Source organism: Dipodomys spectabilis, unplaced genomic scaffold, assembly GCF_019054845.1.
Source record: "Dipodomys spectabilis isolate Male_0828 unplaced genomic scaffold, ASM1905484v1 ptg000054l, whole genome shotgun sequence".
NCBI classification, from domain to species: Eukaryota; Metazoa; Chordata; class Mammalia; order Rodentia; family Heteromyidae; genus Dipodomys; species Dipodomys spectabilis.
In genome coordinates, this window is record NW_024870731.1 from 43,190,001 (window position 1) to 43,243,579 (window position 53,579).

The 53,579-nt window shown below is 52.8% G+C and overlaps 1 protein-coding gene across 1 annotated transcript; it reads right to left on the minus strand.

Moving 5' to 3' along the window:
• Positions 1-19,135: 19,135 nt before the first annotated feature.
• Positions 19,136-51,445, minus strand: CUNH3orf20 (chromosome unknown C3orf20 homolog). Its single transcript, XM_042680165.1, has 15 exons — positions 50,992-51,445; positions 50,030-50,176; positions 45,744-45,863; positions 44,626-44,758; positions 43,271-43,546; positions 37,965-38,114; positions 36,669-36,789; positions 32,944-33,075; positions 28,649-28,772; positions 27,011-27,266; positions 24,457-24,760; positions 23,143-23,250; positions 22,248-22,390; positions 19,926-20,048; positions 19,136-19,232 (listed from the first exon to the last, which is right to left on the minus strand). Exons 1-15 carry the CDS (start codon positions 51,443-51,445, stop codon positions 19,136-19,138), a joined length of 2,688 nt encoding a protein of 895 aa, XP_042536099.1.
• Positions 51,446-53,579: the final 2,134 nt, after the last annotated feature.

The window sequence follows — 53,579 nt, forward strand, 5'->3', positions numbered from 1 at the left end:
CCACCCCGCTCCTCACCCCTCCCGCTGTCCCTGGTCCCTGCCCTGACTGCGGCTGGAGCACAGGACCTCTGACAGAGCCACCCTTTCCTGGATCCCTCCAGTTTCCAAGGAGCACACAGCCCTGGGGTTGACTATCTTTGCAGGATCTGAGGCTAATGACACCCCCAAACCTAGCACCCTATTCCTGCCTGTCTAAAGCCCCCTGAAAAGTGTTCAGCTAGCTCCAAAGCTCCAGCCTGCAGAAGCGAACTGGCACCCAAACTCTGAGCTTAAGCAAGAGTGCCCTGTGCCAGACGCGCAGCTGGGCACTGTGCCGGGGTAGCCAGGAGCAGGTGACCCTGGGGATGACCTGGGGGGGCCTGGCCCACTCAAGGCTCCTGTGTCCCCACTTGCAAGTCATGGTACCTCGCATTTGTATTTGCTGGGTGCTTGTTTTGTTCACTTGTTCTGTATGACTTAGTCCTTTCAACAAACCCATGGGGCAGGCATTGTTTATCACCCATGTTCCCCCGGCTCCACCAGGCTTTGCAGGCTGGTTCTGGAGCTGGCTTCCTCTCCCAGCAAGTGCTCGATACGTGATGCTTACCATTTAAATGATTAGTACATCATTGGTGCTTCATAAATAGTTACACACTGCTCTCTCCAAGAGCTGGGACACGGCAACCTCACCATCGAAACAGGAAAGGGCCAGAGCAGAGCACTTCTTGAGTACCATCTGCATACTGGGTGGCAGAGTCGGGGGGCAGAGGTGAAGGACAATGCGGGAGTCCCCCGGGAGCCATGGGGACCAGGCTGGGGCTGTGCTTCCTGCCCCAGCTCACAAGGAGGTGACAGCAGCTTTGTTTCCTGCCAAGACAGAGCCCTTCCTTCCGGCCTGCACTGCCGCCACCTCTACATCCCAGCCTCCTGCGGCCCCAGTGCGGACCCGGAGGTCTGCTTCACCACCAGACAACTGCGCCTCTGAAAGGGGCTGCGGCCTGGGGGGCTGGGCCTCACCCGCCTGGGGCTCAAGTGCCCAGAAACTATTAAGTAGCCTCCTGGACAGGGTTTGGCCAGGCTGCACTTCCTCTCCCTGGTGGGAGATCAGGTAGCCATCCTGCCCTGGGGTCCCCAGGCCCTGGCGCTGGGGAAGCCACAGTTTTCTCCGCAGTACACTGAGGATAACCAGACCCTGGCCAGCACAGTGCGGCTGCGGCGGTCAGCTGGCGTGATCCAGTGGTGCTGGGCTGAAGCAGGAGCTCCATGGGCAGGAGGGGCAGAGGTGACTTTGGAGCTTTAAGGTCCAGTGGCACAGGCCAGGAGGAGACGTGGGCATGAGGGTGTCCCCCTCAGGCCGGGGGAAGCCCCCAGCAGCCACCCCAGGCAGGGAAGCGGACCTAGCATGCCAGGACCTCCAAGCGTGGAGGTGAGATCGCCCCACGGGGGAGCCACAGACCTGCCCCAGCCAGTTACGCCTGCACTCCCCCGTGCCCCACCAGCCCGAGCATGCTGGGAAGGCTTCCGGGAGGGGGTGGGCTTCATCTCCTGAGAGGCAAGGAGGGGATAGGAAATGAGGGCTGAGCCTACTGAGCGCAAGCACCCCGTGTCCAGGGCGGGGTACGCTCAGGCAGGGGAGTGGGCAGGAACCCTCATGGCCTTTGCCCAGCTGCCTGAACTCTCCAAGGAGGGCGCCAGGCTGGGCAGGGCCAGCGTGGAGCTTTATCACTAGGTGGGATTCGAGGTCTGCGGAGGAAGCACACCCCCTTCCGGCCAGGCAATCCCCCCCTCTTTGGCTGGCTTGGCCTTTTCCAGAGGCTCCGTTTCCACCCGGACCCCTCCTGGCCCTCTGGGCGTGGGCACGGCTTCGCCGCACACCGGCAGCAGGCGGCCAGGCCCCGGCTTCCTGCCCTTCTCTGGGCAGGCGGATTGAGGAAAACAGCCCTGGGCTTTCTTCAAAACAGGAAACTGCTCTCCCTGCTTCCTGAAGGGCAGGAACTGTCCCCAAGGCAACCATGCTACAAAGAGGCCCCATTAACCCTTCCTGGGCAGGCCAGGCTCGGGGCTGCTGCCCACCAGCCTCCTGGGTATGACACTGGATGGGGGGGGTGTCGGCCATCCATGGCCACAGTCCCCAAGTGTCCCCCCATTCCAAGGAGGGGCAAGGCGAGGCATTGCTACCACACGGAGGTCAACCTGGGGGACACAGGCCTGGCCTGGGGGAGCCGAGGCCCGCGGGAGGTGAGCGTGGGCTTGAAATGCCCGCCCTTGCTTGCTGTGTGCGAGCGTATGGCTGAGCCTTCCCAGAGCTCAGTGTGTCTGCGGGTGAGGAAAGCCTGTCCTGCGGACGATGGATTCTAACTTGCATTTTTAGGGCTCCATCCCAACACCCCATGAAAGGTTTCTCTGTGCCTGGGATTTTCAGGGCCTGGGACTTGGAGCGTGGGCTTTGCTGAGGACCCACGCCCAGCAGCCTCCAAATCCTGGAGAGGCGGCCGGGCTGTGCGGGGGGGACAGAGGCGAGACTCGGGGGCCTGGGCCCTGGTATTGCCCCCACTCAGGCCCGGCCTTCACGCTGCCCAGCCCCCCAAGTCCAGGGCCGCCGTGAGGAAGCCATGGGCCCTGTGTCTGGCGCTGAAGCCACACGCGTGGCCGCTCAGCCATCACTGCGGAGTCACAGCTGCTGGCCTTACCGAGAACCCGAGCCGGGCTGTGACCCCCTTCCCCTCCACTCCCCACCCCACCCCCACCTTCTTTACTGGCCACACAGACCCTCCCTTCCATCCCCAGTCTGCCTGGCTCCTCCAGGCTCTGGGCCTTTGCACCCACTGTTGCCACTCCCTAGAAAACGCCTTTCCAGACGTTCACACAACGGGGCTGGCTCCACACACATCAGGTCTAATGTCAGAGCCTTCCCCAGGCCCCCCCTGGTCCCCCACCCTCCTGCACCCTGCTTTCATGCAAACCCAACACCCTCCCGTCCACCTTGCTGCGACCTGCAAGCCCCTCATCCACATGCTCTGCAGCACATGCCTGAAACCATGCCTGCAACTGGACCTCTAGTACTGTCCGTCTTCCCTGATCTGTGAGGCCCAGTTAAGAGAATCGCGACAATAACTAATCATAAAATAGAACAATTACAATGGGCAGTAATAAAAGTTATTTAAAACTTGGGAATTGTTTTTATCTGGAATTTTCCATTTCATGCTTTTGCACTGTGGTGGAGCGAGGCTGTGGAGGAGAGCTCTGCCAGGCGGACGGCAGGGCCGGTGCTGGGAGCGGCCGCGCACCCTCCCCCCAGCGCTGCCCCTTTTCTGCCACTGAAACAAACACCTGAGGAAAACAGCAGCCTTCCATTTTGGCTCCCAGTTTGGCCTGTAGGTTTGAGCCGGTGACGGATCATCACGGTAGGTGTGTGGCAAAGCAAATCGTCTCCCCTCACGACAGGGGCTGACCCTGCGGTCCCTGCCAGGACACTGCCCAATGACCTGGATACCTCCCATTAGGCCTCGCCCCCTGGCCCGGTCCACCAGCTTCTAACAGCCCTGGGCTGGAGGCCAAGCCTTCCACTTGTGCCTCTGGGGGACATTCTAGGCCCACACCCCGTAGAGCCCCCGCTGTCCCCAGAACAGTGCTGGGGGCTGAGTACACTGGAGTGTGTGTGTGGGTGGGTAGGGGGTGACACACGGTCCCATAAAACCAGAGGCAGAGGAGGTGAACGCTGTGTCCGTGCTGGCAAGGCCTGGCGTACAGCCGTGACTAGGAAAAGGTGTCCTGAGCCGTGAGGGCCCGCAAGCCCACTGCCACCATGGGACCCCAGTTGGAGGAGACTTTGGGGCTGGCTAAGCATGAACTCCAAGGCCTCCCCCCACACCCTGGGGAGGTTCTGGGGCTCTCTCTCCTGGGAAGCCTTGGGCTCAGGTTATCTGAGGGGCCTCGCAGGCAGCGGGCCATGGGAGGGGCTCCTGGGCACGCGCTATCCACACCCTGCCATGCCCAGAGTGGGAGCCGGGGCAGCCTGGACTCCTGACCACCCACAGGCCCTCTGGACTTGAATTCCCCCTGCAGGCTGCTCCGACGCGGGAAGGTGGTGGTTTAGAAGAGGCACTCCCATGAGCCACTGGGCCCTGATTTATCTCCCTGCCGGGACTGCAGCTCCCTGCGGCCTGGGCTGTGGGGGAGACCTTCTTAATTAGTTTAATGCTGCTGTGGGCAGCCATGCATTTGCGTTTACGCAGACAGGGACGGCGGAGGTGACTGTGACCCCATCTGCTGATGGGGATCTCCTCCGCCTGGTGCCTAGACACTTAATGAAGCAGGCCCTGAGCTGCGTGCGTTACAGTGCTTGCCTGTTCCCTCTGCCCCGCGTACAGAGGCCTCTGCTCGCTCGAGTCCCCGCTGAGGGCAGGACCGCGCAGCAAGAGCCGTGTGCAAATCACGCTGGTGACTGTGTCCCCCCGTGATTGGGGACACAGCTGAGCACCGGGCTCTGAGCCCCAGTCCCACCACTGGCTGACCAGCCAGAGCCCCAGGCCAACCATTCCCTTCCTAGGTTCCTGACTCGTCTGCCTACCACAGCATTTCCACAGCGTATGTACAGGGGAAAGGAGGAGAAAGACCAGACAGCCCGGAGCTCTGCGCCCGCGCACAGCAATGTTCGTGACTGCTTCCCTGGGACACACAGGCCCCGCGTTCACAGCTGCCGGTCAGGATGGGACTCTTCCTGCCGGGGACATTTTCTTGGGCCACTCACTGACTGAAGAGCTTGGTTCACTGTCGGCCCCCGACCCAGTTCCTCGGTTCTGGAGTCGGAACTCAGGACCTTGAATAGGGAAGGCCGGCGCTCTACCACTTGAGTCACACTCCCAGCCCTGTTTTTAGCCTCACTTTTTGTCAGGGCTGAGGCTTTTCCTGCCTCCGTCTTCCCAAGTAGCTGGGATTATAGGGCTTATAGGTGTACACAACCACACTGAGAGTGTCCACGCATTCTTAACTATTTAGTCACGTTTCACGAGGGGTCAGGTGGCAGCATGAAGCCTTTGCTGTCCAGGTCAGCGTCCCAGGGTCAAGTCACACTCAGTGTTCACACTCAAGCCCCTCCCCCAGGAGCCTCACACTCCCAGCCTGGGTGGCAGCCAGGCTGGCAGGGCGGAAGGCCTCCTGAGCCTCCGTGCGCGTTGGGCGTGTCCTGCGTAATTACCCCCCGTGTGCCGACGAGGGGACCGGGCAGGCCGCAGCCTGGCCTGACACGGGACGTCCCTCCCGAGCGGGGGTACTGCTCTTGGACACGGCGGCAGCCGTGCCCTCAGGGGTGAAAGGCTCTCTGTGGCCAGGAGCGGCTGGGCAGGCCTGGCCAGCCATGTCCGTGCCCCGCGGCTCCCTCCTCCCACGCTCAGTGTAAGCCTCACTTGTCAGTGCCTTCTCTGACCCAGGGCCTGGGAGCGTCTACGGGGTCAGCACTAGAAGGGAGAGGTGTGGGGCCGACTGCAAAATGACAACACAAGGCCTCTTTTCACAAGTTTAGCATTCCTATAGCCGGTCACCCCAGCTGCTCAGCAAGTGGAGCTCAGAGTGGTTGCAGTTCAAAGCCAGCCCAGGCAGTAAACGCCATGAGGCTTTGTTCTCCAACTGGCCAGCAAAAAGCTACAAGTGGAGCTAGAGCTTAAGTGGTAGAGTGCCAGCTTTGAGCAAAAAAATGCTCAGGGACAGCGCTGAGGCCCTGAGTTCAGGCCCCAACGCCAGTGTGCGTGCGCACACGCACACTCGCGTGCACGCGCACACACACAATCAATTTCCAAACATTGTGAGAAGATGGGGATAAACCACCACAGATCCTCCCAGACTTGGAACCAACACTGGCCGCTTCCACACAGAGCTCGTCCCGCACATCCACGTGCCCGGAAGGCAAACCCCGCCCGCCTGCCCAGCCCAGCCCAGCCCCAGCCCAGCCCCAGCCCAGCCCCAGCCCAGCCCAGCCCAGCCCCAGCCCAGCCCCAGCCCCAGCCCCAGCCCCAGCCCAGCCCCAGCCCAGCCCAGCCCCAGCCCAGCCCCAGCCCAGCCCAGCCCCAGCCCCAGCCCCAGCCCCAGCCCCAGCCCCAGCCCAGCCCCAGCCCAGCCCAGCCCCAGCCCAGCCCAGCCCCAGCCCAGCCCCAGCCCAGCCCAGCCCAGCCCAGCCCAGCCCAGCCCAGCCCCAACCCCAGCCCCAGCCCAGCCCCAGCCCAGCCCCAGCCCAGCCCAGCTCAGCCCAGCCCAGCCCCAGCCCAGCCCCAGCCCAGCCCAGCCCAGCCCAGCCCCAGCCCCAGCCCAGCCCAGCCCAGCCCAGCCCAGCCCAGCCCCAGCCCAGCCCGCCCCAGCCCCAGCCCAGCCCAGCCCAGCCCCAGCCCCAGCCCAGCCCAGCCCAGCCCCAGCCCCAGCCCCAGCCCAGCCCAGCCCAGCCCCAGCCCAGCCCCAGCCCTGCAACGTGGACACAGGTAAGCAAGGCTCTGAAAGGTGCCCACCACACCCAGAATCACCCCAACCCTGGTTGGCCTCCCGTCTCCCACGCTGCCCCATCCTCAGCCTTCGTTTTCCTGACCCAGAGAGGAGGCTGTGTGTGCCGACGCTAACGTTTATTTGTGTGTATTTCCAATCATGGCTCCCAGCGGCTCCCACAGACGTCCTGCCTGAGGAAAACACGGTTTTCTCACTCAGCCTCCGATTTCCTTAGGGCGCCACAGCGTGCAGGCCCTGGGCGGCAAGGACAGTGGGGTGACTTCTCCCGTTTTATTTTTCCCACCGCGTCGTGGGGAACCACCAGCCGCGCTTTGCTTTTCATCTGAGCGGAGCCGGGACTCCGGATGGCCTCATCTGTGCCTGTGCATCCCATTCTAACAGCTACCTGAGCGGGGCTGCGAGCGGCGTCAACACGGGGAAGCAGCCTTCATCTTCCAACTGGACGGTGACTCGCCCGCGGCCCGCGGCCCACTCCGCTCTGTCCATCCTGCGTTTGTCTGCGGCAGCCCTGACGTTGCTGTCCCAGCTTCTCGTGCATGGAGTGACACTCTGGTGCGGATGGCGGCTGCCTGGGGTTCACGGAGGCGGAAGCGGGGTGCGGTGTGAGGTTGGGATGGAGGAGTTTTTGCTTCACATCACGTCCAGCTGGCCCAGCGCCATCCTTCCCCGGCGCACCGCCCGTCTCTGCCGCCACAAACCAGGCGGCTCTGTACCTCTACGCGCTCTCTTCTTGCTCTGCTTGCTCATCTTTGCACCAGTGCCGCTGTCTCCATCCCCAGTACATCCGCTGAAATCGACAAATCATGACTGGCTAAGCAGCTCCTCTGCTGTTGCACACTTAGGCTGTTTCCAGTGTTTTATTGTTACGACTTGCGTCATACTAAGTCGTGGTCGTAAAGAAGCAATCTTAGTTGAGACTTATGACGTGACAGGCTCTAAGTGCTTCGCTTATTAATTCATTTAAGCTGTGCAGCAGCCCTGTGGGAGAGGAGCTCCTCTGAAATGTGAGGAACTCCAGGCACAGAGAGGCTAAGGTCTTTGCCTTGGGTCACACAGCGACTACAGGGTGAAGCTGGGCCTTGAACCGAGGCAGGCTGTGGAAGCTGCACTTCTATCCCCACCCCTTCAGTAGGTGAGTAGATAAAGGGAGCACCCTGGAGGTAATGAGCCCCACCTTGAATTAATGAAGTGGCTTGATGGACCTGAAGCCCAGGGACTGAAGCCCGCTCCACCCCACTCAGCGTGGGACCTTGGGAAAGTCAGCAGTGTCCTCATCCGCAGGTCGCACGGCACGCGGGGACCAGCACGGTGCCCGCTGGCTCCAGGGGTGTTCCCTGACACCCCCGCCCTCCCGAGAGCAAGGCTGGAGCTGAAGAGGCCTTCCCAAATGGGGAAACTGAGGCCTGAGGCTCAGAGACCCCCAGAACTTGCTTCCCACAGCCACTCTGTCCTCGTGGATCCAAAGCTGAGAGCTCTGTGATCAGCTCGCAGGGTGGGGACTCAGCCAGAACCCCAACCCAGGCGTGGGCAGCGCCCCCTCCCCCCGTGGGCGTGCCCACGCTGCCCACATCACCCCAGTGCCCTGGCTCCCTCTCCTCACCCTCCACCACCCCAAGGTCCTCCAGGACTGCTCCCCAGCTCCCGGCCCACAGCCTCCGACACGGGGAGGAGCCACCTCAAGGCCACAGGTCAGAAACATTTCCTGGTTCCCTAGAGCCTGTCTGTCCCCTGCTGGCCTTTTCTGCGAACTCTGGGGCAGTGAACCCCTTCTCCCGAACCTCTGTCCTCCATCTAAATGTGCTGGCAGCTCTGGGGGTGGCGGGTGCTGTCCGCTGGGTGATCAATGTGAATAATAAACGCTTAGAGTTAATAAGCTCCAGTTAACTTCTGGGCTGTGGTGACTAATGGGCTTCCTCCAGTCCATAACTCAGGCTGTCTGTCGGCAGCGCCTGCTGTGAGCGAGCTGGCTGGGCCGCCGCCTTATTTATGTCTAGGCACCCAGCCCTGCGGGGGACCAGCCGTGTGGCCTCTGGCTAGTGTGGCCTCTGGAAGACAAGGGCTGGGGAGGTTTCTGCCGCCTCAACTTGCTTGTCCATCAGTGACGTTTACAACCAGCACCGCTGCCAGCCTGGGACGGAGTGATGGATTTAAAAGGAGGGACGGCTGGGGAGGGCCGGCCACTTCTGTTCACAAACGTGTGGGAAGCTGAGTGGGAGGAGCAGCAGCTGTCCAGGGGCCTCCCAGAACCTCACCCCTCCAAGGCTGACCCTGGGGCCCGCAGCGCTGCCTCCCTGTGGGGGAGTCCGGAATTGCAGCGGCTCAGGCTGCCCACGCCCCTCTGGACCAGAACCTGGTCCAGACCTTCCAAGCCACTTGGGCACGCCCACCTCCCAGCCCCTGGCCCGGAGGAGACCTCACTAATCAATCACAGCACTCTTAGCTGTGGTGCCCAGAAATGAACTCAGAATCCATGTCTGCAAAACACCCCTGTGACAGTCTACAACTGCTCAGAGTTGGTATGGGGGGGGAAACCCTGGGTACTGCACCCCAGACCCTTGACCAGGACTGGGAAACCCTGGAGAGACAGACACTTCTGGAACTGTCATTCACTGGACAGGTAGAATGCAGCGTGGAAAGGGAGTCAAAGCTCAGCGGGGAGCGGATTCCCGCTAGTGGGAGGGTGAGAAGGGGCGTGAGCACCCTGGTGTCCCCCGAGAGGCCCAGACAGGGTGGGTCTGGAGAAAGCTGCTCCCCAGCCGCTGGGAGAGGAAAACCTCCCATCCCCGTCCTTGGGCTGATTCCTGCCTTTGTGTCTAATGATTCATGACGGGCAGATCGCCACAGGAACTGCTTAAAAACGACTTTTAAGAAAAAGCACTTACAGGCAGGCATGGTGGCTCATACTTACCGTCCCGGCTAACTTGGAGGCAGCAGTGAAGAGGACTGTGGTTCAAGGTCAGCCTAGGTGAAAGTTAGGGAGACTCCAAGCTAGCAAGCCAGGTAGGGTGGTGTGAAGCTGTAATCTCAGCTACCAGCTACTAGAGATAAAGGTATGAGGTCCTGGTCTGAGGCTGGGCCCCACACAAAAAGCCATGGGGTCCAATGAGAGGGGGACTAAAGGCAAAAAGAGGCGCAGGGAGTGTGGAGGAAGACTTTAGAGCCTGACTCCCGTGGTAAAGAGCCCGCATAACAAATGTACTGTTCAAATACTAGTGCTGCCAGGGACAAGCACTTACTACTGGACATATAAAAGTCCGTGCAGAGATGACCTAGACTAAATGGCCCACAATTCACTGGCCTGCTGCCTTAAGGATCCACATTTTGTGCATTCTTGTCTTTTCAACACGCATCACGTGCATACCACTTTTGGTGTCTACAGATAGTGTTCCAGGGTTACTTACCCAAAGTGGAATTTCAGGATCAAAGGCTGTGCGCCTTTTCAACTTCCAGATTTCCTTCCCAGCGGATGACAGCACTCCCTGCCCACCCCCACTACCGTGGTGTCTAACCTGCCACTGGATGTCATCAATATTTAATATTTTCTCCAATCTGATGGGAGAGAAATGGCATTTCATTGTTCTTTTGATTTGCATTTCCACAGCTGCCGACGGAGAGGCTGGGCACCTTTTCATTTGTTTATTGGCTATCTGCATCTCTCTGTGTCTGTGGAGATGCCTAATTGTATTCATTACCCATGTCTCTTTCTTTATCTTCATTCTGCATTTCTTATCAACTTTCAGGCGCTCTTGGTGGGTTGAGAATATGGGGTGTACCTGTGTGCGAGGCCAGCTTTGTGGACAGAATGCCACAGGAGGAAATGTCCCTTCTAGCTCTGGGGTCTGGCGGCTGCAGAATCTTGGAGCCGTGGGGTTAGGCAGACCATTCAGAGGCTGGAGCGGTCAGGAGCAGGTGACAGCGGCAGATGGGCCTTGAAACAGCTAAAAGGGCCTTGGGGCATTGAGAGAGAGAGAGAGAGAGAGAGAGAGAGAGAGAGAGAGAGAGAGAGAGAGAGAGAGGGCTTAAACACTGGGTTTCTGGGCAAGGCAGGCAGTTCCAGACTCCTGAGGCACATCAAGGGGACCAGGAAGGAGGGTCCCAGCTGAGAGTGTGGAGACATTTCTCAACCATTTTTTTCTAGGATTGTACCCCCTCCCCCTGACACACACACACACACACACACACACACACACACACACACTCCCATCCTCTTCCCTGCTCAAAAGTGCTTGTGTAATTCCAACGCTGGGTCTTCTCCCTAGGTTAGCTCTGCCAGGCAGGAGTTTGGGTGTTTGGCTCACTCTGTATTTCCTCCACACGCATTTGCTGTTTTCTCTCCCAGTCAGCTGTAGAGACACGGGCTGAGCTATCCAGGGCAGTGAGCGCCCTGTCAGCAGAGGTGAGCAAGCAGATCCGCTTGACTACTCTGCGGGCTCTCTGGGTGGAGGAGCCCAGTATTTGGCTGCAGTTTGACCACTGGAGTGAAGTCTGGAAGGGCCTTTGAATCCACCAGAGACCCCAGGCCTCCCAGAGCTTCGAGGGGCCGTGGGCCCGCATTCTGGAGCACTGAGCTCTCCAACTGGGTCAGCTTCTGTGTCTGCCGGGCCCCACCCCTGGGCAGCCCTCCCCCGCCAGCAGAAGGTTGTTTTGTTTTGGAAAATCAACCAGTATCACTCCAGACTGAAAATATCTCAAAATATCGTTGAGACTTCCTCCTGCTCCTGGAGGTCCCCACCCCGCCAGCCCGCCAGGCCAGGCAGGCAGAGACCCGACCTCTCCCCTGCTGTTGATTTTCAACAACAGGCCCGTCCACGCTTCCATCCATTGCTGTGGCTGGGACACAGGGAATTTCCAGTATTTTTCTTCCTGGCACACGGCCCTCAGACACCCACATTGTGTTGTCCTGACGTAGCTGCAGGCTCAGCGGGCCGCAGCCCCTGCTCCTCGGGCAGGAACAATGCCTGCAGGAGCACTGCCCTCCGATGGCTTTTTCCTGTTGCTGATTGTGTCCACGTCCCAGGCCTACACAAACTGCTTTTTCCTGCGGCTAAATTTACAAGGGCCAGGCTCACCCCACCGACGGCAGAGGTGGGGAGCTGCGGCTCTGCAGCCAGAGGTCAGAGAGCTGCCAAGAAGCTGCCAGGGACCACGCGTGACCCAGTCAGCACAGACGCTGACCAGGACCACCGGCAAGGGCTGAGGATGCCCAGTGATCGGCGGGTGCCACCAAGGCGCTATGTGTGCAGCCGTGAGCCAGGCTGGTGGGGAGGAGCTGGTCTCAGGTACCGCAGCCTTGGCCCCTCGGTCCACGTGGGCCTGCTCTGTGGCTCTGGACACAGTAGGGCTAAGTTCTCTGGGCTTAACTTCCAGCCCTACGGTGTGACCTTACAAGTCTTCTGGGCTCTCTGTGCTTAAGAGGAATGAGGAAGCACTCCACCTCTGGGCCGCTAGGAGTAAGTGTAACATGCTTAGAACGCGCCTGGTACAGCGCACACAGGGTCGAGATGATTACTGTTGATGTTATTTTGTGCCGGCACTGGGACTTGAACTCGGGCCTCACACTCTGGCTTAGCAGCTTTTGCTGCTCCAGGCTGTCCCTGGAGCCTCACCTCCACATCTCCTGGTTAAGGCGAGAGAGTTGCACAGACGTTTCTGCCCCAGGTGGCCTTGAGTTGGGATCCTCAGAACTCAGCCTCCTGAGTGGCTAGGATGACAGGCGTGAGCCACCGGGCTGCTTTATTATGATGGAGAAACTCCCACCCCCACAGAAGAGCCTTCTCCTCCCTGTCAGGAACAGCAGCTTTTGTGCTGTCACCCTCCGCCCACAGTCAGGCTCCTGGTATGTGCATGAAGCAGGAAGGAAAGTCGCCAGTGTTCGGGAACTTGACTTCTGCTTGGAACGGGCTGGGCTGCAGCAGGGCTGGCCTGGCCTCGTGGCTCAGCTCCCCCACCCCACGGTCCGGAAGAAGCATATGCTGTGTGTCCCCACTCACCCCGCTCCTTGTGCCCCCGGGGGGCTTTCACTGTCTGTGTCCCGCATCAGCTGCTTGCTCCCCGGGCACTTGGGCTGGCCTCTCCGCTCTCCTCATCTGTAAACCCGAGATGGTTCTGATCTCCATGACACAGAAGGGCTAAGAGGGGAGGAGGGCGGTGTATGGGGGACCAGCCAAGCCCTGGAAGGCAGACCAGCTGCTCTGTGGGAGGGAAAGAGCATGTGCAGATGCTGGCGTGGGCACAGCGCCCCCCAGTGGACTGGGATGGGGAGGGTCCGGTGGGGCAGGAAGGGGGTGCGGCTGAGTATCAGCCGGGTAAACGCACCAGTCTAGAGGTGAACAGGATGAGGGGGAAAGCTGGAGGAAGACAGGGAGCATGGGGGTCCCTGGGCCTCCTGCTTGACTTTGCAGTGGCCCCAGAGCCGCTTGGACTGTAACATCAATCAAGAAAGCAAAGTGGAGAGGAGGAGGGCCTCTGCTGGGAGGGACGCTCAGCTGAGTGAAGGCAGGCCTGTGGGACCAGCTCTTAGTGCAATCTGAAAACAAGAATCTACTGCAATCCCTTTGGGGTTGTAGGTAGGCGTGGCTCGGGGGTAGAATGCCAGCCAGCAAGCAAAAGTGTCAGATACTGAGTTTGAGTCCTGATCTTGGACCCCCCCCCCCAAAAAAAAGTCCGTTAGTCTGGAGACCAAGGGAGTCACAGGTGGTTCTTCTGACTGGGTGAGGCCATCCTCAGACCATCTCTGCAGACTTGGGAGGATGATGGAGGACTTCAGGACTCCTCCACTTCCTTGGCCCCTAATCTCATGTCTACAGATGAGGAAACTGAGGCTGGAAAGAGAGATGATGCCGAGGGATAGGCAGCTGATGCTCCTGCTCCTCCCCTTCCCTCCACGTGGCAGTCACTTGTCCCTGCCTGGCCCAAGTTCTAGTTTCCCTGGCAACGGCGACTGACTGACCTGGGGAGCAGCCAATCCGAGTCCTTCCCAGAGACTGATGCACAGTTGCTGGGAGGCGGGGCCTCAGAGGCCCCCTGAGCATCCACGCAGACCTATGGAGATGCAAGTTAGGAAAGAGGGAAGACAGGTAAGTGGCACTCACTTCCGTGGCGTCTCTCCCCCGCCTCCTCACCCCACCCCAAGAAGCCCTGCAGATCCCAGACCAGCAAATACCCAGTCCTCACCGACATGGCCACCTGTCTCTGCCTTTGCTTCCCTGGCCCTGTCTCCCCATCCTTAAGAATTTTGGAGTTCCTGACTATAGCAGTACCTGCTCCCGTCAAGGTGACCTTTTAGCTCCTTTTCAGTTATTCTCATTTCCTTGAGGGGAGGGGGATTTAAACCACAGCCTCAAGCCCACCACGTAACGAACATCCATCTTAGAAGGGGAGGGAGGAACTAGGGATGTGCTCCCGCCAACGTCTGGCTGGGGGGGGGGGGGCGCCGAGGCAAGGGGCTGCCCGGCCTGGCCAGGTGCTCTGTTCTGCGCCTCCATTTCTCCATCTGTAAAGGAAGCTGCCCGGGGGACTCCATGCCCCACAGTGGGTGTTCCAGGAGACAGCTGGGAGGAGAGAAGGCCAAGGTGTGGTGGAGAGAGAGGAATGCACAGCCAGGCTTAGCTTCTGACTAACGGGGGTGTCTATCAAGTGGCTGGCTCCCTCAGCCAATGTCCTCCTCTGAAATCCTAAGGGAAAGACCCGGCCAGGGCCTGGTGAGGATGGTGTCTGCCCCACAAATGTTCCTGGGTTGTTAGGGATTACGAGAGCATCCATCCTAGGGCCTCTGATAACTCATCCCTAATGCAACAATCTAATTGTCTGGTAACATGAGCTTTACCTCTCTCAGGAAGAGAAGAGCTGTGCAAAGGCCCTGGGGTTGATAGAGCCAAGCATGCTTGGAAGAACAGAGAGGAGGCGGGAGAGGATGATGGAGGTGGGGGGAAGGAGGGGCGTGGTAGGCAGAGAACAGCTAGCTGGCTTCCAGCTCCGGGCAGGGTCCTGTGGCAGTGGGGTTGTCCCCGGAGCGTGGATACCTGGGTTCCATCCTGTCCACTGCAGGAAGGCTGTGGGGTCATGGGCAGACTCCTCTCACTCCTGGATTTGCTTTACCATTGAAAACGAGGTGGCGAATGCTTGAGGCAGAGGTAGACATTGGACCCGTTTCTGCAGATCAGTTCCACTCCTGCCATACACGGTAGAACGAACGATTTCTGGAGGTTCTCAACATCCTCAGCTCTTCAGGCCCCTCCCTCCTGAGATGCTAAAAGGAATCTCCCTGACCGCGGCTTTGCCCCAAACTCTTGTCTGTAACAGCCCCTGAGTCCACTGGCATTCAGGCTTTTACAGTTCTCCCAGGAAGGCAGAAATCCCTCCACATAAAGCTTGCTGTGGCCCAGTGTCTCCCCAGCCGCATGCCCTGCTCCCGTACCTCAGTGCAGCCATGGGGGTGCTCTTCTCCCTGTGGCAGGCAGGGAAACTGAGGCTTGGGTGGGTGTACCCCAGGACCTGCGTTCTCAAGCTCCTGGAGCATGGGTGACTGAAGTCAGGCATGTCATCCTAAGACGTGCAATGTACCTTATTGTCTATCCCAATTCAACTCTCTCGGGAGGGGGACCACACCCACCAAATGGATTTCACCGTGCATTAGGGGTACAAGCCCGCAGATCCACGGCAGGAGGTACTAAGAGTCTGGGGTGCACAGGCCGAGCATCCCTACCTGCTGCTGCTAACCCCATCCTCCCTCAGGACCCGCCCAAACCCCAGCTTCCAACCCCAGTCCCTCCAAACTCACAGGACCAGCAGCCGAAGGACCCAATCTCTCTCCCACATGCCAGTTGACAGCTGGGTGACAGCTCAGGGGTCCCCAGACCTGGAAAAGTGAGTGAGCCCAGAGAAGAGGGAGGTGGGAGGGGAAGCTCACCCCCACCTCCCTGGCAGAGAAGTCATTAGGATGCAGCCGGCGATTGCCTGGGCTGGCTGGGGTGGGCTTTCATTTCCTAAGGCGAGGCTCCCCGCCCCCCCAGGAGATGGCTCACAGATAGGCAGGGATGCTGTGCTCCAGCCGAACTCCTTAACCCTTGCTGGACCTGGAGCCTGGAGGCCGCTGGCTGGCGGGTGAGCCCTGCTGGCGGGCAGGTTGGCAGCATGGGGGGGTCTGTAATCATTGAGTACTTCCTCCCAGGGCATGAGCTGAGTCCTTTCTCAATGTATTTAATGTGTGGAACACCCCAGGAGGCTACTCCTGTGAACATCCCATTTATCCCATTGCGTGCCGAGTCTCAGGGCGTGGCTGGGAGGGGGAGCACCCGGACTTGAACTCAGAGCTCTGAGCTCTCATGGACTTTCTTGCTCACATCTGGCACTCTACCGCTTGAACCACACCTCCAGTCTGGCTTGGCTTGCTAATTAGAAGCTCACAGAGTTTTCCGCCTGGGGCTGGGCTTCGAACCTCGGTCCTTCAGGTCTCAGCCTCCTGAGCTGCAGGGCTGCAGGTGTGAGCACCAGCCAGGGCTGCAGGTGTGAGCACCAGCCAGGGCTGCAGGTGTGAGCGAGCACCACCCCGGGTTTATAGGCTTTCATCGCTGCTGGCACGACCCGCCTGTGGCACCGCCTCAGCCCCGCTGGAGATGGAGCTGCGTGGACTTTCCTGCCCAGGCTGGCCAGGACGGCAGTCCCCCTCATTTCAGTCTTCCATGGAACCGGGAATGACAGGCACATGCCTCTGTGCCCTGCTATGGGTTGAAAAGGAATCTGAAGAACTTTTGTCTGGGCTGGCCCCAAACCAGGATCCTTGCAGTCTCAGCCTCCCACGTAGCTAGGATCATAGGCCTGAGCCAAGTACCGGGCTCCTTTTCTCTCATCTTTCAGGGAATGCATCTGAAGTATCTCTATTGACAATAGTATTTGCTATAGGCTTCTGTTACATAAAATTTGCTAAGAAAGGATATTTCTATTTTTGGTTTGCCGAGGTTTTATCTGATGAATTTTTTTTCACCAATAAGGTATTGGACTTTCCTTCTTTAGTCCGTTAACATAAAAAAAAATAACATTGTTTTTCTGATGTTGAACCAACTTGCATTGCTAGGATAAACCTTACCTGATATATTATTTTAAGAAATACACCATTAGACTCGGCTTATAATTTTCTCCAGTCTTTTATCTGACTTTGAAATCTGCTAGGTTCAGAAAAACACATGTTCATCTACAGTTGGACGGATACATACATTGAGTTACATCTGTACAGCAAAATTCTGTAAACAAGTAAGACCAGATGAGCTGCACCCACACACAAGAATGAGCACAGTGAACATAAAAGGAGCCACACAGAGGGGACGGCTCAGGAATACAGCAGTTGACTGGCACCAGCAAGGCCTGAGCTTTGAGCAGCACTATCATGAGCAACAAGTACAGGGTTGCACTTAAATAAAGCTCAAGACAGACCCAGCTACCTATGGGGAGAGTCAGGTGTGTGCGTGTGCGTGTGTGTGTGTGTGTGTGCATGTGTGTGTGTGTGCGTGTGTGTGCATGTGTGCGTGTGTGTGCGTGTGTGTGTGCATGTGTGTGTGTGCGTGTGTGTGTGTGTGTGACATAATCTTGTAAACATTCATTGACATGCATCTTGCACAGTTTACCTCTCTGTCTTTATGCTACACTTTGACATAGCTTACCCTAAAAAGAACACAGGGCTGAATGCAGCTTGGTGCAAATCCTTGTCTAGTAAACTGGGAAGTATTTGCTATTTTTAGAAGCAACTGGGTTTTGGAGGGCATTGGGGGCCCGTGAATACTATCATTTCTATTTGTTAAAATTTGTAGATTTTTTTCACAGCTCTTTACTTCTTTTTGCATCACTGTTGGCTTTTTTTAAACCTAGGAATGTATCCATTTTAAGTCAGAGAGGAAATTGATATGCAACAGTTCAATACAAAGCGGTGGTTTTAGGGCTGGGATTGCTCGGTAGTAGAATACCTGCTTAGCATATGAGGGGCCTGGGTTCAATCCTCAGAGGGGAAAGTTACACACTGGTTGTGTGCAAGTGCTGGGGACAGAGTCTGGGCCTCTTGCAGCCCAGGCAGACGCTGCTGCACCTGCCAGCACTTCCTCCCCAAGCTGCCGGGTGTGGAGCGGACAGGCGGCTTCTGGGGCCCAGACTCTCCAGTCCCCAGGAGCTCAGGGGCTGCTGCCTCTGTGGTCCAGTGAGAGGGAGGAGCTTCGGGTGGTTAGCTGTCATGGGCTAGGCCTGGAGGTGGCTGGCCTGATTGTCACCCGTGTGCCATCAGCCTGACGAGCTGGACACACAGTTGCAGCTGAAGGTATGGAGAGGATCTCCTGCTTCTCATCAGTGCCTGGCTTGTGGGAGACACTGTTGAGGAGTGACACCTCATGTCCACCTCCTAGGCTTCCATAGAGAAGAGGGCCCCTCTCCTCCCCAGGGAGCAGTGAGGCAGTGCCAGCAGCGGCCATCCCTGGTCTGTGAGCTCAGGGGAGGCGTCCCTGCTTACACGCAGAGCATCTGTGCACCTCTTCCGCATGGTTAGCAGTGTCCGCTTTCCCTTTGCACACCTCTCCCTTCTCCATCCCCCTTCCCAGGAGGCCTGTGTCCCCAGTGCACATGTCTGAAGTCACAGACACTCTTAGCACACACATACACGGAGCACAGCCAGGCACGCAGGCCTGGAGCTAAGCAGCCTCACTCAGACCCGGGCCTGCTCCGCTCTGATCCCCTGTGCCAGGCGCTGCCAGGGCCTGCGGCTTGTCTTGCAGTGTCCCCTTCCTGTGCTCAGAGGTCCCAGTGTGGAGGAGGAGGGGGGAGAGCGGTCAGAGCCCCGAAGTCCCCGAACATCAAGGCCCTGACTGTCAACGCGTGCGTCTTGGAGAACACAGCAGGCTATTTCCTATCCATTTCTAGCACAATTATCTAATTTAAGCAAATCTCTCTGATTGATACAAAGGAAAAAACTAAATCTCAAAAAGAAAAAGTCAGTAGTAAAAGCGCGTGTGACAGAGTGCGCACAACCGTGACAGGTAAAATGCTCCCCAGAGGCTGCCCGGCGGTCAGGGCCTCAACTCTCTTCTGGGACTCTGGAGCCCTCACTCCTAGAAAACATGTCTCAGGAGCCCAGAGGCTCAAGCGTGAGCCGCCGGCTGAGGGCTGGTGTGAGGCTCAGCCCTCTGAGGCTGGACAAGAAGATAGACTGTCCCAGATGGCCTGGCTGTCCCAGGTCCTGGTGCTGCAGGGAGCCTGCCGAGGGGGCGGGCTGGACTGGGGTGCCCAGAGGACCCTGCTGCCGCTTCCCGTGGCTACGCACTCTAGTCCCGTCCGTGCTCCTCTTCTCCAGTTCTGCCTCGTCTTTGCCACCCCCCCCCAGCCTTCTCTCTCCATCCCTCACCTTGACTCTGCTACTAATGTGTCTCCACCTCTCCTCTCCGTCTCCCTCATCCTCCCTCCCACCTAGGCCAGAACACAGTGGGTCTGGGCCTCTTTCCATGGCACCTTTGCTTCTTGGGCATGAGAGTCTCAGGCTCTCTACCTACCTAACGGGAGAACACCACGTCCTCCAGGACTCAGCTGGGAACTAGGCCCTTGGGGCCTCTGTTCTTCTAAGAGTCTACCCACCCGGGCCTCACCCAGACCTGGAGGTACGAGAGTTTATTAGAGGAGGTGGGGCTGGGCCAGGCCGTCACTTCTTCGAGCCCTGCTTCTTGAAGGTGCTAGTCTTCTTACTGCCCCTCCGCTGCTTGCTGGCAGGTTGCACCTCTATTTCAGGGGGTTTCAACCTACACAGGAAAATGGGAAGGGGCTGTGGTGGAGAGGGGCTGGGAGCCCTGGCCTGGCTGTGTGTGGGGGTGGGGGTGGCCTTCCCTGGCACTGGTGAGGCTGGGCCTTGGGCTGCTCCAAACTGGAAGGCACCGTTTGTGCATCCATGACTTTTTTATTTCTCTTGGTCGTGGGGCTTGAACTCGGCCTGGGCGCTGTCCCTCAGCTCTTCAGCTCAAAGCTAGCGCTCTACCACTTGGGCCACAGCGCCACTTCCCATTTTTAGAGTGATTCATTGGAGATAAGAGTCTCACGGCCTCTCCTGCCCAGGCTGGCTTTGAACTGCGATCCTCAGATCTCAGCCTCCTGAGTAGCTAGGATGACAGGCGCGAGCCACTGACACCCGACTGGTGTCCGTGCCGTTCTACCTGCCTCTCTATCTTCCCGGCAACGCGATTCTGCAGAACCTGATTCTGTCCTCCCCCTCTCCCACATCCTGGTATGACTCCTGCAGGAGACAGGGCTTATGCTAGGAGGGCGCTCGGGTCTCCACCGTTCCCAACGGCTGTGTCCTTCCACCCGGAACTGCCGGCAGCTCTAGGTGCAGTCCTGACGTCCAAGGACGCAAGCTGATAAAGCAGGCCCCTGTCAGAGGCTGAGCTGCACTGGGTGACAGACGTGGCCTATACGAGGTGGTCAGGGTGGATGCTTACTTGTCAGCCGGGGTTTCCTCCACCTTCTCGCCCAGGGCTGAGGAGAAGCTTCCTTCCAGGTCTTCGGACATGGCTCTCTTGGCTAAGTCAGAGCTCTCCAGAATGGAGAGGGAGGTGGTGACGCTGAGGAGGGGGCGGGATGGGAGGGCAGCGCTTAGAGGGTCCGAGGCCGCGCAGCCTGGGCTCCTCGCTGCCCCTTTCAGGATCCAGCTCTTCCAGTGACCGGTACCAGTGCTTCTCCTCCTGAGGCTTGTGCGGGAGAAGCTGACCGCCCTGGGGACCCCAGGGAGGGGGAATGCAGACATCACTTCCCCAGCTTCTGTGAAGGTGGGGGTACACCACACAGTTGGCACTGGGCACAGGCAACGCCCACAGGGGCAGGGTCCCATAATGAGCCAGAAAGCAGACAAGGTGGAAGAATGGCATCATGCAAAGTGGGCCAGAGTTCCTAGCCCCAAGACCCTAAAATGTGACCGTATTGCAAAGGCACTGCAGGCCCAGTTAGCTGAGACAGGCTGGAACAGGGCGGGCCCCCACTCACTGGTGTCAGCCTCTCAATCAGCCTCTCAAGCACCCAGGGAACCACCATCAGCGGAGGTGGCCTCAGTGTGACCGCAGGGGGAGGGGCCCAGCCTGCACCTGGGCCTCAGATCTCCAGCCTCCACAACCCACAGATAGGAGGAGACCTTGTTCTCCAACTCCCTGTACGAGCTGCCCAGTTCCAGGAGGTTTTGAGCAGCACAGCAGCTGCAGGGACAGGCCACTCGGGGACAAAGGCGCCGGCAGCCCAGTGCAGTGCAGCAGGGAGGGCCTTGCTCAACAGAGACAGGGCTGGCATTTCACTTGCCGCCCGGCTGCGTGGCCATGCCCACGAAACACCTACAGCACCTGGCCTGATGAAGCTCAGCCTATTGGGAGGCGTGTGCCGACCGCCGGGGAGATGGGCACAACACAGGGTCGGGGGCTTGCGTCTACGTCAAAGATGGGATGGCTGGGCACAGTGGACCGGGGCAGGTAGGGCTCACTCTTCACTCTCCTATTTCTAAAAAGGAACCATGGGCCAGCGTGGGGCGTCACACCTGTACCGGCTGGGAAAGCAGAGATGACCAAGCCTAAGACTCCAGCACAGCCTGGAGAGGGGGAGGGGCCCTCGAGACCTCATCTCAACAGAAAGCTGGATGTGATGGCTCTCACGCTATGCTAGAGGCTATATAGAGGATAGTGGTCCGAAGTTTTCATGCAGGAGACCCTGCCTGAAAAATAACGAGAGCAAAAGCAACAGAGATGTACTCAAGTGGTAGAGTGCCTGCCTGGCAAGTGTGAGGCCCGAGCGCTGCAGAGAGGTGCGTGTGGGGAAACAAATGAGATTAAGAAGTGACTGGTCAAGTCCGGGCCGCTGCGCGCATCTTAGGAATCTGAGGAAAGGGAGGGATACCAAATGGCTTCCATTTGCCCTGCTTGCGCCCCACAAATCAGTGCCACCCACAGACAGGGCCCCGCGGAGGCCCTGTGAGGAGGGAGGCCCTGTGAGGAGGCGAGGCCCGGGAAGGCTGCTGTCCAGCCCTGGAGGACAGCCAGAGGGCGGGTGCGGTGAGGGGAGCAGGCTAGGCGGGGCTCTGGGCAGGGAAGCCGGCATCAGGTGGCGCACAGTGGCGTGTGCAATCCTGACGTGTGTGTGTGCGCGCGCGCGCACACACGCCATCCCTGCCGCCCTTTCACAGAGCTCTCGAGCACACACCCTGGGGACCCTGGCAGCCCTGTCTAGGGTTAATGAGGCCCTGAGGGTCGGGAGGCTGGCCAAAGGAGTCCGATGCCATCTAGCAGAAACAGAGCGGAGCAGGGTCTCCGACCCTCCTCTTGGGACCCCTGACCCATCAAGTTCTCCAAGGCACCACACTGCTGAGCCTTCTGGAACCTACTACTCCCCCTCTAAGGCAGCCTTGGGGAATGTATGAGGACTGGGCTCCTCCTGGGCTCTAGGCTGCCTGGGATTTGGGGGCAAGAGACTTCCCCAGTCCTTTCTCTTACCCTGGAGCTGAGCCGGGTAAGGGGCCAGGCAGGTGATGTTGCCTGGCTGAAGGGGTACAGCGAGGCCTGCCCACCAAACCTGTCTTCGTGATTTCCTGACGTCACTCTTTTCTCTAAGACAGGCCTTTTCCCAAACTTGTGTCCTCAGCTACCTTGGGCACGTGGGCCCAAGGTAGAGGCTGCGCGTCCCTTCTCTGCTCACCCCCATCTGTTCCGCACCCCAGTTCCCCCCACAGCCACCGGCCTCCGTTCCTTCTCCTCCCTTCCCACTCATCCTCCACACCTCCCAGGTACCTGAACTTGTAGTCGTCTGGCAGGAAGTAGCCCATCTTGCAGTCCTGTTGAGCCCGCAGGATCTGTTTCAGCAGATTCTGCTTGCTGAAGCCGTATCCATTCAGAACACAGCCCCCGAACAGGAGCTTCCCCGTGGCGAACATCTGCGGCCAGACAGGAAGGAAGGGTAAGAGCCGTGCAGGGCTCGGCAGAGCAGCAGGGCTGACGAGAGGATCGGGTTCAGGCTTCGCGCCTTGCAGGGCTGGGCTGGGCTGTGGGCCTTTGGTGACGGGCCTCCTCCAGCTTCTCAGACCCCTGCTCAGGTGTCGCTGCACACATACGCCCCCTCCCCAGGCCCCTCCTCCCCCCAGACCTGGGGCTGACAGAAGTGTCCTCCCTAATCTCAGGATACCCCCTGCCCCCAACCCCTGCCCCGGGCTGTCTGCAGCCTGCCTCTCCGGATGGTAGATAACCCTGAGGCAGGGCTCTCTTTCTACCAGTCTGTGCCACTCAGACATCAAGAGGGGCTGGGATGGCCAGACACCAATGCTAGATGATCGCGGCCCTAGCAGGTGCCCACAACAGCAAAACTCACTGGTGAACAGTGAGACACTCTGGTGGTGAGAGGGGGCCGTTATTTTCTAATTCATGCGTCTCCAATAGTCAGTAAGTTCCGTGTAAGTGGGGAACAGTGGTTATGTGTCAAGTAACTTAAAGACGACAGACAAAGGCAATTTAATTCCCTGGACTCAGTACCAGCAGATCCCTCCATCTCTCAGGACCTTGCCATGCCGGGTCCCGGGTCCCCTGTTGTGTTGCTCCCAGAGCCGCAGGCTGAGTGGGGAGAATCTGCGCCCCCCCCCCCCAGGATTCCTGGGGGCCTCCCGCAGCTCCGCCCTCTCCGGACCCAGCTCACCAGAACCATCCCCTGCACCACGGCATACTTCTTCACCAGCAGGGACTGCTCCTTGTGCAGGGGGTTGTCCAGGTCGTACCGCAGCAGACGGTAGGGGTCGTGCCGGCACTGGGAGAGAGTAATGAGGGAGCTGGTGGCCCCCGAGGGTCACACCCAGTGCCAGGACCCACACCAAAAGTAGACTTCCCTTCTTCCTGAGAGCTACAGACCCACCATACAGCCAGTGAGCTGTCTTTCAGTGAGCTCTTTCTGGCTCTACCTGTCTTTTAATTCTAGATGTTACAGCCTGCAGTTTAAAATGTGAAACCCAGAACCACACAGGAAATGCAGCGATCAGTGAAGAAGAGCATTAGGAGATGGTTCTGCTTAAGCAATGGTGGAAAGCAGGTCTCTGTGAAATCCATTTCGATCTTCAGGTCCCACCCACAGTCACATGGTGAGGACCGGCTTGGGGCACCTGAGCATGCCTGCTGACTGACAATGACCAGCATCCAGAGGAGCCAAGCCAGCTCTAAGCTGAGGGCAGGCACCATGTCTGTCTGTCTGTGGATGGGCAAAGTAGGTTCGCAACAAGCATTCACTGAGGGAAACTACATCGGAAGTCGGTGGCAGTGTTCTGCTCTCCTGCAGAAAGGCAGTCAAAGGGCTCCTGGTGTCTGGCAGAAGGGCTCTGGTGCTGAGCTCCGGGCATCAGCTGGAGCGCAGGCCAGAGGGTGGGCAGGGGTCCTGGGGGACAGGATCCATGAAGACCCTCCCCGGGGCACACATGCAGACTCACAACTCTGTACCAGCAGAGGAGACATGACTCAAAGACAATGGCTCCAGTAGGCAGGAAGGGAAGGCCAGCGTGGGACACATCACGTGTGAACTCCCAGTTCCCATGACCACATGGCCTCCACCTTAGTCGGCCTTCCACATGTGCAAATACTGTGGGGAAAGATGAGGAGTCCCAGAATGCACTGGGGGGAAGGCAGTGAGGGCCTGGACCCTGAGGACCTTGGGGGAGATACTGTCCCTGTCTACATATCCACACCGGTGATAGTCACACACCGTGGCAAGCGCTCTGGAGGAAAAAAAAGACCACAGTGCCTTGGCTTTGACTCGAGGGTCCCAGGAAGCACCTGGCCTGCTGTGACACCGTGCAGGAGGATGAGGGGCAGAGAGATGAAACTTGGCTGACAGAAGGGAGTGCGCGCGCCAAGGCCCAGGGGAGGAAAGGAGCCGAGCGAGGCTGGCGTCTCGGTGGATGGGCGGCCCTGCTCGCCCGGGCCCTCCCTCCAGCCCGTCGGAACTCTCACTGGGCACAGGACCCACCTGGATGCAGGGGGAGGCACGGCCCTGCTGCTGATGGCTGTACAGTGTGTCCAGCAGCCACTGGAGCTGGGCGGAGCTGGTGGGGTTCTGGCTGGAGAGGATCCCAAACACCAGCACTTGGCTGGGGTTTCGGGGTGCGGACAGGAAGCGCTCCAGCTCCAGGTCGGACACCAGCGGTGCCTTCACCATACACTTGCAGCCGGCGCGGATGTCCTCCTTGCATATGAGCTTCCGCAGCACCAGCGGGCAGTCGTAGGGCGAGGCCGCCCACCACATGGGGCTGGGCAGCTTCCTGGCCTTGTCCCTAAGGAAGAGCACAGCCGAGGTTGCAAGCTCCCGGCCCCCTGCTCCGGGGACAGATGCACAGTGCCGTGTGCGGCTCAGCCGGGGAGGGGTCCCTCACCTCCCTGAGCCTCAGGGCAGCTGACGCTTCGTTCTCAGTCCTTTCTCCATTCCACAGTTGCTTCCACGCTCTCCGCAAGCCTGTCCTCCACATTGGACAGATCCAGAACCGGCCCTGCCTCCTTTGCCACCAACACTGTCCGAGCCCCCTGGGGTTCACTGTACACTTCCTCGTGGATCCTGCACATCCTTCCCTGGCCTCCCCTCCACGCGTGACCCATTGAGGAAGCCAGCCGGAGCACCAGTCACATTAGGTCACTACTGTCTTGAAAACCATATCAAGAGGCCAGGTTGGGAACCATGTTTGGAAAAGACCTAAGAATAACCTCATCCCTCACCTCTGACTGACCTATGGACAGAAGGCTAATACATAGTTGTATTGGCCGAAAGCATTGCTGGAGTCCCCAACAGAGAGCCATCCTCACACTGAGTTTTCTGGCTTGGAAACTTGTCAAATCACTCTAGCTAAAGCTAGGTGCAATGTCTTATGCCTGTAATCCTAGCTACTCAGGAGGCAGACTTCTGGAGAATTATGGTTCAAAGCCAGTCCAGGCAAAAAGTCATTTGCCTGTGTAAACGTGGGACAGTCTATGTCCTCAGTGGGAGCCTTCTGATGGGAATGCTTAAACCCTGCCTATTCCACAGTGTTGTTACAGACTTAACCAGGGCACCGTACACTCCAATTGCTGTGGGTGCTGCAATGTACTAAGCATTATGCAAGGATGTACTAATGAGAAAAAATAAAACCATGGCATGTGCTTTATTCCCCTCTAGGCCCAACCAGTGTAGTGTTTGGTACATAGCAGGTGCTTACATGCTTATTAAATCCCAAGGGAACATTTACAATTTGCCAAGTGCTCCTATTTCACTCCACTCAGTAAAACACTCCAAATATACAATTTCCCAGTACTTGTGTTCTAGTGAGTTACATAAAGGCACTGATAACAATAAAGTATGCAAGACACACAGCGAGCAGTGCTAGGGAGCAAAAGGCAAAGGTGTGTGTGTGTGTGTGTGTGTGCGTGTGTGTGCACGTGTGCGTGCGTGTGTGTGCGCGCGTGTGTTTGTGTGTGCGTGTGTGTGCGTGTGCGTGTGTGTGTGTGTGCGTGTGTGTGTGTGTAGCAAGCATGAGACTCTGTGTTCAAACCCAGGACCACCAAAAAGCAAAATAAAATTAAAAAGAACTAGTAATACATGCAAAAATGTATGGATGCACTTTCCTGTCCTGAGTGAAAGAAGTTAGATTTAAATGCTGTACATAATACCTTTCACTTACATGACATCTTGTGGAATGTAAAACTATAGCTTCAGAGAATACACCAGCAGCTATTAGAGAATGAAAGTGAAGGGCCTGGCACCCAGGTAATGTAAGAGAATAGCCTTTTCCCCTTGGAGGGGAGGGGTTGATAAAACTGTTACGCCACTGCAGGGCTGCTGGTTATACAACTCTATGCACTTGTTAAAACTTGACTACAAATCAAAAATAAATGTAAATGGAAGGTAGAACCAATTGCTTTCCTATGTATCAGCCACAAATAGAGAAATCATGTTAAACATATCATCTATGATACCACCAAAAATATTAAATGCTATAGCGGAAACCTAGTGAGAAGACATACAAACAGAGAAAGACTGGCTATCCCATGCTCATGGACTGAGCCATCCCAGTGTCACTGGGACATACAAACAGAGAAAGACTGGCTATCCCATGCTCATGGACTGAGCCATCCCAGTGTCACTGGGACATTCACAATCCCATGGGAATCCCGGGACATTTTTTTTTTAAAATATTGAAGGCTTATTCTAAAATGATACAGAAACTTAAAGGGCTGAGGCCAGGGAAACAATTCTACATTCTGTATTTGAGTACTTATTCTGTTATGTACCAATGACTCCAGCAAGGCTGGCGGTGGCCGGCAACCAACCCCCTGCCACGACACGTTGCTCTGGCATTTTTTCATCCTACCCCTGGGATCACTATCTAAAATTACTTCTCTAGTCTGTGTAAAACTCATCTCTTTCCCGTGCCTAGAACTTGAGCTCTAAAAGGGGGTCTCACTACCCCTGTGCTATCTGCCTGTTGCCTGTCCCGTCTTTTCAACTTAGCATAGCACGGGAACTATGGAAGAAATAAATAAAGGATTAAGCCAACCTGTGTGTGGCTGTGCTCTTGGCCTGCCTTTTGACGATCTTCTTCCGGGCAGTGGTGGTAGAGGTAGAAGGCGCTGGAGGCTCTTCCTTTGGAGAGTCCTCGACTCCGGACTCTTGGCGGGCTGACTGGGATCGGAAGGGGATTTCTCCATTTATACTTAGCTTGGAAGCTCGCTCAGAATACGTTCCAGATCTCATCCTGGCCCAACTCAGGTCGATATCTTCCTTTGGGGTTGGGTATGTGATGGTGAATAGACCTGTTAACAGAGATGTGTCACTTTCCTCCACAGCTGGGCTACGTCTGTACCAACTCATGGGCCCCCATCGGACCATCGGAGCCCACTCCCGCTCTTCCCACTGATCCTTCTTGCCTGGCCTCCATCTGCACCAAGCCCCCTGCCCCAGCTTCATACAGTCAGAGATCAGAAAGTGCTGGCTAAATGGAAGAATGAAAAAAAATCTCATTTTTATACTTTCTCCAAGACCCAGCTTCAACCTTCCTTTCCCAGTGGGGACTACATTTCGCTCAGCTTTGTGTTCTCCACAGCACCCAACTGCAAAGCTAGGCCCATGAGGCCCTGCCGGCTTGCGTGTTTCCCTTCCTATGAAAGTGCAGTTCCCCACGACTTCCGGGTGAAGTCCAGGTCCTCTGCTTTCTTTGTGGGGTTGTGTTTCTTTATGGAGACGTTTCTGAGGCCAGGGATCTCTCATTCCTTCATTCCCTTAGCAAGCAGTGTGAGTGCAGGTGCTAGGCGTACGCAGATGGACTGAGCCAGGCCTCCCTGCGTCTGAGAACCACTAGCGGGGAGCAGGCAGGATGGGAGGACAGACTCCCCGTGCTAGGTGGTTAGATCAGTACAGGGAGCAGAGGGAGCCTGGAGTAGGGTGCGACTCAACTGCTAGGGAAGTCACAGAATGTGCCTAGGAAGGATGGTTGAGCCACATGTCTAGAGACAAGGATAAATGCCCAGGCCTGGTGCCGTCCCTGGGGGGAGTGATGGGGACTATAGCGGCGTGAGGTACAGGGCTAGCGCGTGTGTGGCATGCAGCACACACTGCATGGGGAGGGGAACACGGAGCACAGGCTCTGGTAGGCAGAGGAATATGAAGAGCAAGCTCCTGGGGGCAGAGGGGCATGGAGCACCTGGGGGAAGGGGACATGGAGCGCAGCTCCTTGGAGGGCTGCAGCCTGGACTGAGGTGCAGGAGTACTGGGTTAGGAGTCCCTTGGTCGGTGCACACGTGTGGAAGGGTCCTAAGGCCACCCACGCTCCGTGCTTACAGGGACAGCCTAGGGAGGTACCCGCAATTTTCCTTCTGAGATCTTCCCTACGGGAGAGAGAGCTGTGGACGAGGGAGGTGGCTGTCCAGAGATGAAGCAAAGGGTCAGGACGAATACAAAAAGACAACGAGGCTACGCAGAGACATGAAGGCGTAGGGGGAGAACGTGGAGACTGGAGTCAGCCGTTCACCATTCCCAATGCAGGGCCTTGGCCCAGAGGCCCCATCTAGTGTGGGGGGAGCCTGCCACTTCCTCCTGCAAGCCCAGAGGGGTGGGTGGTGACAAGGCTAGACTTGATGCAGGCTACCCAGGACTCAGGAAGACCTGGAACAGGTCTCCATCCCTGCCCACCCCTTACCTGCTACCACCAGGACAGCGTTCATGAACTGAGTCATTGTCTTCTGAAACCGCTTTTTTATATCAGCAAGAGCTCGGTTCATCTTCAGTATTTTCTCATCCATGACAGTGATTCTGCGGGTCATCTGGAGGGAAAGTTGGGGGCAGAGGTCATCGGCCCTTGGAGAACCCATTTGCCTTCTCATCAGGACCCGCTCTGGCTTGAGGGATGCTGCCCCCTCTCTGTCCCTCTCCACGCGGTGACTTGCTAGAGACGGGCCCAGACCTGGCTCCAATGTCTTCAGAATGGAAAGTTTCCTGAGCTGTTGGATAGCACTGTCCCTTGCTTTGATTCCTGACGTGTCTCTATGCAGATGTGCAAGACAGAAATGGGCACTTTACCAAGTAACTACGTGCGCTTCAATCTGTCCTGACACTGCAACTCCCAGAAGGCAGGGACTGAGCGCAGGGGTCTCCTTGGTGGTCGTGCAGATGCTTTGCATTCACGAGTAACAGGATGGACAAAAGCCCATCCAGAGTGTTTGAGGCCCATTTCCTTCTGTTGTGAAGGCCAGACTACAGCCCCCCAGAACTCCTTTCACCCCAGAGTACTGGTTGCTGACAGATCACAGCTGAGAAATGGCCGTTGGACAAGGCTAGTGCATCAAGGTTCACAAAGGCCAGGGCCTCTCCCCTGGAACCTGGACTCCCCAATCTGATTCTAGGCTCCCTGTGGGACAGGGGAGGCTTCTGCTTTGGAAGCCTTGCCATTCAGCCTCTCCCTCCACCCAGATCCACAAAGAGCCATTCCCAGCTGCCCCCAGGTAAATCTCTGCACACCTATCTCTATCACAGACCCTGGTTCCTGGGCAACCTGGGCTAATGTCTGCTCTCAACAACCAGGGCATCTCAGAGACTCTACAAAAACAGGCTCGGATTCCTTAAGAGTTGGATCTGACCTTTTCCTCCAGGAAGCTTTCCCTACTTTCCCCAGCCAAAGGCGCCTGGCTCTCCGCTGAGCATCCACCCCTGTCTGTCTGCCCAGGGTCAACTTCATGGTTACTTTCTTTATCCCTAAATTTGGTCAGCTCCCTCAGGATGGATCTATGCTGTCTAGCTCTCTCACCTAACACAATGGAAATGCTCCAGAAACATCTTACGTGTAATGAAAGCGTGGGGTGGACAGAGGAAGGGAAGCAGTGGACAGCTTTCTGGGAAAGGGAAGTTGGCTCCCCTGTTCTTTCCTCTGAAGGTAAGAATTCTATAAAGGATGCCCCAATTAATAGCAAAGCCTCAACCATTCTTCAGCAAGTGTTGGTACTAGCTGCTGCTTCTGGCTAATTTTATTTTATTTTATTTTCGTAATTTATACCCAGCCTGCTTCCAAAAAGGATCTGAGGCAGCACTCTGGGCTAATAAAGCATTTAGATCGGAGCATTGCCTTGCTTCCAAAGTGTTGCCATGATTGAGGCCTCGGGGCTGTAAAAGCTGGGACTGCCATTCTGCCTGTCACCATGATGGGTGGCTCTTTCTGGGATGATGGGCATCTGGGGAAAAACCATTTAACCAGCTTCCCGATGACAGAGGCTACAAGGCAGAACGCCACCCTGCCCCCAGCCCCAGCCTTCCTAGGTAGCCACACGTTTTTTGCAGAACCAAGCCCCAGATAAACTCACATAGGGTAGAGCTGAATAAATTCTGAATGCCTAGAATGGGAGCCTGCTAAGCTTGGACAGACTGCACTCACTGCCATAGAGATGACACACAGAAGCTTACCCAGGGAAGGGCCTGGCACAAGGCCCTAAGATCCCTTCCTAGCATAGATCTAGCTAGCCCTAACACGCAGCGGATTGTATTGTTCCTGTAGCTCTCCCAGACAAAGAATCTAAGATGGGCCAACTGTCTGAGCGTCGGGAGTTCGTGTCAAAATATCCTGAGATACTTAGCCAGGTAGCTACTGCAACATTTGGAAATCCTGCTGCTCACAGGAAATCATGGTATTTCTGTTGTGACGTACACTGTCATATACACTGTGCATTCTCAAATAGATGAGGTTGTCCCCTCAGCACTTGACTGGCAAGCAGTCTCCTCCACTCTGCATCCACTCCTGTCATCTGTATCTGTTTAACTGTGCTGCATGCCCCAAGACAGATGTGCCCTCTGAGCCACTGTGTTGTTTGCAATAGCGTTACAGCCCTGCTCCGTCCAGCCACCCTTTGTGAGGGTCCCCTTCTGAAAACTGCCCTCTCTCCAGCCTGGTCCAGCTGGTGAGCAGTGACATTTAAAACTCGTAGATGGGCAATTGATCCTAACAAGGTATTATTTTTCTCACTAAATAAAGTGTATGATCACTCAGAAGCCTAAGATCCGAGGATTGAAATTCAAAGGTGGCCTGGGCAGTGAAGTCTGTGAGATTCTTCTTTCTCATTAGCCATCAAAAAAGGAATCATAGGTATTTTCTGTGCTTTCTTGAGATAACCTCCATCTCCAGCCAGAGCCCGTGTGCACTGTGTCCCTGTGTGCCTTGAGGGAGGATGGCTGGCTGTCCCTTGCTCTGTCAGCTTTGAGAGTTCATGAGCTTGCTGTATACAGTGACAAATGTCCCCATAGCTTATGAGCCCTCAGAACTGGGGCTTGACCTCAGGGCCTGGGCACTGTCTCATAGCTTTTTCGCTCAAGACTTATGTGCTACCACTTGAGCCACACCTCCATTTTTGGCTTTTTTTGGCTTTTGTTTTTGCTAGTTAGTTAGAGATAAGTCCCATGGACTTTCTTGCCCCAGCTGGCTTTGAACATGGATCCTCAGATCTCAGCCTTCTGAGTAGCCAGATTATAGGCGTGAGCCACTGGCACCCAATTCAAGGCAGTTTTGAGATGTAAACAGTTTTATTTATTATTCCTCCAGGTAGACAGGTGTGAACTGGGACTGGCTCTGGGGAAACTGGGAAACAGGAGACTGTGCCTGCTCCTGCTACTAGAAGCCAATCCAAAGTATCACTTAGTAGCCCTGCCCATCAAAAGGAGTCCTTGGTGACTGCAGTCTTATTGCCTCTTGGATTCAAGGTTCAGAGATAATATTTTCTTCACGCTTTCCATCTCTCTCCAAGATGTTGAATGGAAGACCTGGACTTTAACATTTACCCAACAAACACCAGGAAAGAAATTAGCCTTTCTGTCAGGTTCTGCATCCTTCGATTTAAGCAATCATGAATCCAATATTTTCAGTAATAATTTACTGCATCTACACTGAGTTTGTACAGATTTTTTTCGCATTGTTCCCTGAATAATGTAGTACAGCAATTATTTACATTGCATTGTAGTAGGTACTATAAGCAATGCAGAGGATGATTTAAAGTCCACAAGAGAGTATGTGCAGGTTATATGCAAACACTACATCATTTTATAGAAGGGACTTGAACATCTTTCAGATTTTGCTATCTGTGGGAGCTGCTAGAACAGAATCCCTCACGGACAGTAAGGCCTAATCATATGTAATCTGAAGCAGCTCTTCAGTAAGCAGTAGAAGAAATCCTATAGATTCCCAGTTCGGCAGAGGAGACTGTTAAAGGAAGGAGTGCTGGAAGGAAGCCAGTCACGGCAGGGAAAGAGTCAGAGAGACACCTGGGGAGGGAAAGGCATGGTGGAGAGCAATTACTCTGGCCAGCACCATTTCTCCTCCTCTTGGGTGGGTGCCCTCATCACTTCAGGAGCTGGCTCATTTGGGGCTGATCTCATGCCGGGGCCCCAGGATGAGTGGGAAATTCAAGTCTAGCTGCAGCAACATATACCTGTTCATGGAATGTGTCGGCCACACGCAGCTGGAGAGCCCATCAGAGTGCTGATGTGGGCACTTTTTCTTCTTTGTATTGTTTTCTTTTTTTTTCCCCCCTCTCTAGTGCTGGGATGACCCCAGAACTTGTGCAAGCCAGGCACAATGCTACACTTCTTCTGTAGTACTGGGGGGACACTGGAGCTGGGAAAAAGGAGCCCAGAGATACTCCTGGCCTTCCTGTTACCATCATGAAGGGAAGTGAGAATAAATCTGAGAAAGCAGAATGCTTTCATCCAGTGCGGCCACATGCAGGCCTGGATCTTGTTATCTGAAGCTGCACATCAACAGCTTCTTGGTTTACTCTACCAACCTATTCTCTTTGTGCTTAAGCCAGTCCAGTCCACACTGGGTTCTACTGCATACCACTGACCGAATTAACAACAGGGACAAGGCGGCGGCAGAGAAGGGGGTAGGGCCTTGCCTGTGGGGGAGGGAGCAAGGGCTGACATAGAAAGAGGCTGCCCGGGAATCTTAGGGGATCTTACCCGTTTATCGTGGGTGGTGCTGTGGGGACAGTTTTTGGCCGATAGAGTGAGTGTCACCGTCTCATTCATGCAGGTGAAGGTAACCATGATGGAGTCCTGTCCCAGAACTGTGAGCTTCATTTGCTCGTTCATCTACGGAAGAAGCAGCAGCACTCAGAGAACCCCTACCCAACCCCTCGCACTGGGGGGCTGAACATCTGTGAGCTTTCTCAGGTTCTGATGCTGGAACTCCACTTGCAGGGAGAAAGCAGAAGAGTTCCAGTCTGCTTTGGTCTTCTGTTCCCTTCCTGTTCCAGCTGTTGGCCTGGAAGCTAGCACCCCATTTTCTCACCACCAAGTCTCTTTCTTGCATTCTGCCACCCAGGCACTGTGCCTCCCCCAGCACCCCAAAGACAGAGAACCACAAACTTGCCAAGTCTTCTGATATCTCCATACTTGACTCAAGAGAAAATCAACCCACTCTGCTCTCCTTCTAGAGACATGGGGAAGAGACGCAGTCGCAAGCTCAAGCTTTGCAACAGGACAGGCTTCAAGTCCCAGTGCTGCCATTTGCCAATTGGTAGATTACAGGAAAACCTATTAGCTCATTGAGCATGCAGGTGAGAACAAAGCCCTCTCTAAGAGTACTGTGCATACTCCATGGACTAGACACCATGAACACCAGGGCTTAGCTGTTCTTTATGATCTGCTTCCTGGTGCTGATTCTTCCTTTTCCCCGGGGAAAAAGGCAGGTGCTCTATGAACTCAGTTATGGTTCCTCTCCATTTGTCTATTCATTGGCTTCTCCATGTCTGTTAAGCTGCCATACTGAGGCTGGGCTGAACTTCCAGCCCTCAGCCCCAAACCTAACCCTCTGCTTTCACTTCCATATAGCTGAGCCAGCTCCTAACCAGCTCACCCTCTCACAGATAATAACAAGCTTGAAACATACAAAAATAAAACCAACTATCCAAAGGCTGTGAAGAGGGAACAAAACCAGGAAGATTTTGAAAAGAAGCTAACACTTCTGAGAGGACCAGCCTGGGTTAGTGTGCTTCATGCTTCTAGCTGGCAGGCAGGCCATAGCACCAGCCCAAACTCCACCAACTACACCTGGACAAATCAAAACTGAGATGTGAGCTGCCATCCAACTATAGATGAGACAAAAAAAGTATATGGCCTCCAAGTACAACCAAGTTCTCTGCCCATTACAACATGAGCATCAAATCTCTGGAAGGAAGACAACAGAACTTGCGCATGACATCTACAATGCCAACCTCCAGCCCATAATGACTCATGGGGAGGAACCAGTGGCATTTCTAGACTAGGACTTTAAGGCAGCTAATTCAATTAGATTCAGTGAAGTGAAAATACACTTGTGATGAATTGCAAAATCTTGCCAGAAAGATATAAAGTATAAAAATAAGAACAAGAAAGTCTAGATATGAAAGCATGCAATTTAAAAAGTGGCTCAAACTGTAATCCTACCTACTTGAGAGGCAGAGATCGGGGGATTGTGGTCTGAGCCAACACCCCCCCCCCGCCCCCCCCACCCCCGCTTAAAAAAAAAAGTTCACAAAACTCCATCTTGACCAACAGCTGGCCAGGGTGGTGTGTACCTGTCACCCCAGTCTCAGGAGCAGCACAACGGCTGGATTCAGGGGCATATCCCAGTGACTGGGAAGCACACACAGGACCAGTCCAGGCTGGCCTGGACATAAAGTGAGCCCCTATCTTGAAAACAGCTAATGCAAAAAAGGACTGGCAGAATGACTCAAGTTGTAATTTTGCCTAGCAAGTGTGAGGCTCTAAGTTCAATCTCCAAGGCTGATAAAAAAGCTTACAAGAATGAAGATGACAGGAGAAAAGTACATGAACTTGAAGACAGAGCTAGGCAAATTGTCCAAGTATCCAATCTGAATAATAAAGAGAAAGTAATTTGAACCACACAACCACAACACAAAATAACAAATCTAAAAGGACCTTTAAAATAAGGTCCTGAGTAAAGGTCTGAAATAAATATAATTGGAGTCACAGAACAGGAGAGAGAATTACTTTTTTTCTAAAGATGATGGTCTTCATAATTTGGTGAAATAAAAGTACATAAATATGCAGATTCAAAAAGTTCAGTAAGCCAGGCACTGGTGGCTCACACCTGTAATCCTAGCCACTCAAGAGGCTGAGAACTGTGGTTTAAAACACAGCCCAGGCAGTAAAGTCTGTGAGACTCATCTCCACTAAACTACAAAAAACAAACAAACAAAAAAGCCAGAAGTGGAACTATGGGTCAAATGGTAGAGCATTAGCCTTGAGCACAAAAGTGCCTAAACCCAGAGTTCAAGCCCCATGACCAGGAAAATTAAAAAAAAAAAATGAAATTCAGCTCAGCAAGTAGTACATGTCTGTAATCTCAGCCCTCAGGAAGCTGAAGAGAGGGGGAATCATGAGTTTGAAACTAGCCTGAGCAACATGAGAGCCTTTATCAAAAATTAAAAAAAAACACCAGTAAACCCCAAATAAAATAAAAGTGGAAAGGTTAGGGACAGCATCCAGGCCCTGGGTTCAAGCCCCATGACTGACAAAAACAAAAACAAAAAAGTAGCATTTGTTGCCAGAAGATCTGAATTTCAAGAAATGAAGGAGCTGGGCCAATGATGACTCATGCTGTGTATTCCTAGCTACTCGAGGGACTGAGATCAGGAGGGTCCTGGTTCAAGGCCTTCCCAGGCAAGAAGTTCTCAGGACTCTCCCAACCGCCATCCTCACCCATAACTGGGCACAGTGGTGTATACCTGTCACTTCAGCTCCAGGATCATGGTGGTAGGCCAGACCAGATGGAAATGTTCACAAGACTCATCTCAACAAAGCTTGGCATGGTGGCACACAACTGTTATCATCCTCGCCACTTCAGGAAGTATAAACAGAAAGACTGTGGTCCATGCCAGACCAGACCATACCTACTGCACAGACCTTCTGTCGTGCAGCTCTAAGGAATATAACAGTGCCCTGGAATGCATTGCTAAATAGCCAGACATAGTAGCACATGCCTCAGCCTGTGCTTACCTCAGCACTTGGGAGGCAGAGGTAGGAGGATTCTGAGTCTGAGGCCAGCCTGCACTACCTTGTAAGTCTCTGTTTCAAAAGAAAAAAAAACCTGGTACCTATGACTGTAATCCTAAAATTACCCACGAGACTGAAACCTGAACAAGCTCAGGCAAAAAAGTCTTGTGAGACATTATCTGCAGTGATCCAGCAAAATGCTGGGCTGAAGGCATGGCTCAAGTGGTAGAGGACCAGATGTGAGCAAGAAAGATGAACAAGAGCCTAAGACCCTCAGTTCAAGTCCCAGCACTGGCACAAAAGAAAAAAAAAGTTGCTAACTTTTATTATTGTTATGAATAGCCTTTAAAAATAAAGCTATTAAGGGGCTGGGAAGGTGACTTAGTGGTAGAGTGCTTGCCTTGAATGCATGAGGCCCTGGGTTCGATTCCTCAGCACCATATAAGCAGAAAAACAAATACAAAAAAAAAAAAATAAAGCTATCAACTGCTATAGCTATTGCTTTATAAAAATAAAAGGAATTTTTACAGTAAAAATACAACAATGATAAAAATGAGTTCTGGGACGGTGTCACGGAAGGTTGGTATGGCAGCCAATAGTTGCCATAGCTTCTCAACAACTGCACTCGGCCTGTCATGCCAGGCAGGCTCGGTCGGCCGCCACCATGGCGGTGCTGCCTGCCTTACCTTGTACTCCAGGGAGAGCAAAGTCTCTGTCTTGGACGTCCAGCTCCACCTGTGCACTATGTAGCCCTTCTGGTCATTGGTGGTTCCACCTTCGTCGTCGAAGAACAGAATATACGGACAGCTAGGAGATACACAGAAGTGAAAAGCTGCTGCCAGACCCTGGCAAGAAGCCTCCTCATGATAGGCTGCAGGCGGGCGAGGCTGGGAGTGTGCCCAGGCTGGGGGACAATGGAGGCTTATGGGTAGCCTGGCTTTCCTCACCTGCTGTGGTCCAGACCCCTACACACCTATTCATGCTACCATGACTGCCTGCAGCAAAGGCCAGGCTGAGGGAGAGAATAATCACAAGATTTATTCTGTCACCTAGAAGGTTGAGCACAAAATATCAGGCACCAAAGAGGGAATTGGAACCTCCACGACAGTAAAGGGAACATTCCTTCCCAGACAGCTACTTAGGAAAAGCCAGACGACGTCAACTTTTGCCTGGCAAGGACAGGTGCCTCTTTGGGCAGAAGCTCCATTTCATGATGAATCTTGTCACCTTGACTGGAAACACCTCTCATATAGGTGTTATTATAGATAGACCGTGAGGGAACCGACCTAATCAATGGGCGAACCCCTTGATAACTTCATAATCTGATGGTATAGTTGGGAGGCGATGAAAGGTAGGAGGTGGGCTTCAGTTACAGGAAGCAGAGCTTTGGAAGTATGTCCTGGGGAACCCTGGGAGTCCACGGGCCCCTTCTTGTTTGTCCTTTTTCCTGCTTCCCTGCCACCATGATGTAAACTGCTCTGCTCCGCCGTGCCAGGATGGACCAATACCACTGGAACCATGGCCCAGAATCTGTCTTTCTCTCCCTTAAGTTGTTTCTGCCAGACATTTCATCATGGCAATGGGAAAAGAACTAATATACCACAGAAGTGCTGTCCATGCCTCCCCTCACCTACTCCTAGCATAAGATAATTTTGTCACTAAGGAATTCTCCAGGGGGGTAGAGGCAGGGAGCAGACAGGATTCAGTGGTAGAACACATGCTCACCACAAGGTTTAATCTACAGCACCACTAAAAAAAAAACAACTGTGAATCTGACTAGTAATCAATCTGTTGGTGTGAGGTACAAGAGGGAGGGGGGGGTTACGCTGCCATTCTCCTTGGCTGTAACATGGAGCCAACCGGCAAAGGCTGGGCCTCAACACACCTGTGTCTCTGCAGACACTGCACACCTAGATCTCCTTCACCCCACCCCGTACCCTAAGGAACACGTCTATGGAAGAGACTTCCTCCAACCCACTTACCAAGCCTTTGAGTTGTAGTGGACACAGGCTTGGCCTTCAGCACTGAACAGTGCCAGGAACAAGTGAGGTATGTCATTAAAGAGGCAGGTGATGCTTCTGCCTGTGCAGCACGTGGGGATCTGACACACGGCGATGTTCCCGGAGGGATAGCTGGCAGGAGTGGTCAAGCAGAACTAACAAGAGACTCTCTCAGGTCCCCGGGGAAGCAAGTCACAGTGTTAGCTACTGGGTGCATCACTTTTCATCTTTAAAGACCCTGTCTGCACTTCACACATGTAACGGTTATATGGTTATAAAATCCAACTATGACCCAGGTATCTTCCTGCATTTTCTCATATAGGTGTTATTATCTCTGTCTCACAGACAAATAGGGTTTTCCTGAGTCTGACCGCTTTCAGTGGCATGGGACTTCCAAGGCTAAAACCAGGAAATCCAAGGAAAGACAGCATGAGTTAGTCACCCTCCTGCTGGGGAGTCAAAAATGGCCTGCTCCTTTTCATGAAAGATGGAAGGAGTGGAGTTGATGTGGTCTTCGGGGCCAACAATATTTCCAGTGTCATCAGAGCACTTTCCATTTTTACTATTCTAGGAAAAGTCCTACTTAAGAGTGTCTGAAAAGCACGGGGCCCAACTAAGGATGACATTACTGGTAACTATTGTCATGTATACAGGAGATTCTGAAGTAATATCCCAGACTTAAGAATTTCTGGGAAAAAAATAGAAGATTTCACCAGCTGAAAAAAAAATCAATTAATGGATAATAGCACAACAACTGAAATGAAAAATTCACTCAACAGATCAAAATGCTGAAGAGACTTCTTTAGGTTAAAATACAAAGGACACTGTCATAATGAAAAATTGCAGACATATCTAAGAGTCACACTCTAAGATGTATAAAGCAAAACAACAAAACTGAGGGAAAAATTATTCTATAGTAATAGCTAGAGACATCACTGCTTCACTACCAATAATGGATATGCAGAAGATTGATCAAGAACTAGAGGAGCTGCGCTTGGCATGGTGGCATATGCCTATAACAGCACTAAGGACCTCAGATAGAACTATGAGTTTGAGGCCAGCTTGGGCTACACAAAAAAATGAAGAAAAAGAGAGACAGAAATAGAGGTTTTGAGCAATACTATAACAGACAGCCCTAACTCACTGCAGAATCCAGAAATTTCTTCTTGAATTTATCTCTAGTAGAGATAATAATGTATGGGATCACAAAACAAATCTCAGCTGGCGCCGGTGGCTCACACCTGTAATCCTATCTACTCAGGAGGCTAAGATCTGAAGATCTTGGTTCAAAGCCAGCCAAAGGCAGGAGAGTCCTATTTCCAAGAAAATACTCAGAAAAAGCTGGAAGTGGCACTGTGGCTCAAGTGATAGAGCACTACCTTTGTGCAAAGAGAGGCTCAGGGGCAGGGCCCAGGCCCTGAGTTCACACTCCAGGACTGGCAACACACACACACATACACACATACACACACACACACACACACACACACACACACACACACATCTCAATAAGTTTCAAAAAGAGTTAAACCATAGAAAACTTCTTTAATCACATGGGATGAAATAACAATCAGTAACAGAAAATAGTTTAGAATATTAATAGATCTCTGAAGATTATTAACCCCCCAACAGATAAATTAGTCACAAAGGAAATTAAAAAAATACCTTTAGACCAGGTGCTAGTGGCTTACATCAGTAATCCTAGCTACTCAAGGGGCTGAGATATGAGGACCAGGTCCAGGTTCAAAGCCAGCCTGGGCAGAAACATCCCCATGAGAATTTTATCTTCAATAAACCACTCTAAAACCAGAAGTGGTACGGTAAAACACCAGACGAGCACAAAGGCTCAGGGACAGCACCCAAGCCCTGAGTTCAAGACCAATACTAACAAAAAATAACTTTAGATAAAGGAAAACAAAACCATAACCACGTAGCAAAAGTTACTTAGAAGAGGAAGTAAAAACAGCACTCAGGGAAAACTGTAGCTCTGAGTAGCCACACTGAAAGACAAGATCTCAGATCAACAAAGAAAAGAAGAGTGAGCTGAAGCAAAGCTAGCAGAGGAAGGAAAGCATTAAGATTAGAGTTAAGAAAGATAAGATAAAATTATAGGCTCATGCCTATAAACCTAACTACTCAGGAGACTGAAATCTGAGGATCACAGTTTACAGCTAGCCTGGGCAGGAAAGTCCAATACATCACAGAAAAAGCCAGAAGTGGTGCTGTAGCTCAAGTGGTAGAGTGCTAGCCTTGAGCAAAAAGGAGCTTAGAAACACTGCCTAGACCCTGAGTTCAAAGCCCAGGACCAGCAAGGGGGAAGAAGGGAAGAGAGGAGGAGAGAGGGAGAGAAAATACAAATAGAACCAACATGTGTGAGGATGGGGGGGGGGAACTGGGAGAGAGTGAGGGAAGGGGTGACATTGTCAAAACATAAATGTGCTCTTTATCCGGCTAATATAACTGTAACTTCTCTGTATATCACCTTTATATTAACAATAAATTTTTTTGGGGGGGGTCCGGTCGTGGAGCCTGAACTCTGGGCCTGGGCGCTGTCCCTCAGCTCTTCAGCTCAAGGCTAGCGCTCTACCACTTGAGCCACAGCGCCACTTCCGGCTTTTTTCTTTTTGCTTATGTGGTGCTGAGGAATCGAACCCAGGGCCTCAGGCATGCAAGGCAAGCACTCTACCACTGAGCCACCTTCCCAGAATCAATAAAACCAGAAGCTGGTTCTTTGACTAGATGAGTAAAACTCTTAAGACTGTTTTTTTTAAAGGGAGGGAAGGGGAGATTTGGCTGTAGCCTTACTTTGGAGGCTGAGATTGGGAACAGAGCCAGCATATGACCCCAAACAGGCACCTGTGCCTATTGGCCATTTGAACACAGAAACACGTAATTTCTCTTTTAAGACCACTAGGTCCAACTTTCTAAGTTATAATCAAGAAAAGCATGGAAGTGAAGTGATATGTGCAGGTCACACAAGTACTAAACACACAGCCCTGGCCTCTTTTGACTTCCAAAGAGAAAAGGGATCATCAGGTCACTGTTGAGATACGAATCAAACGTGCCAGTAGCAATTGACCGAAGGTTTAGGATGGTCCCTCTTACAGGCACCTTGGAATTCTGGGAAAGGTGAAAAAACAAGGCTTCCAAGCCATGCCCATCTCAGGTCCCTCCAACAGAAACCTAAATCATATAGTATTGATCCTATTAAACACTGTTAAGAGTCAGAAGAGGAGGAGCGGGAGCCCTACCACCAGATGTGATCAGCAGCTGCCATCAAAGGAGTTTGCTGTGCTCTAGATTGGATAATGGGAAGGGAGAGCCAAGTGGAATGTGATGAATGGATTCATTTACAGCCAGAGAAAGGAGACTCCTTTGACAGGGCACTTACATTCTGAGTTCCCTGCTCAGCCAAGAGGAGGCCGGATGAAGTGAGAGGGCTGTCAGTGGGCAAGCCTGGCTGGCATGCTGGCTTCTGGAGAGACACTGGGAAAAGCGCAGATACCTGTCCTCTCCCCTGCAGGAAGGCAGCGGATCCCAAGTGCCCAGACTGAGGGAGACCTCAGCCACAGAGCAATGGACACATGGACAGAGCACGAGGGGGTGAGCTTACACTCTTGATGGAGTAGGTGAACCTCTGGGATGACGTAGGAAAAGATCACAGGGGTCACGAATAGGAAAACAAATACCTCGAACACATCACCATACTCTTTTTTTTTTTTTTTGCCAGCACTAGAAGGCATCTTTTATTGAAAAAAAAAAAACCTACATAAAATCATCAATCTACTTACTGTTAAGAGAAAAGAGGCCAGAGAAAACTAAGATCCCTCAAAGAAAACTTTGGGCTTCCTCAGAGTAATTAAACCAAAGTGATTCCTTGGTAAGACCAGCACAACAAATGAATTTAAACAGTAACAAAATCCTAACACTTTATTAAATCATATGAGAGATAGACTGACAGACAGACAGAAAGACAAACAGAGATCTCACCATGAGGAGCACAGTCACTTTGGACAATTATACTGGAATCTATGCATCCACTTGTAGAATGCATTAAAAGCTGAGCATGTCTGTGTCAGTAAGACCTGTGAGGACTGAACCCTCACAGAGCAGAGAGGCCATCTGAAAACACACCGACAACTCAGAACACAGCCTTCAATTTATTAGTCAAAGCCTGGCATCAGTCATAAGCAAGTGAACAGTTTATGAAATAAACTGTAACAAGCAAAATATCAATGTATCAAAAGACGGTAAAAATATGTAAAATGCTTAGAATTAATTCGAGACTTAGAAAAATAGTTGAGTGGTAAAGTAATAAATGAAAGAAAATTCTCTGTTCATTCTACCTTCTATTCATACTTCATATGTATAAAATTTACACTTTGACTTTTCTTAAATTCCACTTCCTTCTAAAATCAGACTACTTCAAGAATTAAGGCTTGTCTACCTTAATATTTACATAAATACTTGTAGGCACATTTTAAGCTCTAAAATCTATGCTAACTCAACAGTATAAATCAAAGGAAAAAGCAATACCAGGTAACACTTTTCCATCATCTAATCAAAGTGAATTTAAAAAAAAAGAATTCTTAGGTACCTCTAGATATTCTCTATATTTGGGTAAGCGAAAGTTATTTAAAGCTACTCAACTAGACAAAAAAATTAAATAAAGGAAGAGTTAGACAATGCACAGGAGAATGCAAATAATTTGCATGAAGATCCTAAATCAGCTATTTAATTATTAATTACTGATAGGCCACAAAAAATAGAATATTAATTAAAGAGTAATATGCAGGAATGTCATTAATCTTTAATGAAGTTGTAGACACGTAAAATTTCCAAAAGAGAACTTTGCAAAGAACTGTGAGAAGGCGAGCTAGCTGTGTGTTACACATGCACATATATAGACCTATGGTACATGCAGCCAAGACACAATCTCCAGTGACTTCTCAAAGGTCATAGGGTTCAAGTTGCTGTGCTCTAAGGAAGAGATGACCCACACTGTTTTTACCGTCTCTCTCCTGGCAGAGGGCCAAAGACAGGGTGTCACTTGCACTGACAAACATCCACAGGTAGCTGGGGTTTGGTATGTTCCTGTGATCAGATCTGAATTCAATTCAAAGCCTAAAACTTGGATCATCTTCCTCTGACTCTCCTTAATCTGACCCAGACGCAGGCTTACTATCCTACAAGGCCCTGGCCAGACCTTTGCTTAGGTTATTTCAAGGCCTAGAATTCTCGGGGGCTCAGTGGTGGTTGAGGAAGGGTAGCACCGGGCAAAAGGATATTAAATGAAGGAGGACCCATCGTGGAAGGCGTGGTGGAACTTGAGGGGCTTCTTGAGCGCCTTCGTATCTTGCGATTGCGAGCCGCCCTGAGCATGGTGACTGACGGGCTGGTGAGAGGCGGAGGGGGAAGTGTGAGTCCCCATGGAGGAGTGGTGGGCTACCTGAAAGTCCACTTTGGAGGCTGGCGCTGGCTGGCCGGGCGGCTTGCACTTGTAGTTGCGTAAGATCAGGGGGTGGCAGACACTCCTCCCTTTGCATGTGGCCTTTTCAGTTTGTCTGCAGGGAAGGAGACAGGTGAATGGTGAATCTTCAGGCCTCTTGGCTCTCACTGGCCAATAGGTTGTCCACAATCCCTCCTCGGCACCAAAATCCCTGTCCTGGCCCCATTCCCCCTGCTAGTGTCCCTCACACCCAAGGCGGTGTTTTAGGAGGAAGTCAAGGGTTGAGGTGCTCCCCTGAGACTCAGCAAGCGCAGCCCGTAAGGTCCCAGAAAGAGGACCTGAGGAGCTGAAGACTGCTCACCCCTCCAGCCCACATCCCCAGCGTCCAGGGCAAAGGAGCTTCTAGAATGCCACAGTACAGAGATAAGCTGGGTGGCTGTCCTTTACCCACGCTCTGACACAGAGACCACCCCCCCCAGGAGACATATATGGCTTATAAATCTTAAATCTTTTGTCTGGCCCCTTGCAGGAACATTGAATTTCTTGCTAGGCCTTAGAACACTCACAAAATCGTAAGTATTCGCATCATCATTTTGTGGTCATTGCCAGTCCTGGGCTTGAACTCAGGGCCTGAGCTTCTTTTGCTCAAGGCTAACACTACCACTTGAGCCGCAATGCTACTTCTGGCTTTTTCTGTTGGTGTGGTACTGAGGAATTAGACCCAGAGCTTCATGCATGCTAGGCGAGCACTCTACCTTGAAGCCACATTCCCAGCCCCATGTAGATTTTTGTTTGAGAGGTACTAGGTGGTGGTGGTGGTGGTTGGTGGTGTTTTTGTTTTTTTTTTTTTCCTTTTGGTAGAACATCTGGGCAGATAATACTAAGAAACTGACACTCAGGCAAGAAACTGGACCTCCAGTTGCTACACAAAGGGGCTTCCTGGGAAAGGCAGCATGCTGCAGAGGCAAAAATCACTGCGTAGGAAGCCAGTGGCCATCTGACTGCTCAGGCGGCCTCAGGTCTCAAAATGAGCTGCAGAGTGGGAAGGACTACTGCCGTGCTTGAAGGAAGGATGACAGGGCGGGGGGCGGCGGGGGCGGGGGCGGGGCCCGGTCACCGAGGGCTCACTGCTAGCTCTTTGTCACAGCGGGTTTCCCAGGACCATACCCATCTCCCAGCCACTCAGGGGCTCACATGTGGCGACACATATCCTGCAGCATCTCGCGGGCCTCGGGGCAGGGGTCAGTGATTTCGATGTCGGGGAAGGCCTTCGTGTGCGAGGTTGGCGACGACTGGGTATCCTCCAAACCCTTGGACTTTCCTGGAGCTGAAGGAGGCAAGGTTAGGGAGGTATGTTCTCCAGCACCGCGTGTGTCTCAGGGCGAGGAGGCGGGGAGAATGGAGAGGGGATTATTTGTTTCGCAGGGATGAGAATTGATCGACTGGTGACATAAAACGATGTCATTCTGCAAGTCAGTGGTCATGCCTCGAGCCCACTGTCTGAGAGAAGTCAAAGCTGAGGTGAGCGTAGGCAGCATTAGACCAGACAGCAGCCTTATGGATCATGATGGGAATAGGGCTTAGATGAGGAAAGCCTCTGACAGTCCCCTCCCTTTTACTAAGGAGAGAGGATCCGGGGGGAAGGTACGTCACATAGCCGGCCGCATGCAGGGTGTAGAACAAACTCCAAGCTTTTCAGCTTCCAGCCTCACCTCCCGTGTCTGTGGGAATGAAAGCAACAGGGTGAGTGACCCACGTCTCCAACAGTCCTGCTCCTTTGCCATGTCAGCCGCCTGGCCCGCCCATCCTGTCATCAGCACGTCCTAGAGGTCTGCCTGTGCCTCAAGCCCTGTCCCTCTGACAAGCTGTTCTCCTGTGTGCTCCCACTTGCTACCTGCTCTTCCCTAAGCCCTTCTTTCTTGAGGGTCTTCCTCAGCAGGTCAGGGGTATGGCCAGGTCTGTTAGGCTTGCGATCCAAATATTTCTGTTCAAATATTAGCTCTCCATTTGGGGGATGGCTAAGAAGCGGAGGACAGAGGTGGAGATGGTGTGAAGGATGGAAGGTGCGGGCTGGTGGGCTGCTGTCTGCTGCATATTCTGAATGGAGCTGCTGGGGGTGCTCAGCCACCTTGACATGGGTGAGAATCGGTGTCTCCAAGGCCAGGCGGCCGAGAGTCTTCCTCTCAGAAACTCAGGCCTACCCATCCCACCAGCCACTCGGGCAGCCAAGGTCTCCCGGGGCTTCCTTTCCCCAGGCTTCTATCCCCAGACCACCACCAAGTGAGCCCCAGACCTTGCTGGGAGTACTCTACCTGTTTTCTTCCTGGGTTCCTTTGCAGTTGAGAGGGAAAAGCTCAGACAGGCAGTAGAAGACTGGTAGACGAGCTGATAAGGAGAGTTCACTCCCATGACAGAGATGTTCACAGGGGACTCTGGAGAGGAAAGAGCGAGCGAATCTTCTGCTTTAAAACTGTAACTGGTTTTTGTTGTTGTTGTTGTTTTCTGTGTGTGGAGTATGTATATGTGTCAGTCCTAGGGCTTGAACTCAGGGTCTGGGCACTGTCCCTGAGCTTTTTTGTTCAAGGCTAGCACTCTTAACACTTGAGCCATAGTTCCAACTCCAGTGGTTAATTGGGGTAAGAGTCTCATGGACTTTTTTCCCAGGCTGGCTTCAAACCACCATCCTCAGATCTCAGCCTCCTAATGCCGGGCATAAACTTTAACTGTTTTTAAAACAAAATGTAAATACAGACTTACTTTAATAGTATAGGATGCAAATATGAAGCTATTGTTACAAAACAACTACGTCGTGGGAGGAACAGACTTTTCGATGAACGGGTAAGCTCAGAGTAATTAGGGGACATGCTGAAAGGTAGCCTCTACAGTGCGTCCGCCTCCCCACAACCTCTCAGGGGTGCATTAGCACCAGGGCAGGAAGCAGCGCTCAAGCAAAAGGTGACGTTACCCGAGGGTAAATGAAAAGGAACGGGTGCCACACACGGTGGAGAGAATGACCTTTGGGCCAGCGAGGGGGACCAGATGCTTCTTCAACCATGTGTCCATCAGGACACATGGACCCTCCTATACGGAACCACGTAATGTGTGAGCATTTGAGATCTCACATGCAGCATTCTCCTCACCGGTAGAAAACCTGCATCCTTCTGATGCGAACCTCACCACGCCATCGCTTACTCTTTCCCCAGAGATGGTCCTGTCCGTAAGCAGGCACAAAACCACTGTTAGGAGATACTATGCAATACACCCCTCATAGCATACTGGAAAAGAAAATGGCCAACCCAACCACACAAGTAACAACTATAAACACGCATCACAAAACATGGAGATGACTGCCATAGCTAGTGATCCAAGCACTGAAATTCAAACAACTTCCAGTCTCCTCTACTTTAAGCAGATAAAGACCAACAAGAACCAGTCCTGGTAAAGGTGAAGAACAAAACCCATCATCCCTGTCAGTGTAGGAAACCATTCTTGCAGAAAGAGGAGATCTACATATTCTGTGACCCTTTCTGCTCACCAATCCCTCCCTTGGGAAATTAATTTTAATAACCAATACAACTGAAACAAGAGATGACACACATACAGTGGCCATGTTAGACTAATACAAGTCATGTAGGTAAATATGGAACATGAACAGTAGGAGGAGTCTGCACACATTCATGACAATTATTGAGCCGATATAGCCTTGCTGGAAAGTGTCTGTAATCTGCCACATAAAAGAACCTGATTACAGGTGTGTAATCCTAGCTACCCAGGAGGCTGAGATCTGCGGATCACAGTTCAAAGCCAGCCCAGGCAGGAAAGGCTGAGACACTCTTACATTTAATTAATGATCAAAAAAGCCAGAAGTAGAAGTGGTAGAGTGCCAGCCTTGAGCAAAAAAGCTAGCAATAATGCCCAAGCCCTGAGTTCAGGACAGGCACAAAAAGAAAAGAAACAGAAAACTGTGTTACTTAGATTTGGGTGCTTTTCTTTCCCTGAACTCTAGGCTCCTTTAAAAAGGTGACTTCAGTGCCCGTAGTGCCAGCTGTCGAGCATGCTTTCCCAGTGACAGGGGTCTTCTCTGCCCTCCCTGGGGCAGACGCCACCGAATCTCCTCAGAGGTCTCCAGAGACTGATCAAGTTCTCCCCCCACTCCCCTCAGAATCAGAGGCTACACAGGATACAGGAGTCCTGGAGACACAAGGCTGTCATCCTGAAAACAACCACAACGCTGACTCAGAGTAACTATGAGATAAGCACTGATGGTGAAGATCTGAACATTGGGTTTTGTTTTGTTTTGCCAATACAGGCCAGCATTTTGCTGGCTAATTGGAGATTCAGTCTCACGGACTTTTCTGCTCAGTTTTGGCTTCAAACAGTGGTCCTCCAGGTCTCAGCCTCCTCGGTAGCTGAGATTATTTTTCTTTTAAAGGTGATGGGACATAATACAGTTGTCCCTGATAGCCACAGGTCATTGGTTCCAGACCCCCGGGCATGCCAAAATCGAGGATTTAGGCCAATACAGTCACATAGCACTTATATAGAACATGACCTACTATATACCTTAAATCATCTCTAGCTGGCTTAGACTTTACTCAGTGCAAATGCTATGCAAACAGCTGTGTTCTATAAGAGACTAATGACAGGGGAAGTATGTGCACATATTCAGTAGGAGAATTTTTTTTTTTTTGGGGGGGGGGTCCGGTCGTGGGGCATGAACTCTGGGCCTGGGCGCTGTCCCTCAGCTCTTCAGCTCAAGGCTAGCGCTCTACCACTTAAGTCACAGCGCCACTTCCGGCTTTTTTTTTCTTTTTGCTTATGTGGTGCTGAGGAATCGAATCCAGGGCCTCAGGCATGCAAGCCAAGCGCTCTACCACTGAGCCACCTTCCCAGCCCCAGTAGGAGAATTTTTAAAAAAATATTTTCAATCTGTGGCTGGATCTACACATGTGCATCTGGAACCCACGGTCAGAGTTCAGCTGTGTTCAAGTAGGAGAGCACAAAGGCCTGAGATGGAGAGGGTGTGCCCGGTCCTATCCTGTCCTGCACACCTCATCACTGTGAACAGACCACCGCAGGCAGCTATGATCCCACAGGAAGTGAGCGCTAAGCCCAGTATGTCCATTACCGTCCACCTGAACAGTTCAGCGAAGTTCAAGGACAGGTGGTCACAGAACCTGGCTGTTCGATACCAAATGAGCTTGTACAATGTCAGTCCCTTCAATGGGGACCTCTACTTCATGGTAATTTGGAGAGAAGGAGGTTAACTGTAATTTATCTTAGAAAAAGAAACCAAAATCTATCAAAATAAGCTTCTTTATCCTGACAAAAATCAGAGCCAGATGCTGGTGGCTCACACCTATAATCCTAAAGGCTGAGATCTGAGGATCATGATTCAAAGCCAGCCCAGGTAGAAAAGTCCACGATACTCTTATTTCTAATTAACCACCCAATACCAGAAGTGGAGCTGTGGCTCAACTGGTAGAGCACCAGCCTTAAACAAAAAAAGCTAAGGAACAGTACCCAGACTGAGTTCAAACCCCAGTACTAGTATGCACGTACACGAATGCACAAATTATATTTGATAACATAAGTACATACCAATTCTTATAGAACTTAAAACTGGTTACACCAGGTTTTTGTTCCAGAAAAACTATGTATAGCCACAAAATAGGATCTTCTTATAACCGCCTTTTGTAAAAATATTTAAGGACTTTATCACTTTTTATCTTTAGTTCTTTAACACTCCAAACAGCTTTTATTCAGCTGTTATTGAGATTTCCCCCATTGGTGGCTAAATAGTTTCATCCTGTCACAGGGAACTGAGGACCTTTCCCTTTAGGGATTTCACTGACTTCCATGAAACCCTACATTTCCCCCCAAAGCTGCAGTTTTAACTATTCATTTTATTTGCACTGGATTTCCATATCACCAGATGTTTGGCCTCCAATCATCAGGGAAAACCTGACAAAGAAACCAACTCAGAAGACAAAGAAAGACACCAATGAGTAATGGGTGGCTTACTTTGTATATGAAGGTGAGTGATTAAGATACAATTTTTTGTGTGTGTGCCTATCCTAGGGCTTGAACTCAGTCCCTGTGCACTGTTCCTGAGCTTTGTGCTCAAGACTAGTGCTCTACTACTTTGAGCCACAGTGCCATTTCTGACTGTTTTTTTTTTTTTTTTGGTGGCTAATTGGAGATAAGGTAAGGAAAGTCTCATAGACTTTCCTGCCTCAGCTGGCTTTGAACTGTGATCCTCAGATCTCAGCCTCCTGAGTAGCTAGGATTACAGGCATGAGTCACCAGCACCTGGCAAGATACAATTTTTTAATTCTTTTTCTAGTGTGTGTTAACTGCTTCAAGGGATTTCACTGTAGATACATTTTGGGGGAGCACCGGGTTGTGAGGTGCATAGGCCTCCCACAAAGAGGCACTCAGACTGCTCTTTCTGGGTGCAGCACCAAGTGTTTACTCACCAGCAGCAGCAGAGGGCCCGTGGCTCTATATTTGCCTCTATGCTTGGGTTTTACCTTTGCAACGGCCTTGCTGACACTGCATGTACTTTTTGCCTATAAGCAGCAGCTCAGGCACCCACCTTTCCCTACATGTCCCACACTGTAGACACTTCTCCCAACGGTGCCAATCAGAGAGTCAAGGGCCATCTCCTTGGCATTAAGGTGGAGCAACTGGCTGGCCTCCACGAAGCGCCTGGTGATATCCAGGGGGTTGGCACCTGCAGAGGAATGATGACAGGCATGGAGACGGCACGGGGCGGCGCCTCCGGGATGAGACACTTGCAAACAGCCAAGGGGAATAAGGGCAGTGAAGACTTCCTAATGGAAGGTGAGGGGTTCCTAAGGAAATAGTCTCCTGCTTTTGAGACCCAGCAGGCAGCATTTCTCTCCCTGTCTGCCCACCCTGCCTCTCCCTGGTATTGGCTGAGTTCCCACCAACTGACCCTCTTCATTCACAAATTTGTGCGTAGCTTTACCACCCTCTGTACCTCTGACTGCTTATTGCTGTACTGCCAACCTGCCAACCTGAGCTCCACAGAGCTGGGAGATGGGAGGGGAGAGCAGAGAAGGGGAAAGGGACGATTCCTGGCAGGGTCGAGGGGAGAAATTCAAGTTCTATAGCAGACCCTCGACCACCGTCCGTATCTAGCACAAACCTATTATATTCAAGTTGAATATCTCTTATTCAAAGTGCTTAGGACCAGAAGTGTTTTGGTTTGGGGTTTGCACATTATTTAATCAGCTACCTTGGGGACAGGACCCAAGTCTAAACGTGAAACTCACTGATGGCTTGTGCACATCCTATACACAGAGCTAAGGTAATTTTATACAGTGTTTGGAGCACACCTGCCATTCTCACAGGACATTAGGCATGAAATTTCTCACTGTGGCACCGTATCGCCAATCGGGAAATTTCGGGTTTGAGAATGCTTCAGACGCTCAGGTTAAGGATGCTCAACTGTCACTGTCCATGGTGGCCGCGACGAATACACACACCCACGGGCTGGGATGGAGGGAGATGCGTGACCATCCTTACCAGAGACAGCCTCCAGCATGGCCTTCATCTTCAGGGCGAGGAGCTCCGTCAGCAGATGGATGGACTGCCTCTGAAACTTGTTTAGGGACTCCTGGCCAGAGGGCCCATGGCGGGAGGGCTTGCGAGGGATGGTGGGTTGCTTGGCCAGCGCCCCTGATGTGGGTTGTGGTGTGGAGGGTAATGGCTTCCTCTGGACGAGGATTTGTGGCTGAGCCATTTCTGCAGGTGTAGGGGGGGGTCCGAAGCTGGTCTCCAGGCCCGCGATGTCGGAAGGGGTGGTCACCATGGGGTCAGCAATGAGCTCCTCCCAGGTGAACTCAAAGATGTTCCTGATGCCCTTTGGAACGGCAACGCCCGCGTTGCGGCAGATAACGATGAGTTTGCAGATGCGGGCCAGCAGCCTGGGAGCCATGGCCGAATATTCCAGAAACAGCTGCCTGTTACCCTTCACCATGCTCATGCTGCCTGCGCACACATCATGTTAGGTAATGCTGTCCATTTCAGAGAGGTTCCTTCTGTAGTCAAGACTTGGCGCAAGCGCTCTGACACGTGATCGAGGACAGCAGCTCACACTATAGCGAGGCCTCCCAGACAGGCGGGGTGTGCATGCTGAAATGGCCCTCACAGGTCATTCCACCAGCAGTTCCTGACCTGCAGGGACAAGGAAGTCCCCGGTCATTCCCGCACAGTGGGGGTCCCCAGAGCTGCTTTCAGAAGGATCTGCTGTGGGGATAGGTCCAGAAAACCTTCAGGGACAGTCAGACAAGCTGAGTGCCAAAGGGAGGGGCCAGGGGTGGGAGGGTGAGGGGGGCGGAGGAACAGAAAGGCAAGGAAGAGAGGGAGACCTGCCATACCTTTGTAGTCACACATCCAAAACAGAAGATCTGCTATGGTCTATTGGTAAAAGCCTGGAAAGACAAAGAGACATTCTGTTGGCATTCAACACCAGAACAGGCATGGAATCACCCAAGATGCAAGAGGGTCATGAGTTTGAGACCAGTATGGCTACATAAAAAGAGCTGTGTGTTGAGGAACCAGAGCTCTTGGGAGGTTGGGGGGTACTATCTCTAGAGGCCAAGCACGCAGGCCTTTCCAGACACTACAGTCCTCCTTCATGGCCTCTGTGCTGTTGCTGTCCAGGAATAGAATCTGAAGGGGAGCCACACGGAGCAAATCTTGCTCATGTTCTGCCGGCCTGCTGATACAGTGGCTTCCTATGTCTACTGCTGACCCCTCATCCCCATTCCTTAGCTTTGCAAGCTTTGAGAAATAGATGAGCCTTTGAAATGTAAGTCTACAGAACAAAGAAACCACTCAGAATCTCAAGTCACATGGGCAGCCCGGCAACCAGCCAGCAGGATCTGACCCTGACCATGCAGGAACGGTTCTTCTTTTCTTTTCTTTCTTTTTAAGTTAGGACCCAGATGAAGATAATGGTTAATAGAATCCTTGAAAATCTTTGCGATATTATCTCATTGGGGAATTCCTCCTCCTACACCCCACCCCCATCCAATGAGTTCCTTTCTTCTGAGGTTAATTTTGAAGATAGGATTTACAGACAGATAAAAGCTGACTTTTAAAGCAGTCTTACAGATACCGATTTTAATATATATATATATTAAAATGGTATTTACTATATCACTAATTTTAGAACATTTCATCAAAGAAATCCATCAGTAATTTCTTTCTCGGAGACAACCATTCATCCAGTTTCTGTCTGCAGAGATCTGGCAGTTCTGCACGTTACATGTAAATGGAGTCATGTCATTCGTGAGTGGCTCTTCGTACTTGCTGTTTCCTGAACTTCAACCACGATGCCGTAAGTGCAAGTAATCCATCTCTTTTAATGGCCGAGTAATAGTATTCCGTTGTATAGATATGTTAAACTTTGTTGGTGTACTAGTAGACATGCATTTCCATTGCTTCTGCGTGGGGCCTTCATGAATGCTGCCACAAGACTCTGCACGAGTGTTTGCAGACAGAATCAACAATTACTAATGTTAATGTTCATCGTCTTATCTCAGTGCAGAGGAAGCTTTTCATCCTCCAGGCTGTACCTCTGTAAGTGTAACTGCTGGGTCATAAGGTCACTCACTGTTGAATTTTTTTAAGAACTGCTGTACTGTTCCAAAGTGGCTGCATTACCTGGTCCCATCAGCAATATCATAAGCATTCCAGACATGATTTAAAAGGAAGCTACTTTTTTGGAGAGAATGCTTTTCCTTTACCCTCTTCCTTTCATCGTTGTTGTCCAAAATAGATGAGACTGCTGTAGCTCCAAACAGCTATTTTGAGCCATGGAGAGGGAAACCAAACATTAGTGGTGGCTACAGAGCAACAGAGCCAGGGCTCCTGACAATCGTGGCACCCCCACATTACACCTTAATCTCCTGCCTCCAAACTGCCATCACAAGATAATAAACCCTTAGTCTCTGCAATCCACTCCGATCTCTATCCTTGCCACCAAATGTGGTCCTTGACAGTCAGGTGATTGTTCCTGTTTATCCCATTATAACCTGCCACTCACCTTTCCATCACCCAGACACAGCCCTTATCCCCAAATAGCTCAAAATCTGAGAGGGTGGGGGGAGGTA

Bases quoted from the DNA above. Each gene is read 5' to 3' on its own strand.
- CUNH3orf20 (XM_042680165.1), bottom strand. From the start codon at position 51,445: ATGAGCATGGTGAAGGGTAACAGGCAGCTGTTTCTGGAATATTCGGCC. The intron at 45,864-50,029 runs GTGGGTGCCTGA...TTTCCTCTCCAG, and splicing joins TGTGGGACATGTAGGGAAAG to AGTCCCCTGTGAACATCTCT. The intron at 27,267-28,648 runs GTAAGGGGTGGG...CTCTGTTAACAG, and splicing joins CGCTGTCCTGGTGGTAGCAG to GTCTATTCACCATCACATAC.